General features: G+C 43.9%; 2 protein-coding genes across 5 annotated transcripts; both read right to left on the minus strand.

Moving 5' to 3' along the window:
• Positions 1 to 37390: 37390 nt before the first annotated feature.
• On the minus strand, positions 37391 to 39041 carry LOC127343247 (ras-related protein RABA1f). Its single transcript, XM_051369375.2, has 2 exons — positions 38499 to 39041; positions 37391 to 37987 (listed from the first exon to the last, which is right to left on the minus strand). The coding sequence occupies exons 1-2, from the start codon at positions 38720 to 38722 to the stop codon at positions 37555 to 37557; spliced, it is 657 nt and encodes a 218-aa protein (XP_051225335.1). The 5' UTR covers positions 38723 to 39041; the 3' UTR covers positions 37391 to 37554.
• An 881-nt stretch (positions 39042 to 39922) lies between these two features.
• Positions 39923 to 47435, minus strand: LOC127343246 (probable E3 ubiquitin-protein ligase ZFP1). 4 transcript variants are annotated; one of them, XM_071828313.1, is made up of 7 exons: positions 47148 to 47434; positions 46108 to 46190; positions 42526 to 43436; positions 41896 to 42227; positions 40749 to 40850; positions 40503 to 40667; positions 39923 to 40270 (listed from the first exon to the last, which is right to left on the minus strand). In XM_071828313.1, the coding sequence occupies exons 3-7, from the start codon at positions 43352 to 43354 to the stop codon at positions 40124 to 40126; spliced, it is 1575 nt and encodes a 524-aa protein (XP_071684414.1). In that variant the 5' UTR covers positions 43355 to 43436; positions 46108 to 46190; positions 47148 to 47434; the 3' UTR covers positions 39923 to 40123. The 4 variants fall into 4 exon arrangements, with proteins under 4 accessions (XP_071684414.1, XP_051225334.1, XP_051225333.1 ...); XM_051369374.1 differs by lacking the exon at positions 46108 to 46190 and having other exon boundaries at positions 40749 to 40847; positions 47148 to 47435; XM_051369373.1 differs by lacking the exon at positions 46108 to 46190.
• Positions 47436 to 70666: the final 23231 nt, after the last annotated feature.

A 70666-nucleotide genomic window follows, 5' to 3' on the forward strand; every position in this document is an offset into this window, starting at 1 on the left:
CAGTTCATGTTTTCTGCTGTTTTTGGTTTCAGAATTCCTAGTAAGGAAATATTCTCGGAATTGGACGAAATCAACGCCCAGTATCTTATATTTCAAGGAAGCTTCCAGAGCACCGAAGAGGGGTCAGAGGAGAGGCCCAGGGCCACCACACATGGTGGCGGCGCGGCCCAGGGGGGGCGCGCCCCCCTGTTGTGTGGCTGCCCCATAGCCCCTCCGACTACGACTCTCCGCCTATAAAAGCCGTCCTGACCTAAAAACTTCGGGGGAATAAGCCACGGTACGAGAAACCTTCCAAAGCCGCCGCCATCGCGAAGCCAATATCTGGGGGACAGAAGTCTCTGTTCCGGTACGCCGCCGGGACGGGGAATTGCCCCCGGAAGGCATCTCCATCGACACCACCGCCATCTTCATCACCGCTGCTGTCTCCCATGAGGAGGGAGTAGTTCTCCCTCGAGGCTAAGGGCTGTACCGGTAGCTATGTGGTTAATCTCTCTTCTATGTACTTCAATACAATGATCTCATGAGCTGCCTTACATGATTGATATTCATATGATGAGCTTTGTATCACTATTAATCTATGTGCTACTCTAGTTATGTTATTAAAGTACTCTATTCCTCCTCCATGATGTAATGGTGATAGTGTGTGCATCATGTAGTACTTGGCGTAGTTTATGATTGTGATCTCTTGTAGATTATGAAGTTAACTATTACTATGATAGCATTGATGTGATCTATTCCTCCTTTCATAGACTGATGGTGACAGTGTGCATGCTATGTTAGTACTCGGTATAATTGCGTTGGTCTATCATGCACTCTAAAGTTATTTAAATATGAACATCGAATGTTGTGGAGCTTGTTAACTCCGGCATTGAGGTGCTCTTGTAGCCCTACACAATTAATGGTGTTCATCATCCAACAAGAGAGTGTAGAGTGGTTTTATTATGTGATCAATGTTGAGAGTGTCCACTAGTGAAAGTATGATCCCTAGGCCTTGTTTCCAAATACTGCAATCATCGCTTATTTACTGTTTTACTGCATCTTTACTTCCTGCAATATTACCACCATCAACTGCACGCCAGCAAGCTATTTTCTGGCGCTGTTACTACTGCTCATATTCATTCATACCACTTGTATTTCACTATCTCTTCGCCGAACTAGTGCACCTATACATCTGACAAGTGTATTAGGTGTGTTGGGGACACAAGAGACTTTTTGTATCGTGATTGCATGGTTGCTTGAGAGGGATATCTTTGACCTCTTCCTCCCTGAGTTCGATAAACCTTGGGTGATCCACTTAAGGGAAAACTTGCTGCTGTTCTACAAACCTCTGCTCTTGGAGGCCCAACACTGTCTACATGAAAAGAAGCGTGAGTAGACATCACACGTCCAAAACTAAATTTAGTAAACTAATCTCCACAACATTGGCGAACAATGCTCAATTCAGCAAACTGTAATTTGGTGTCCTGGATATAGACTACCACACTCCTACGAGCTACATCATTCAATCCTCTCACATTCCAAATTAAGAAATTGCAATATGTGGTGGTGTCAACGGCCATGACGATGGCACCGAGGAGGCTAGGCCACATAAGACCAATATGAAGATGATGAGGAGGAAGGGAGGAGGCGCTACTCGAAGTTGAGACTAGAGCCAAAGGAAACAAGTGAAAGGCGAGTAACTCAAGGAAACACCCAAGTTGGAAAACTTTGGAGGATGAGTGTACTTGTGAAGCTTGGAAGGTCATCACCCTTGACCCATCACTGGTGCCAACCAAAATTGCGGTACCTAATGGAAGAGGGTTAAATACCAATTAAATGAAAGGAAGAACTCCAAACCATACACCGGGATGCACATGGAACAAGACATGTCTGCTATGTCACACAGATGGGGAATTATACAAGTGGCGTGCAACAGCTTTCATCGCAATCTTACCACCGTGTTTGCAAAGCATGATAGTGGCGTAACAATGACCGATTAAGTAAGGATCAAACTTGGTAAATTTGGCATGCTAACCTGTACTTCATATTGACGTTTGTTTGTTTATTAGTTGAAGCAAGATCTAAGGATGTTTTGAGGCAAAAAAAAATGAATTATCCATGGTGCTGATAATGATTCAAACTTGTGAAAAATGGAAGGAGGTCTAACTCACGCTAAATGTCATTAAAACCACTCATGACGATTGCTGCCCTCCTCCTCCATGGAGGGAGCTCTATCGGCAACAAGACGGCAAAGGTTCTGAGGAATGCTGATGTTGCTGCGGCTGCATCATCAGCCTTGGTGGATGAGAAGGTTCAGAAGATGATGACCGAGGTTTCTTCCAACATCAAAGAGTGAAGGGTAAGGAAATATGCAAGGTGTGCGCTCATGTTGGACAAGGCCGCCAAGAAGATTGAGTTCAAGACAACAAATGTGGAAGACAAAATGTAAGCCCATGCCACCATGATCAAAGCGATGAATGAAGCGTCACAACTTGCAGTGACCAAAATGGTGGAGGAACCGAAGGTCTGGACAGCTAACACGATGAACATGGGTGTCCATTCCAAGGCTTGGTTTGCGATGAAGCATCGAGGTATCATGCAAGGCATGGAGATGGCTACAGCCGCGACAGCACTCACTCTGTCCCCCTAAGGAGCCTGCGATCACAAAGGAGTTGGTGCCTTCGGTCATGGAAGATCCAACGTCGGTAGTCACGGAGGAGCTGCGCGCCTTCGATCCCCATTTGATCTCTCTATGGATGCAATGTGATCGCTAAACTTGGATGGCACGTGTTGGTGGCCGAACTATGGGCCTTTTTTGGGTGTGTCAAAACTATGCTTGTTTTCTATTCGAATAATTTGATGGGCACACCGTGTGCCTTTGCATGCTTTAATTTATACCATTTTAATCATATCGATGGTTTTAATCAATTTAAAAAACTTGAGGACAAAATGTCATTTGCCCGGGTCGACCTGTTGGGGGTGCTGCTATGGGAAGAAGGCCCCCAAATGGGTGATCGCATGTGCTGACGCCCACAAAACGTCTTGGTCGGCGCTAATGGCAAACATAATTACTACGGTATCGATGGAAATGCTCTCAGTTTGTCCCCGGCGAGGATAGTTTTGGATATATGCCCAAGAGGCAATAATAAAGTGGTTATAATATATCTTAGTGTTTATGATAAATGTTTACACTCCATGCTATAATTGTATTAACCGGAAACATTGATACATGTGTGTTGTGTAAACAACAAGGAGTCCCTAGTAAGCCTCTTGTATAACTAGCTTGTTCATTAATAGATGATCATGGTTTCGTGATCATGAACATTGGATGTTATTAATAACAAGGTTATGACATAGGCATCCCAAATGGGCTTGCCGAAGATAGTACCCGGGGTTTACTGAAGGCCCACTACCCGAAGAATAAGAGGATTCGAGAGCCCAAGATGTATTTAAGGAAAGATAGAGTTGTAATAGGAAGTGTTATTTTGTAATCTGGCGGGATGAGTTAGAAACCGTCCCGGACTCTGTAATTTGTACTACACGAATCCCTCGGCTCCACCTCCTATATAAAGGGGGAGTCGAGGGACGAGGAGATCATCGAATCATTATCTGCAAACCCTAATTTTCATAATCGTCGAATACTTTTCGGCTGAAACCTTCGAGATCTACTTGCCCTCTACTTCTAACTAAACCCTAGCCTACAATCCATAGGCATTGACAAGTTGATACCTTGTCAATTGGCGCCGTCTGTGGGAACTAGAGGCGTAAGGATCTGATCTCGATGGCACGCTCAAGATCTTCGACATCGTCAACCGCAAGCAACACAATGGATCGAGGTAAACAGATCGCTGCTGGTCTTGTCGATTTTGTTCCTCACCCACCCTCCCGTTTGGATGCATATGCGTATCTGGCGGAGCCCATGGAGATGACGTTCGGAAGGTTTCACTTTCGCGTCGAGAAGGAAGGATCGTATCGTGTCGAGATTCCGATTTCGTCGGGATCGTCGGTGGTCGATTCCGATTTTTCAAGCTATGCATCGTCAACCGAGTCAGGAGAAGAAGAAACTTCGGCGACACGCTACGTCAGCACCAGAGCAAGAGAGAAACTCGCCAAGATCTTCAACGACATGTCGTTTGAGTCATCTGCGGACTCATATATAAGCGATGGCTCAAGCGATGTCGACAGTTACGACTTCATCGACAAATCTCTCACAGCGGGCAAGGTCTTCATCAATCTCAACGATGATGTCACCAAACCTAACATAGATCTGAGTACAAAGTATCATCAGATTTATGCCATTGAAGATCAAGAGGAAACATCTGAGGCTTTCGACAGTTTGGGAAATCCATACGTCGATCCCTCCAATCTGCGCCAAGGCCTGGGCAACAAATACGTCGGGCCAGAGCCGCGAGACAGAGTTCAACTTCCGCAAGCAGCGTGGGACAGAGCCGCGAGAGCTATGAACGGTACAGAACCAATGGCTACCACAGCCACACCAGAGGAATTACAAGCATATCAATATAGGCTCGCACGAGCTGCCAGGGAATTGGAAAAACAGACAGCTGAGTTAAACAGAGGAAGGAGGCAGCTTCGCATCCCGAACAGAGAAGGGCAGATCTAAGTCGACAATCGAGAACTACGGGTGATAGCCACAGGGAGGCGCGGAATAGAGCAAGATCAAGGCTGCAACATATACCCGAAGCAGAAAGAGAGCACTTGGTCCAAAACCTCGACATGTCCTTCATGTCGATAGATACAAGAGGAAACATCATCCCTAAGACACCAGAGGCTGGGTATATGGCGACACATGCTTTTATCCTTGCATCTAAACCACCTCCGTGTGATCCAAGGGAAACACTTGTACAATATGGCGGTAGCAGGAGTTGGAGCTATGGGGACAGCGTTTGTATCAACGCCTCCCGAAGGAACGGCAAGGCAAAATAGTCCACGACCCGCAGCAACAACGGCAAAGACCCGAAGGACCAAGTGGAGCAAGAGATACAAAGAAGCACAAGCAAGGGTCGACGAGCGCGGCAAAGCGTAAGGGATCATCGGCAATCTCCAGAACTTAACGACGAGGATATGTGCGGCTTACCATGCTTCACGAGGAGAGTCCGAAAAACTCGAGTCCCCTCAGGATTCAAGTTACCCGATAATTTCAAGAAGTTCGACGGCCTCCAAGATCCAGAGGATTGGCTAGTCGACTATTTGGAGACGGTGAAGCTGACAGGAGGAACCAGGGCAACAGCTATGCAAAGTATCCAGGTACATTTGAGTGGAGCCGCACGATCTTGGATAAAGAAACTCGCTCCAGGATCCATCGACAGCTGGGAAAGTTTCGAGGATGTGTTCGTCAAGAACTTCAGATCCACGTGCAAAAAACCCGCGTCGTTAGAGGAGTTGAGAGCATGTCGACAAAAGCCAGATGAGCCAATGAGAAAGTACATCCAAAGGTGGAATATCATCAAAAACTCGGCAGAAAATATATCTGACGAGAGAGCAATAGATGCGTTTGTCGCAGGAGTCAGGCGCGGAGATTTTGTCGAGGATTTGGGGAGGACCAATCCAAAGACAGTATCCGCGTTAATGGAGATAGCAAATAAATGGGCAGATGGAGAAGATGCTGTCCATAACAAACGGCACAGGTCGCCAGAGGAGGACCGTGGTCGAAACTATCAACCGAGGCGAAGATTTCCTCGGCAGTACCAGAACTATGACGCTCCAGGACAAATTTCGGCAGGTTTTTGGACAAATACAGGAGGAAGCAACAGAGATGATTACCAGAGAAGCAATGAACAGCGAGGTGATAATAGGGATGATTCACGCAACAGGCAAAGTAGCGGGCCTAGGTTTCCAAGACCTTTCGTGTCCCCTGAAGAGATGATGAATGGACCGTGCCAGATGCATTTTTTCCTCGACAAAGAACGGTAAAAGACAGTCAGGGCACTTGCGAAAGACCGTCGAAATTTTCAGCAATGTTGCGGTATGCAGAAAACGCTAACGCGCGGGCAGCACAGAGAAATCCTCGAGAACCCAGAAGCGAGATTCACTTGCCGCCTCCTCCCGCGATTACAGACGACAATCGGCATCAGCTCAGAATAGCGGCAGCACCTGCACCACCACCTTATGTTGATCCTAACTCCAATGGAGCAGTGTCGATGATTCAGAAGGGAAGGCCGTCCAATAGAGCTCAGAAAGTAATCTCACGACAGGTGTTTATGGCAGAGAAAATGCCTCCACCAACAGTTGAGTACCTTAATTGGTCAGGACAAGATATCGGCTTCACAATAGCAGATCATCCGCAGCAAGTCCCTCGACCAGTAAGGCGATCAAGACTTATTCTCGCCACAGCTTATCGCGGGATTTGATGTCTCTCGAGTGTTCATAGACGGCGGCAGCAGCTTGAACCTTATGTATGCAGATACATTGAGGAAGATGAACATATCCTTAGCAAACTTGAAACCAACAGACACAAGGTTCCACGGCATCACACCGGAGAAACCAAGTTATCCATTGGGAAAGATCAATCGCGAGGTGCCTTTTGGGACCCGAGAAAATTATAGAATCGAGAGGCTCGAATTTGAAGTCATGGATTTTCCGTCGCAGTACCACGCTCTGTTGGGACGACCAGCATATGCTAGATTTATGGCGGTGCCACACTATACATACCTGTTGTGGAGGATGCCTGGACCAAAGGGACCAATCACAATAAAAGGAAGCTTTGCCTTAGCCGATAAGTGCGACAAGGATTTCCACCGGTTGTCAGAAACTTTCGGGATGCAAGCTGAGTACTTGGCGTCAAAAAGCATGAATGTTTACGACGTCTTGCAGGACGTTGGAAGGCCAAACAAAAGAATCAACTTTCAAGATCGAGAAAAATTCAAAAGAGGTGCAGATTCACCCGACAGACCCGAAAAAGACGACATCTATCGCAAACGACATGGATATCGCATAGGAAAGCGCGCTCATCGAGTTCCTCCGTGAGCACTAGAAAATCTTCGCATGGTGTCCAGCTGACATGCCAGGAGTACCCAGGGAACTTGCCGAGCACCACCTAAACTTGGATCCACTAGCGAGACCAATCAAACAACCTTTGCGGCGTTTTTCGGAACCAAACCGCAAAGCCATGCTGTCAGAAATCAATCGACTACAAGAAGCTGGTTTTATCAAAGAGATATTCACAGAAGCCACATGGGTAGCAAATCCTGTGCTGGTGCCGAAGAAAAACACTAAGGTCCTTCGCATGTGCGTCGACTTTACGTGTCTCAATAAACATTGTCCAAAGGATCACTTTCCCCTCCCGAGGATCGATCAAATTATCGACTCCACGGCTGGATGTGAACGTCTTTCCTTCCTGGATGCATATTCTGGTTATAACCAGATCAGATTGAAAGAAGAAGATGAAGTAAAGACCGCGTTTATTACACCTTACGGCGTGTTTTGCTACAGAACAATGCCCTTTGGTTTAAAAAATGCGGGAGCAACATATCAGAGGATGATGCAGAAGTGTTTGGCGACACAGATCGGGAAGAACGTGCAAGTATACATTGATGATGTCGTCATAACATCAAAAAAGGGGGCAACGCTGATCGAGGATCTCAAGGAAACCTTCGACAACCTTGATAAGTTCTGCCTCAAACTGAACCCGACGAAGTGTTCTTTCGGCGTCCCAGCAGGAGAACTTCTGGGGTTTCTAGTTTCAGCAAGAGGGATCGAAGCAAATTCCGATAAAATACAAGCTATCGTAACAATGAGGAAGCCAACAAAGTTGAAAGAAATACAACAGCTAACTGGGCGAGTCGCAGCTTTGAGCAGATTCGTCGCTAGGCTGGGTGAAAAAGCGTTACCATTTTACGCTTTGATAAAGCAAGGAGATAAATTCCAATGGAGCAGAAGAAGCCGACGTAGCTTTCGAGGATTTGAAGCGCACAATCTCGACACCACCAATTTTGGTGGCGCCAAAAGAAAGGGAACCTCTCCTGCTGTATATCGCAGCCACGCCCCAAGTGGTGAGCACGGTGCTAGTTGTTGAAAGGGAAGAAGAAGGAAAACTCCACGGCGTGCAGAGGCCGATACTTCGTTAGCGAAGTTTTATCGCCCTCAAATCAAAGGTATCCTCAGTACCAAAAGATAGCATATGGAGTGTTCACGACGACGGTAAATTGCGCCACTATTTTTCGGCACATCCGATCATAGTAGTCAATGAAGCTCCCTTGTCAAATATACTGAACAACCCAGAAGCTACGGGTCGTGTCTCCCTTTGGGGAATAGAACTTTCCCCTCGGGACATCACGTATGAAAAAAGAAAAGCAATAAAGTCGCAAATACTGCCGGACTTCATCGCAGAGTGGATGGAGTTGCAAAATACGGGACCTCAGATTTGTCGAGAACCTGGACCATGAACTTTGACGGGTCCAAAAGACTAGAAGGAGCCGGCGCAGAGTAGTACTCATATCACCTGAAGGCGACAAGTTGAAGTACATCCTTCGGATGACGTTCCCTAACGCATCTAACAATGAAGCAGAATATGAGGCTCTCATACACGGGATGAAGATGGCGAAAGCCTGCGGCGCAACTCGATTAAAATTTTTTGGCGACTCACAGTTGGTGGCTCAGCAAGTTATGAACCAATGTGACGCAGTCAATGATAGCATGATGGCATACAAGGAGGTGTACAACGAGCTCGAGAAGTTGTTCGATGGATGCGAAGTAAATCATATTAGCAGATTGAGCAACGACGAAGCCGACGTTCTTGCAAACATCGGGTCGCAATGCCTTGCAGTCCCGCCAGGTGTATTCTGGGAAGAGATAACAGAGAGGTCCACCAAATCAACAAAATCAAAAAAGAAGGAGAAGAAACCCTCGGGGGCTACTAAGGAAAAGCAAGAAGAAGAAGAAGAAGATCAGGACCTGGTCATGATGATACAGACACCGTGGATGCAGCCGTACATATCATACATCCTCAGGAAAGAAATACCCGACGATCCAGTTGAGGCAAGGCGAGTAATTCGACGCTCCAAAGCTTTCACGGTGGTCAAAGGAGAATTGTATAAGCGAAGTATTTCAGGCGTCTTGCAAAGGTGTGTCACACCCGAAGAAGGAAGAATAATTCTGAAGGATGTACACGAAGGAATATGTGGCCACCACGCAAGTAGTCGAGCTATTGCAGCCAAGGTCTTTCGGGCAGGATTCTACTGGTTGACAGCAATCGAGGACGCCAAGGACATAGTAAGAACTTGCGACGCGTGTCAAAGGTTTGCCGCAAAACCCCACTCTCCAGCAGCAGAACTAGCACCAATACCATTGTCATGGCCCTTTGCCCAATGGGGACTTGATATGGTAGGCAAGTTACACAAATCCTGGCCAGGAGGAAAGGAGTATATGCTAGTAGCTGTCGACAAATTTACAAAGTGGATAGAAGCGAAGCCGATAAATTCACCAGACGGAGCATCTGCAGTAAAATTCGTAAAAGGCCTCGTCTTCAGATTTGGAGTACCCCACAGCATCATCACAGACAATGGCAGTAACTTCACATCCAACGAATTCAAAGATTATTGCAAGGAAGTAGGTATCAAGCTGCACTTTGCATCAGTTGCACATCCTCAAACCAATGGGCAAGTCGAGAAAGCCAATGGCATCATTTGCAACGGCATCAAGAAACGCCTGTTAGGACCACTGGAAAAAGCTCGACATACCTGGCCAGAAGAACTACCAAGCGTGTTGTGGAGCATCCGAACAACACCAAACACAGCAACACAGGAAACTCCGTTTTTCCTGGTTCATGGAGCAGAAGCAGTATTACCAATCGAGATAGAGCACAACTCTCCACGTGTCGTGGAATATGACGAAGAAGTGTCGAGAAAAGCGCTAGAAGATGACGTCGACGCACTTGATGAAGCTCGAGATGAAGTACTATCTCGGGTAACCAAATATCAACAGGACCTGAAGAATTACCACAGTCGACGTTTGCGGCCAAGATCTTTTCAGGTGGGAGACCTAGTTCTTCGGCTCACGCAAAAAAGTCATGAAAAACTCGAGTCACCATGGCTTGGCCCTTACATTGTCACGGAAGTAATCAGAGGAGGAGCATACAGGATAAAGGACAAGAAGACAGGGGTGGAGGAGCCAAACCCCTGGAACGTGGCGCAACTTAGGCGGTTCTACGCCTAGAGTCGAAATATAGTCCTTGTAAAACTTCAAAGTACTGAAACGCCCGCGAGTTTTCAGACGCACTCTTTTCCTTTTTCGGGGCACCGAGTGGGGCCGGAGAAGGTTTTTAATGAGGCGGGCTCGCGGTGCTGCAATATAATAAAGATAGTATCAATATAACCTTTCTTCCTTATCGACATGATCAAAGTCTCTGCTCCGACGAATTTCAATATAGTTCATCGACAAAAGAAAAGCCTTGCCTTGGTATTAAAATACCTCGTGAGTCAATAAAAATACAAAATAGTACTCAATAAAAAAGCTCGGGGGCTCATATTCGCCATAAATATATAAATGCCTTGGTTCAAAACCTCGCAAATATACAAATATAGTAAAGAGTCACCGAGACACTCGGGGGCTAGACAAACATAGAAATATAGTGGTTGCTTCACAATATAATCATAGTCATGGGTTACAAAAAAGAAATATCTACAAGAGGAAAATAACTAGTCTTGATTCAATATGTCATCAAGAGTAACTCTGTTTTCTTCAGGAGCAGCGCCAAGAAAATCGGCATAATGGCCATCGGCAAAAAAGTCGGCGTCCATCCGAAGAAGGTCCTCAATCATTTCTTCGGCTACAGGCGTAACCTTCGTGTTAATCCTATCAACACCAACTCTTCGACGTTTTACCTTTTGATGAACTTTCGCGACAACTTGGGTAAGGTCAAGATTTGAGTGGCAGATCTGGAGCATGATAAGAGCAAATCTGGCGCCAGCTACCAGTTGAGCTTTGACAAAATCATGGATACCGCCAAAGATCCTTGAATCTTTCCATCAATTCAGGGAGAGTTTTTGGTTGGACGTTCCGAGGAAACATGGAGTTGTAAACCATGGACAAGGTCTTGGTACAGAAGTCAAGGAAATCGCGAGTTTGAGAGGTGCGATCTTGGAATCTGACAATTTGTCGGGTCCTCTCTGGGGTAGCCCAAAACAAAGAACCATGGTCCAGGGAAAGGTTAACAAGGAGGTTCGTCCTAGCATTTACCCTCTCTTCCTCGGCAGCAGCATCAGTAAAGGAACCTATCAAAACAACGAAGGGGAAACCTTTAAGAGACATAGCATGAAGATGAAAGATATCGGAGGATGAAACAAGCATACCCGACATATCAGCACTGGCTTCATTCATTAACTCGAGCATGAAATTTTCTCGAGTAGTCGCCTTTTCAGCCTCGGAAGCAGCAATTTCCTTAGCAGCCACGGCCTCGCGAGCTTGCTGAAGTGCAATTTTTTCGGCTTCAGATGATTTATGAGACTTTTCCATCATCACAAGTGTTTGCTTCTTCGCATACTGAAGTTGCTGTCGAAGTTCGTCCAGTTCTTGCGACAAGGTATCTTCGACAGGTGCCCGACCCGCAAAAGCTCCCCTCGAGCGAGAAGAAGAGGGCGAAATATTGGAAGGAGCGGCAGACGGAGTATAGTTATCAAATATCAACTGAAATTTAGACAAGACAACATCAAACAACAAACAAAGATAGAGTTTTCATTGATCTCTCGGAATAATTACAAAGGCATTACAGTGGAGCTAAGGAAGTACGTGTCGCCAAATGACTACTTTGGCGACAAGAGCAAAAGAAACATAGAAAGAAAAATAAAGAGGCATGCAACTAGACCTCCAGCCTTGATGAGCTAGGAGTCGACGCTGGTTTGATCCCGAGATAGGCCAAGATCTTCTTCGTGTTGGGCTTGGCTGCCTTAATCAACGACCTCCATCTTGATTGCTCTATCTGCTCGGTGTCTCCAACTTTCGTCCAATCAACAGCCTGTTGACTGTCAGCAACCAAAGCGACAGTTGCTTTCGACAAAGAATTGTCATATTTTCTTGGCGCATCTTCAGTCCAAGGTCTTCTGATGAATTGAACATCTTGGCGAGATTAAGGAAAGTCGAGGGCTCCTCTTTCTTCGGGAAGAAGTAGGGGAACAACGCCGACAATCCTGCATTAGCATTGGCCACGCCTTCACGAATTTCGGACCCATGCAGCTCCAGATAGGAAAGTGCATCAATGAGTGGGTCGTCGACAGGATTCGACAGATCAAATTCCTGGTTTGTTTGGTCTGCCAAGGAAATAAAATGTGGGTCAAACAACAAAAACAAGTGACTCTCGTAAAATAGAAGGGATCAAAAACTTACCGAAAGTGCGTCGACTTTGGGATTTCAGACGTTTGAGGATTCCTTGTTCACGAGAAGCTTGTGCAGCTTTGTGCTCGTCTAAGGCGCATTCTGCACATCCTCAAGTTTTTTCTGCAATCCCTCGACACTAGCAGCCTTTGCTCTAGCGTCATCAGCCTCGGCTTTGGCTTCACTAGCAACAAGCTCGGCTTTCTTACGAGCCGCCTCACTTTGCTCAAGTTTTTGAGCAAGCGCGTCGGCACGTTTGGTGGCCTCTCGCAAGTTTCTCCGTCGAGATATAAAAAAGAGAGAGAGGAAAGATCAAAAATCGCGACAAGCAACAGGAGCAAAAAGTCAAGGAAAAACGGCAAGTATAAAAGTTGTTACCTTCGGCTCTGCTAGCGTACTCACGGTACCCAATAAATTGGGACCCAATGCGGAGAAGCTCTTTGATCATGGGCTATTAAAGAAGAACGCAGGAAAAGAAGCACCGACATGAAAAAGAGAGTGAAGACGTAAAAAAAGCAACATAGGGGAAACACAGATATCAACAAACTTACATCATCCAAGAGCAGAGTCGATTTAACTGCCCAATTGAGGGGCAGGCTCAACAATCTTTTCAACCCTTGTCCTTTTTGGTGAAGGAGCAAGGGGGCTTCTGGCGGAGTTGTGGTGACGACGTTTTGTTGAGGAGGCGAGGATTCTTCTCCTTCAACTAGCGTGTCTGAGGCAAGTACAGTATGTGACGTGCTTGTTCGAGGAGCCACGTCAACACTTGGTACTTCTTCCTCGTCATCACTGTTGGTTAAAAATCGACAGCTTAAAATCAAGACAAGATAAACATTTCGAGTACAGAAATAAGAAGAAAAGTAAAAAGGACTTACGAGCTGACGAAGGATCCAAGATAAGGATCATAAGCTGCCTTCTGACGTGAAGGATCAATTTCTTCGGCTTTGGAAGTGCCGGAATCTTCGACATCGTTCCTTTTCCTTTTGCCTCTTGGAGAGACAGCGGGGAGGAGATTGTGCCGATAAAGTATCTTCGTAATGACCCGCAGATTTTCGAGAATCCACGGGTTCTGTTCACAAAAGATGGAGCTCGATTATCATCCGTGACAATGGTCCTTTCTTCGACTTCTCCATCCTCAGGAAGAGGAGGAAGGGAAGCCATAGTAGGATGGTTCTGCAAGAAAATAGCGACAAAAGAAAATTAGCGAGATACCAATACAATGAGATGCAAAGAAAAGTTTAGAACAAGACAAAAACTCGAGAAGACAAAATACCTCGGGAAGAGGATTGGAAGCACTGTATGGTTCTACTCGACAAGAGGAGGGAATAGGATCCTTCTTGGCTAGTCGAGAAACTCTTCGAACCAATTTCTCCAAGTCCTTTACAGAAAGATCGTTGGAGATTCTGTTGGCGTCGTTTTCACCAGAATACGTCCAAAGGGGATTTTTGCGAGCCTGAAGAGGCTGCACCCTAATCCTAAGGAAGTAGGCAGTGATTTGAACACCAGACAGCTCTTTGCCTCGAGTGTTTTGCAGCTGATGAATACGAGACATGAGTGCCTCTGTCGCCTTTTTCTCTTCTTCTAAGCTTCGGCATCCTGGGTGAGCGGCGGCGCTGGATTCTGGCACTTCCGTCGAAAGGAATTATGTTGTGTTCAACGGAGTTGGCGCTTTCTTCGTGAATGTAGAGCCACTTTTTTCGCCATCCTTGGACAGAATCAGGAAATTTGACGTCGAAATAATCGACATCAGTACGAACACAGATAACAACGCCACCTATGTTATAAGTGACGTTGTGGGAGCCATTGCGGCGGAGGCAGAAAATGCGTTTCCACAGAGCCCAATTGGGAGGGATTCCGAGGAAGCATTCGCAAAGTGTGATGAAAATAGAAATGTGAAGGATGGAATTGGGGGTCAACTGGTGCAGTTGAATCCCATAAACGAAAAGAAGGCCGCGGAGGAAATCGTGAATTGGGGCCGAAAGGCCGCGGATGAGGTGATCAACAAAACTAACCCGGTACTCCATTGGAGGCTTGGGGTAGCTTTCTTCGCTGGGAAAGCGGATGGCGTCCTCCTTCTTCATGAGGCCAAGCCTCTTCAGCATGTTGGTGTCCTGGTTGGAGATTTTGGATCTCTCCCACTCAAGATCCTCGGCGGCCATCTTGGATTCCGGAGTACTGTGGCGAGTGAGTCGCGTGCGCGGTGGCATCAACGACAATGGGCAGAGCAATGCTCGTGAGTGCGGAAGATCAGAGAGAGTTGGGCGCAAGGGAAGTTTTTGCGAAGAGGAACAGATGAGCGGCGCAAGCGAGGGGATGAACGGAGGTTGAAGAAAGGTTTATATAAGAATCGGGTGAAGCAGTGTGCCGTTGGATGAAGAAATCGTGTGGTGAGAAAAGATTTTCTAGATACAAGGGTAAAGAGGTATTTTTACTGAGATAGGCGTTACCGTACGTGCGCCAGAAAAAGCGGAGGACGTGTGTCCCCCACTTGCATGACGTGTCAACGTGGTGGAAGCAATGGACCCACAGGGCAGAAAAATCACGACTATTCAACAGGGATGAAGTAAATTTGATTAAGGGAAGCATGTCGACAAGGAAAATAAAAGAAGATTGGCGACAGGGAGAATTATTAAATACTTCGGGAGCCTTTGATCAAATACAAGTTTTTGCCCAAATGCTCGGGGGCTACTTCGACAAAAAGTAAAATTTCGAGTATGGCAATATAGAAATTGCGGGAGCCTACAACCAAGCACAAGTCCTTGGCTGTAGCCTCGGGGGCTACTCCCATCGGGAGCGCTGTTCGCGCACCCGAGAGATAAAGAGAAGATCATATTGGGACATAATAACAATATAGTGACAAGGTGGACTAAAATGTTGAGCCTACAACCAAGCACAAGTTCTTGGCTGTAGCCTCGGGGGCTACTCCCATCGGGAACGCTGTTCGCGTACCCGATGAAGTTCAAAAATAAAAGATAGAAAAGCAAGAGAGTATATTTCGAGTTATAATTAACTCTACATATACTCCCATCGGGAGAACAATATAAGTCAAAATTGACTCGATAAGATGTGCCATTCCAACAGCCGGAAAAGCACTCGACAATATATTCTCAGAACGCCAAAGTTGCGATCAATTTCTGAATGCCGCAAATTTGCGAAGGTAAGACCCCGCATCCGTTTCGCTGGGCGTGGCATCGCCAAAGATCGCGCTCGTTGCTTTTATCCGTATCAACAGATACGAAGAAAAATCCTAACGGACGCGTTAGGTACCCGATAAATTTGACCGGGACTCGACGTAATGGTAAGACCTTAAGCGGCACTGTCGACGTTTACATATCCCGAGATCATGTCCAGGGACGTGATCTTGAAGTAGGTTTTTGCGGATTGCCACCAGAGCAGCTTAACTAGTACCCGATCCGTCGATGAACTAGCCCCAACTACCATTATCCCTGTACAATATAGAATTTTATATGAAGAAGTATAAAAAGGTTAAAGCTTTTGAATAAAAATAAACAGTGGAGATTTTCCCTGACTCTACGATTCAAGCAAAATCTCGGGGGCTACTGACATAGGCATCCCAAATGGGCTTGCCGAAGATAGTACCCGGGGTTTACTGAAGGCCCACTACCCGAAGAATAAGAGGATTCGAGAGCCCAAGATGTATTTAAGGAAAGATAGAGTTGTAATAGGAAGTGTTATTTTGTAATCTGGCGGGATGAGTTAGAAACCGTCCCGGACTCTGTAATTTGTACTACACGAATCCCTCGGCTCCACCTCCTATATAAAGGGGGAGTCGAGGGACGAGGAGATCATCGAATCATTATCTGCAAACCCTAATTTTCATAATCGTCGAATACTTTTCGGCTGAAACCTTCGAGATCTACTTGCCCTCTACTTCTAACTAAACCCTAGCCTACAATCCATAGGCATTGACAAGTTGATACCTTGTCAGGTTATGTCATTGGATGAATGATATAATGGACACACACCCAAATAAGCGTAGCATAAGATCACATCATTAAGTTCAATTTGCTATTTGCTTCCGATACATAGTTACCTAGTCCTTCGACCATGAGATCATGTAAATCACTTATACCGGAAGGGTACTTTGATTACATCAAACGCCACTACGTAAATGGGTGGTTATAAAGATGGGATTAAGTATTCGGAAAGTATGAGTTGAGGCATATGGATCAAGAGTGGGATTTGTCCATCCCGATGACGGATAGATATACTCTCGGCCCTCTCGTGAAATGTCGTCTGATTAGCTTGCAAACATGTGAATAGTTCACAAGAGATGATATACCACGGTACGAGTAAAGAGTACTTGTCGGTGACGAGGTTGAACAAGGTATGGAGATACCAATCATCGAACCTCGGACAAGTAAAATATCGCGTGACAAAAGAAATCGGTATCATATGTAAATGGTTCAATCGATCACTAAGTTATCGTTGAATGTGTGGGAGACATTATGGATCTCTAGATCCCGCTATTGGTTATTGGTCGGAGAGGAGTCTCGACCATGTCTACATAGTTCACGAACCGTAGGGTGACACACTTAAGGTTTGATGTCGTTTTAAGTAGATATGGAATATGGAATGCAGTTCGAATTTTGTTCGGACTCTCGGATGGGATCCAGGACATCACGAGGAGGTCCGGAATGGTCCGGAGAATAAGATTCATATATAGGAAGTCCCTTTCCATGTTTGGAAATGATTCGGTACATTTATGGAAGGCGCTAGTATGGTCTAGAACCTTCCGGATGAAATCACCATGGAAGGTGGAGTCCCGGTTGGACTCCACCAACCCTAACTTGCCAACCAAGTGGGACGGTGGAGTCCATGGTGGACTCCACCACCCCTTGGCCTGCCAACAAGGGGGGAAGGGGAGAGTCCCTGTCCTTCTAGGTTTCGTCCATAAGGCAGTTTTTGAATTGGGGTCTTATTCAAAGACTTTGGACAAACCCTTGGGGTTCCACCTATATAATGAGGACGAGAGGGAGGGGGCAGCCTGGTACTTGGCCGCACCACCATAGGGGGCCCCTAGCCGGCGCCCCTACCCCCTCTCTCCCAAACCCTAGCTGACAAGGGATTAACTTATCAATGCCTACAGATTGTAAACTAGGGTTTTAGTTGGAAGTAGAGGGCAAGTAGATCTCGAAGGTTTCAGCCGAAAAGTGCTCGACGATGTGAAAACTAGGGTTGCGTGAAACAATGAATCGATGCTCTCTTTGTCCCTCGACTCCCCCTTATATAGGAGGTGGAGTCGAGGGATTCATAATACACAAGTTACAGAGTCCGGGAGGGTTTCTAACTCATCTCGTAAGATTACAAGTATGTATTTCCTAATACAACTCTAGCTTTCCTTATCCTTAATATTAACTTGGGCTTCCGAATCTTCAAAACCATCGAGTCGTGGGCCTTCAGTAAACCCCGGGTACCATCTTCGGTAGGCCCATTTGGGGATGCCTATGTCAGTAGCCCCCGAGATTTTGCCTGAATCGAAGAATCAGGGAAAATCTCCAACTTTATAGTCATTCAATAACTCTGTCGAATTTATCACATATCTCTGGATACGCAATTATATATTGTACAGGGATAATGGTAGTTGGGGCTAGTTCATCTGACGGATCAGGTACTAGTTAACTGCTCTAGTGGCAATCCGCAAAAACCTACTTCAAGATCACGTCCCTGGACATGATCTCGGGATACTGGTGTTAACTTCGACAGGTGCCGCTTAAGGTCTTACCATCTGTCGAGTCACAGTCATATTTTATCGGGTACCTAACGCGTCTGTTAGGATTTTTCTTCGTATCTATTGATACGGAAAAAAGTAGCAAACCGACGTCAGAGACGGCGCCACGCCGCTCAGAATGGATCTGGGGTCTTACCTTCGCAAAATTTTGCGGAATTCAGAGTTTATTCACAACTTTGGCGTTCTGAGAATATATTGTCGAGTGCTTTTTCGGCTGCTGGAATAGCACATTTTATTGAGTCAACGGATGACTTATCTTGCCTTCCCGATGGGAGTATATGCAGAGTTATTTGTATAACTCGAAATATGCTCACTTATTCTTCTTCTCTTTTTTTTTTATAATTTCATCGGGCACGCGAACAGCGTTCCCGATGGGAGTAGCCCCCGAGGCTACAGCCAAGAACTAGTGCTTGGTTGTAGGCTCAACACTTTAACGCCTTATGTCGCTATATTGTCATTCTTTCTCAAACTTTTCATATCTATCGGGTGCGCGACCAGCGCTCCCGATGGGAGTAGCCCCCAAGGCTATGAACAAATGCTTGTATTTGGTCATAGGCTCTCGCCATTTTCTATTTTGTCATACTCGAATTTTTCTTTTTTCCAAAGTAGCCCCCGAGAGTTTGAGCAAAAACTTGTATTTGATCAAAGGATTCTCAAAATAATCAATAGTATTTGCCTGCCGCCAATTTCAGTAATCTTCATAGCCGAGATTTTTCTTTAAAAAGGTGACATCACTACTGACGATAGCCATGATCCTTGTATTGGAAAGACGCGAGAGCTGTCCGTTCACTGACCTGCGGGCCCAAAACCTGCGACCTGTTGACACATTACGCAAGTGGGGGACACACGTCCTCCGCTTTTTCTGCTCCACGCGCTGTAGCGCCTGTCCAATTCCATCATGGTAAAAGTACCATTGTACCCTTTGATCCATGTGTAAAGCATCAAGTCTATTTGGAGAACATCCAACGGTGCGGCGTTCCGACTAAGCCTGCTATAAATACTCTCCTTCTTCCTCGCGTATTCCCCTTCGCCGCACCTTTGCGCATACCTCCTCTGCTCCAATCTCCATTGCAAACAGCCAAGTTCTAGCGCACGCGTACTGCTCCACTTTCTCCACACCACTGTTGATGCCGCCGCGGCCAAGACTTTCAAGGCACACCACCCCCGAAGCGAAGATGGCGACAACGGATCTGGGGAGCACTGAGTGGGAGAGATCCAAGATCTCCGCCCAAGATATCAACTTGCTGAAGAAACTTGGGATCAGCAAGAAGAAGGATTCGCCGCGTTTCCCCAGCGAGGAGAGCTATCCATCCCCTCATATCGAGTATCGGGTCAGTTTCGTTGACCACCTCATCTGCGGCCTTTCTTCCCCCATTCACGATTTTCTGCGTGGGTTTCTTTTTGTTTACGGATTGCAACTTCACCATCTTACTCTCAACTCCATCCTCCACATCTCGATCTTCATCACTCTTTGCGGATCTTTCCTTGGAGTCCAGCCTAACTGGGCTTTATGGAAGCGCATTTTCCTCCTTCGCCTTAATGGCTCTCCCAACGTTGCCTATAACATAGGCGAGGTTGTTATCTGCGTCCGCCCTGATGTCGAGTACTTCGATGTCAAATTCCCTGACTCAGTTCAAGGGTGGCGCAAAAAATGGTTGTATATCCACGAGAAAAGTCACGACTCGGCGGAACACAACATTCCCCCTTTTGATGGCAACGAAAAAATCTGTCGCCGCTGGTCCTGGGATGCAGAGGCTAGCGACGAAGAAAAAGCGGTGACAGAGGCGCTGATGACATGCATCCACGAGCTTCAAAATACCCGCGGACAAGAATTGTCGGGTATCCAAATCACGGCATATTTCCTTAGGATTAGGGTGCAGCCTTTGCAAGCTCGCAAAACTCCCCTTTGGATGTATGCTGGCGACAAGGATGTGGATCGCCTGTCGATAGATTTACCGGTCAAGGACTTAGAAAAACTTGTCCGAAAAATCTCGTCGCTTAGCAAGAAAGACACCATCCCGTCATCTTGCCGTGTGACGCCATATAGCGCCACCAACGCGCTCCCGCAGGTAATATATTTTTATCGTCTGCTTGTTCGTTCACTCTTTTCTTCTCTCTCTTTTTTTACTGCTATTTCTTCGACTGCTGTTATTGATACAAATTCCTGTCGATACTTCTTCTATCTTGTTCAGAACCAGAAAACTGCGTCGCCTCTTCCTCCCCTTCCTGAAGGTGGAGAGGTCGAAGATCGCGCAATTATTACTGAAGACACCCAGGTTCCTCCTCATCCTGAGAGCGAAGTCGCGGTTTCTCACAAACCCGCGGCTTCCTCTGAAAAGGAAATTGAATCCGAGGCTACCGCATCGACACACTCCCTTCCCTCCGCTGTTTCTCCAAGGAACAAGAGAAAAAGGGACGAAGTTGCCGATTCTGGCACCTCCAAAGCCGGCGCATCTCCTGCCGAAGAAGTTGTTCCTACTAAGGAAAGGACAACTTTCAACCCTTACGAAGATGCCCTTGTCAGCTCGTAAGTTCTTGCTGCTCTTTGTTGTTTTCTCTTGATATTTTGTCTATGTTGTTTCTTATATTGTCGCCTTTTTATTGTAGTGGTGACGAGGATGAAGATCCACCTATTGACGTGACTGCTCGAACGAGTACGTCGCGTACTTTAGTTGTCTCTGAAGCTCAACCTGATGGGGATGAAACCTCGGCTCCTAAGCAAGACATCGAGCATCCAAATCCAATTGCAAGCCCCCGTGCCCCTTCACCAAAGAGGGCTAGGGTTGAGCCGGCCAAGGAGCCTACCTTGCTAATTGGTAGTTCCACGACTCCTTCAATGGATGATGTAAGTTGTTCATTTCTTCTTTTATGTTCCGAATTTTTCAATGCTTTCGACTCTCCTTTGCTTGTTGCTGTCGAACTTTTCGCTTCCTATATTGATGTTTTGATCTCTATTTTTTCTTTGCAGCCATTGATGAAGGAGTTTATCCGTCTCGGTACCCAATTCGTCGGGTACCGTGACCATGCGAAAAAGCTTGAAGGTACTATTTTTGCCGCTTCTTCTGGCAAATGACCTCCCCATGATTCTTTTGTCAGGACATTTATTACTGTCGATTGTTTTACCAGCCAATCTTGCGGAAGCCAACAAGCGTGCTGATGCTCTTGCTCTTAAATTGGAGCAAAGCGAAAAAGCTCGCAAGAAAGCTGAAACAGATGTTGCCGCTGTCGAAGATCTTCGAAAAAGACTTCAACACGCGGAAACTTCTTTGAACGAAAACATTGCTCAGCAGTCTGCTCGAGAAGATGAAATCCTTGCTCGCTTGGAGTCGTAGAGTCGGCGTTTTGTCCGTGAGTACTTCAAACCATTGTTATTTCTTCGGGTGATCATATTTTTCCTGGCGCATTTTTTGACGAGTTTCCTTTTTCTTGTTTCTAGGGAAAATGCATCAGGATTTTGACTTGGAAAGTCCTGAAGGTGATCGCCTTCTTGACGCGCTCTTCCTCCTTGAGATTCATGGAGACGATGCACGCGAAGTCCTTGCTGAGGCTAAAGCAGGTCTGTTGAAGCTTTTCCCCTACTTCTTTGCAAAGAAGAAAGATCCCGAGACTTTTACTGCTCTCGCCAAGTGCTTCAAGTCGAAAGAAGATCTTGGGCTCAATCTGCGACAAGAAGGCCTGAAGATTTGTGTCGAAGACACCATTGCTTTGGTTGCTGACAGCCAACAAGATGTCGACTGGGCTAAAGTTGTCGATATAAAGGAAATGGAGACGAAGAAATGGCAGTCTTTGATTAAGGCTGCCAAGCCAAACTCAAAGCCAATCCTCGCCTTCCTTGGATGCAAGCCAACTCCCGCTCCCAGTTCGTCGAAGCCGGAGGTCAAGTAGACCACCTTGTCTCTCTTTTGTTTTTCTTCTCTTTTGATGTTGTCGCCAAAGAAGTTTTGGCGACAACTATCCCACTAGTCCAGTAGGAACCCTCTTTTGTAATAGCCATGTAACTATCTGACCTTATTAATGAAAAGCTATGTTGCCGAGATATTGATATCGAAGTATTTCTTTCCAGTTAATTTTTGACAACTACACCGTGGTGCCTCCCTCTACTGCTTTGCCTGCTACATCTTACTCGAAAAGGTCCTCCGCTGACGAGTTTATTGGAGGTTCGTCGAGTGCTGCACAGAATGAAGATTTGAATGAGCTTCGTCAACAACTGCAGTCGATGAAAAAACAATCTCTCGTGATAATGGAACAATCTCGGAGATCATCTGAAAATGAAAAACTGGTTGTTCAGCAAGCTCGGGAAGCCATAGCATTGTAGAAAACTGCGGTTGCTGAGGCTGCTGAAGCTACTTCCCGAGAAAATTTTATGCTTCAGTTGATAAACGATGCTAGCTTGGATATGATGGGTACGCTCCGCAAACGTAGTCATGCTGTCTTTTGTTCTTACTGTCTTGATTCCTTACTGATGCTCTCGCTGGAATAGGTTCTTTTTTGGATACTGCTGCCGAAGATCAACGTGTGGAAGCCCGAACCAATGTACTTCTCAGGCTTGCTCGTCAACAAGGTTCCAATTTCTGGGTTACTCCTGAGCGTACTCGCCAAATAATCAGATTTCAAGATCGCGCGAGTCAGGTCCGCGATTTTCTCGACTTCTGCACAAGAACCTTGTCTCTAGTTTATAGTACCATGTTTCCTCGTAACAAAATACCAGAAACTCTCCCTGCTCTGATGGAGAAGTTCCGAGATGCCCCTCGTATTAATAAATTTGTACGAGCTCAGCTATCTAATGGGGCAAGATTCGCCATGATTATAATACAGATCTGCTACCCGAAGTTAGATCTGGCTCAAATTGTCGCCAAGTGTCTTGCCAAGCAAACGAAGCGGAAGAGGAACATTGACAAAATCAACGACACTGTAACCCATGTAGCTGAAGAGATGATGGACGAGCTTCTTCGCATGGACTCATAATTCTTTGTGAAAGGTAACTATGCTGAACATAAAACTGGTGCTGCAAACAATGAAGGTGTAAACATAGATGATATACTACGTAGCAACTGAGTTTTACTATATTGCAGGAGTTCATATATATTTTTTCTTTGTCGAATTTTTCTTGATGATAAAGTTGTCTATATTGTAAGATATAATCTATATTGTAAAGCCCCCGAGCCTTTGGCCGGAGCTCGAGCTATGTTTGCGCCTCGATGAATTTACTATTTTGCGAGAATATATATATATTTTGATGCCACGGGTTATGAGCCCCCGAGCCTGTCGACGAAAAAAGATGTATATCAACAATATCTTTTACTATATTGCAGCACCGCGAGCCCGCCTCATTAAAACCTTTCAGCCCCACTCGGTGCCCTGAAAGGAAAAGAGTGCGTCTAAAAACTCGCGGGGCGTTTCAGTACATTGTATGTTTACAAGGAGGACTATATTTCGACTTCAAGCGTAAAAACGCCTTAGCTGCGCCACGTTCCAGGGATTTTGCTCGGGAACACCTGTCTTCTTGTCCTTTATCCTGTACGCTCCTCCTTCAAGTACTTCTGTGACGATGTAAGGGCCAAGCCACAGCGACTTGAGTTTTTCGTGGCTTTTTTGCGTGAGCCGTAGGACTAAATCGCCGACCTGAAAGGATCTTGGTCGCAAACATCGACTGTGGTAGTTTTTCAGGTCTTGCTGATACTTAGTGACCCGTGATAATACTTCGTCTCGAGCTTCGTCAAGTGCGTCGACATCGTCCTCCAATGCTTTCCTGGAAGCTTCTTCCTCGTATTCCGTGACTCTTGGAGAATCATGCTCTATTTCTATCGGCAGTACTGCCTCAGCTCCATGGACCAGGAAAAACAGAGTCTCCCGTGTCGCTGTATTTGGTTTTGTTCGAATACTCCATAATACACTTGGCAACTCCTCTGGCCAAGTATGTCGCGCTTTTTCCAATGGTGCTAGCAGGCGCTTCTTGATGCCATTGCAGATGATTCCATTGGTTTTCCCGACTTGACCATTGGTCTGCGGGTGCGCATCTGATGCAAAGTGTAGTTTGATGCCTACCTCTGCGCAATATGCCTTGAATTCCTTGGATGTGAAATTACTGCCATTGTCCGTGACGATGCTATGAGGTACTCCAAACCGAAAAACGATACTTTTCACGAACTTGATTGCAGACGCTCCATCTGGTGAATTTATTGGATTTGCTTCTATCCACTTGGTGAATTTATCGACAGCGACGAGCATATACTCGTATCCTCCTGGCGAGGCCTTGTGTAATTTTCCCACCATATCGAGACCCCACTGAGCAAAGGGCCAAGACAATGGTATTGGCATCAATTCTGCTGCCGGAGAATGAGGCTTTGCGGCAAATCTCTGGCACGCGTCGCAAGTTCGAACTATTTCTTTCGTATCCTCGATTGCTGTCAACCAATAAAATCCTGCTCTGAAAACCTTGGCTGCTATAGCTCAACTGCTTGCGTGATGACCACATATTCCTTCATGTACATCCTTCAGAATTAGCCTTCCTTCTTCGGGTGTAACGCACCTTTGTAACACTCCCGAAATACTTCGCTTGTACAACTCCCCCTTGACCACAGTAAAGGCTTTAGATCGTCTAATAACTCGCCTTGCTTCAACTGGGTCGTTGGGTATTTCTTTCCTTAGGATATATGATATGTATGCTTGCATCCATGGAATTTGCACCATCATTACTAGGTCCTGTTCCTCTTCTTCTTCTGGTGCTTCTTTTCTAGCCCCCGAGGGTTTCTCATCCTTCTGCTTCTTCTGTGCTTTCTTCGGCTTTGTAGATCTCTCGGCTAGCTCTTCCCAGAACACGCCTGGTGGAATCGCGAGACACTGCGACCCAATGTTTGCAAGAACATCGGCTTCATCATTGCTCAGTCTGCTGATGTGATTTACCTCGCATCCATCGAACAGCCTCTCTAGCTCGTTATAAACTTCCTTGCATGCTATCATACTATCATTGACTGCATCACATTGATTCATAACTTACTGAGCCACCAATTGTGAGTCGCCAAATATTTTTAGTCGAGTTGCTCCACAAGCCTTTGCCATCTTCATCCCGTGTATAAGAGCTTCGTATTCTGCCTCATTGTTAGACGCGTTTGGAAACGTCATCCGTAAGACATACTTTAATTTGTCGCCTTTAGGTGATATTAGTATCATGCCTGCTCCAGCTCCCTCTAATCTCTTGGACCCGTCGAAGTTCATAGTCCAGGTTCTCGATAAATCCGGGGGTCCCGTATTTTGTAGCTCCATCCACTCTGCGATGAAGTCTGGTAAATTTGCGACTTTATTGCTTTTCTTTTTTCATACGTGATGTCCCGAGGAGAAAGCTCTATTCCCCAAAGGGAGACACGACCCGTAGCCTCTGGATTGTTTAGTATATTGGATAAAGGCGCCTCGTTTACCACTATTATCGGATGCGCCGAAAAATAGTACCGCAATTTCCTTGCGGTCGTAAACACTCCATATGCTAGCTTCTGGTACTGTGGATACCGCTGTTTTGAAGGCGATAAAACTTCACTGATGAAATATACCGGCCACTGTACTCCATGGAGTTTTCCTTCCTCCTCTCTTTCGACTACAAGTGCTGTGCTGACCACCTGAGGCGTGGCTGCAATGTATAACAAGAGGGGTTCCTTCTCCTTAGGCGCCACCAAGATTGGTGGTGTCGAAATTGTGCGTTTGAGATCCTCAAAAGCTCTGCCTGCCTCTTCGTTCCACTGGAACTTCTCTCCTTGCTTAATCAGAGCGTAGAACGGCAATGCCTTTTCTCCTAGTCTGGCGACGAATCTGCTCAAAGCTACGACTCGCCCAGTCAACTGTTGTATTTCTTTCAACTTTGTTGGCTTCCTCATTGTTACGATAGCTTGAATTTTTTCTGGATTGGCTTCGATCCCTCTTGCTGAGACTAGGAACCCGAGAAGTTCTCCCGCAGGGACGCCGAAAGAGCACTTCGTCGGGTTTAGTTTGAGGCAAAACTTGTCAAGATTGTCGAAGGTTTCTTTTAAATCCTCGATTAGTATTGACCCCTTTTTTGATGTTATGACGACATCGTCAATGTATACTTGTGCGTTTTTTCCAATCTGTGTTGCCAAGCACTTCTGCATCATCCGCTGATATGTTGCTCACACGTTTTTCAGACCAAAAGGCATTGTTTTGTAGCAAAACACGCCATAAGGTGTAATGAACGCTGTCTTGACCTCATCCTCTTATTTTAATCTGATCTGGTTATAACCAGAATATGCGTCCAGGAAGGAAAGACGTTCACATCCTGCCGTGGAGTCGATGATTTGGTCAATCCTTGGGAGGGGAAAGTGATCCTTTGCACAATGTTTATTGAGACACGTAAAGTCGACACACATGCGAAGGACTTTCGTGTTTTTCTTCGGCACCAGCACTGGGTTAGCTACCCATGTGGCCTCTGTATGCAGCTCTTTAATAAAACCAGCTTCTCTAAGTCGATCAATCTCTGATAGCATAGATCTGCGGTTTGGTTCCAAAAAACGCCGCAAAGGTTGTTTAACTGGTCTCGCTATTGGATCCAAGTTTAGGTGGTGCTCGGCAAGTTCCCTGGGTACTCCTGGCATGTCAGCTGGACACCATGCAAAGATTTTCCAGTGCTCACAGAGGAACTCGACGAGCGCGCTTTCCTATGCGAGGTCCATGTCTGTTGCGATGGACGTCGTTTTCTTTGGATCTATCGGGTGAATCTGCACCTCCTTGGAATCTTTGGTAGTGTTAAAGGTTGGCTCCCTGAGAGGCCTTCCTACATCTGACAACACATCATAATCAGTTGTGAGTCTTGACGCCATGTATTCTGCTTGCATCCCGAAAGTTTCTGACAGTCGATGAAAATCTTTGTCGCATTTATCGGCTAACGCAAAACTTCCTTTGACTGTAATTGGTCCTTTAGGTCCAGGTAACCTCCACAACAGGTATGTGTAGTGTGGTACCGCCATAAACCTGGCATACGCTGGTCGTCCCAACAAGGCGTGATATTGCGACGGGAAATCCACGACTTCAAACTCCAGCCTCTCTATCCTGTAGTTCTCTCGGGTTCCAAACTGAACGTCGAGATTAATCTTCCCCAGCGGATAACTTGGCTTCTCTGGCGTGATACCATGGAAACGTGTGTTAGTTGGTTTCAGATTTGCTAGGGATATGTTCATCTTCCTTAGTGTATCTGCGTACATAAGGTTTAAACTGCTGCCTCCATCTATGAATACTCGAGATACGTTGAATCCTGCGATTACTGCTGGTAAGATAAGTGCTGACTGCCCTGGTCGAGGAACTTGCTGCGGGTGATCCGCTATTGTGAAGCCAATGTCCTGTCCTGACCAATTTAGGTACTCGATCGTTGGTGGAGGCATCTTCTCTGCCATGAACACTTGACGCGAGATTACTTTCTGAGCCCTGTTAGACGGCCTAGCCTTCTGAATCATCGAGACCGCACCGTTGGAGTTGGGGTCGACATATGGAGGTGGGTGTGGTGCTGCCGCTATTCTGAGCTGATGCTGATTTTCGTCCGTAATTGCGGGAGGAGGTGGCAAGTGGATCTCACTCCTGGGCCCTTGGGGGTTTCTATTTGTTGCTTGAGCATTGGCTTGCCCTGCAAACCTCAACATTGCTTGAAAATTTCGACAGTCCTTCTGCAGATGTCCTGGCCGGCTCTTCCCATTACTGTCGATATAAAAATGCATCTGACACGGCCCGCTCATCATATCCTCGGGAGACACAAATGGTCTCTGAAACCTTGGTCCACTATTTTGCCTGTTATTTCGGGAGTCATCTCTATTGTCGCCTCGCTGCTTGCTACTCCTTTGATATTCATCTCTATTGCCTCCTCCGGTATTTCCTCGGAAACCAGCCGATATTTAGCCAGGAGCATCATAACTCGAGAACTGTCGAGGAAATCGTCGTCTATTTTGAAGATTTCGACTGCGGTCCTCTTCAGGCGAACCTGTGCCGCTTATTGTGAACAACATCTTCTCCATCTGCCCACCTGTTTGCTATCTCCATCAGTGCTGACACTGTCCTTGGGTTGGTTCTCCCCAAGTCTTCGACAAAATCTCCTCGTCGAATTCCTGCCACGAACGCATCTATTGCTCTCTCGTCAGATATGTTCTCTGCCGAGTTTTTAATAATGTTCCACCGTTGGATGTACTTTCTCATTGACTCATCATGCTTTTGTCGACACGATCTCAACTCTTCTAGTGATGCGGGTTTTTTGCAGGTGGATCAGAAATTCTTGACGAACACGTCCTCGAAACTGTCCCAGCTGTCGATGGAGCCTGGAGGGAGCTTCTTTATCCAAGATCGCGCGGCTCCACTCAGATGTACTTGAATGCTCTGCATTGCTGTTGCTCTGGTTCCTCCTATCAGCTTCACCGTCTCGAGATAATCAACTAGCCAATCCTCTGGATCTTGCAGGCCGTCGAATTTTTTGAAATTATCGGGTAATTTAAACCCTGAAGGAACTCGAGTTTTCCGGACCCTCCTTGTAAAGCACGGCAACCCACACATATCCTCATCATCTATCTCTGGGGAATGCCGATGTTCCCTTCTATTTTGTCGTGCTCTGTCCACCCGTGCTTGTGTTGCTGTGTCTCTTGCTCCACTTGTTCTCTCGGGACTATTTTGCCTTGCTGATCCTTCGGGAGGTGAATTTACAAACGCCGTTCCCATGGCTCCGACTCCTGCAGTGGCCATATTGTACAATGCCTCTCTTGGATCTCCGGGAGGTGGCTTGGATGCAAGTATGAAGGCTTGCGTCGCCATATACCTAGCTTCCGGTGTCTTAGGGATAATATTCCCCCTCGTGTCTATCGACATAAAGGACATGTCGAGGTTTTGAACCAGATTTTCTCTGTCAGCCTCATGTAAGTTTTGCAGCCGAGATCTTGCTCTGTTTCGAGCTTCTCTGTGAATATCTCCCGAAGTTCTTGAGTGTCGGCTTAACTCCGCCCTTCGCCTACTTGACGCGGAAGCTGCCTCCCTTCTTCTATTCAGAGCAGCTGTCTGTTTTTCCAATTCTCTTCCAACGCGGGCGAGTCTATATTGGTATGCTTGCAATGGTTCCGACGTAGCAGTTGTAGTCATTGGTTCTGTGACATCCATAGCTCTTGCGGCTCTATCACACGCTGCTTGTGGAAGTTGAACCCTTAAACGCGGTGTAGGCCCGACATATTTAGTGCCTAAACCTCGCCTAAGGTCAGCGGGATTGACGTATGGATTTCCCACATCGTCGAAAGCCTCTGATGTCTCCTCCTGTTCGCGACTTGGTTCTCCGATGGCATAAATCTGATGATATTTTGGATACTGAACCTTGTTGGGTTCGGTGACACCATCATAGAGATTGGTGAAGTCCTCTCCAACAATAGTGGATCTATCGATGAAGTTGAAGTTGTCGATGTTGCTCGAGTCATCGCTTATATCGGAGTCCGCAGATGACTCGAAAGACATGTCGCTAAAGATCTTGGCGAGTTTTTCACTTGCCATAGTGCTGATGAAGCGTGGCGACGAAATCTCCTCGTCGCTTGACTCGATTGACGATGCTGAACTCGAAAAATCGGGATCGACCGCTGATAATCCCGACGAGGTCGGAACTTCGAGACGATACGCTCCTTCTTTCTTGACGCGAAAGTGGAATTTTCCGAACGTCATCGCCATGGGCTCCTCCAGATACGCATATGCATCCAAACGGGAGGGCGGGTGAGGAACAAAATCAACTAGACCAGTTTCGATCTGTTTACCTCTGTCCATCGCGTTGCTTGCAGTTGACGAAGTCGACGATCTTGAACGTGCCATCGAGATCAGATCCTTGACACCTCTAATTCCCACAGACGACGCCAATTGACAAGGGATTAACTTATCAATGCCTACAGATTGTAGACTAGGGTTTTAGTCGGAAGTAGAGGGCAAGTAGATCTCGAAGGTTTCAGCCGAAAAGTGCTCGACAATGTGAAAACTAGGGTTGCGTGAAACAATGAATCGATGCTCTCTTTGTCCCTCGACTCCCCCTTATATAGGAGGTGGAGTTGAGGGATTCATAATACACAAGTTACAGAGTCCGGGAGGGTTTCTAACTCATCCCGTAAGATTACAAGTATGTATTTCCTAATACAACTCTAGCTTTCCTTATCCTTAATATTAACTTGGGCTTCCGAATCTTCATAACCATCGAGTCGTGGGCCTTCAGTAAACCCCGGGTACCATCTTCGGCAGGCCCATTTGGGGATGCCTATGTCACTAGCACACCTCCCTCCTCATACACCTCCCACAACGCTTAGACGAAGCCCTGCTGAAGATCTCCACCACCACCGCCACCACGCCGTCGTGCTGTCGGGATTTCGAGGAGGATCTACTACTTTCGCTGCCCGCTGGAACGGGGAGAAGGACATCGTCATCAACACCGAACGTGTGACCGAGTATGGAGGTGCTGCCCGATTGTGGCACCGTCAAGATCTTCTACGCGCTTTTAAAAGCGGCAAGTGATCGACTACATCAACAACGAGATCTAATCTCGTAGGCTTTGGAAATCTTCGAGGTTTAGTCTCATGATCTTCTCGTTGCTACTATCTACTAGATTAGATCTTGGCTTGTTATTCGTTCTTGCGGTAGGAATTTTTTTGTTTTCTATGCTACGAATCCCAACAGATAGAGCAAAAGTTCAGCGGATTGGCACCAATAAATTTCGACGAAAATGGCTTATAGGGTTCGGCGCCAAACCCATATGATGGTGCCGACCTCACTTCGTCTCGGTCCATTCTTGTGATCGACATGCACTACTTCGGGTTCATTCTCCCTAGCGCCGAACATGAGTTAGATTCCAAAATAATTTGGCCGGATCAAATGAAGCATTAGTTTCGTCAAGGCTGTAAAAAAATGTGTTGGTCCTTCGATAGGCAGATGCAGTACAGGAAATAGTCAAGGTGCCGTCGGACACCATCGACAACTGGCCGTCGGCTCTACAAAGCCTCCGCGCAGCCACTCCAGCCGCCAGCACAGGGCAAAGCCATCGACATAGACACCTGGCCAACTACCAAATCGAGCCATCGACACAACAAGGCTGTCAGCACATGCACAACCACACTAGGTGGCCGACCAGATCGAGCCATAGGCACAACACAATCGTTCGCTCCGGCAGGTTTCTGTGTTGACATCGACACAAGTGCATCATTTTTCAAAAAATATTCAAATATTTCTTGAGGCAATTTTTTAAATTGTTTGATGGTTTAATCTCCAAGCACACTTAATGTTAGATCGAATTACTTATTAATAGTTAAACTTCTCACTTCGGTTACCCATCCTCAAATCACTCCCATCACAACACGATTAACTTCTTCGTTGCTTTCGGATAAGCTTCTGACAAAGGAGTTATTATTCATTGACAATAGTACCCTATCAATCCTATTAACTCTTGGGCCAGGACATCACACTTCTTTATTATTTGAATTCCAAACATTATTTGACTAAAGAACAATAAATAAATTTTGTTTTTTAATAGTAAATCTTTAAACAATAAAAATATATTTTAAAAATCATCAAAATCTAAAACCTAAAAAAATCCTATTTCATTTTTTATTTTGAGGAAGAAAAAAATCGGTAACCGGACGTAGGCCATTGAAATCGGATGTATCTTTTTGTGTAGATATATTTTCATATAAAAAACATTTTCATTGGAGGTTGTATGCAACCATAAAGCACTTTTACCGAAACATGATGCTATTTTGCATAATATATCAAAATTTATGTTAGTTATTTTTTCTAACAACTAGAACACATGATACATGATCATCTCAAAGAATTTATTTTTTCAAATCGCTAACATTTTCTTATATTTTTTTCAAAACAAAAAGATAATTCCGAGAGTGCGTGGAGCAAAAAGAAATGTGCCAAGGCCCTCAGCATAGGGCTGAATAGAAAAAGAAAAGAAAAAACTAGCACGGGCGGCCATTGATCTTTCGTCTTGCTTCCAGCTTCGGCGCGAGCTCATTATCTCGCTTTCCACTGCGGGACAGTGGAGTGGACAAACGGGGCATTTCGTGCATACGGCCTCTCCTCTCTCGTGCTACTTCCCTGTTGGCCTGCTCACATGGCGTGGTCGCGTGCCTCGCTCCGGTCGCATTACCGTGTACGTACCAGTTCAAGTTACTTCAGGACTTGCGGTTGGTACTCGATAGCTCAGTAAGGCATCTCTCCGCTGGTAGATCCATTTCGACCATCATATGTATTCATTTTGGTCTATTTAGGATAGCATGTAGATAGAAAATGAGGTTTTATCCTCTCCTAGTCCGTTCAAAATGGGTGCACCTAGCGGGCTAGTACTTTTTCGTGTTCCCCTCGTCGCTATGGACGATGCAATGAATTTAATGCCGGTGCGTCGCCTCCCCAACCGCCCCGTCACCCTCGGGGCAGGTGGACAGATGTCCTGCCCACAAGTGGCCGCTTGTTTCCCGCTTCGTTTATGGGCTAGAAGAAGGACATCGACATGGGGTGGCCGGACACACCCTAGATAGCAATAATGTCTCGCCGCAAGATCATCACTTCAGCCAAGCTCACCCGCGAAGCCGGCGAGGAGTGCATGCATCGTCCTAGTTTAGTTTTATCTTTTAATCTATGTAAGGAGGAACTATCTATGCTTCAGATGAAATAAAGCGCTGGATGCATGCATGCAGCCCTTAGTCCTCACATGTCATTCACTTTTCCCACCCAACTCACACTTTTTCTCACATACTTTTCTCTATTAAAATGCATGCATTCATATGTTGTTTAAGGGACGCGGCTAGAAATGGTCTATTTTTGTCTAGATTTTTTGGTTCTTTTTGTCCGATGCTCTCTCGAAAAGCGTCTCAAATGTTTACACCATATGCTTTTTGAGGGACCCAACTAAAATTGCTCTGATATATTTAGGTCATACCGCTGGAGATGACCTAACGCATACAATAAGTTACGGAAGCGATGAGGTGAGCACACCTCACTTGTGGGATTTCATCTTCCTGGATATGACGCTAGCGCCCTGAAAAGATGCACTCGTGCGCGCGCATGCATGCGTTCTGGATTCATGTCGCATGGATCCTAACTCGTGCCATGACTGCTTAGCTGCGATGCATTCTTCTCCAGTGAATTTTAAATGGATATGCACACCCAGCTCGTGTGTTTGTCCGTGTCCGTTATAGTCGATCCGTGGCACGGAAACTTTGATTTGGCACGTAGCGATGCTTAAACTTTGAGGCCAGGTTTTCGGTCTTTAATTGGTGGAGGACGAGCTGCCCGATCGACTAGTAAGAGATGAACTAAAATAAGTTGTAGATAGCCCCAGTTTATTGACTTGCTATAGTTTAGAATGCATTTGCAGACATGTCTCCCTCTTCCATGCGTGCTGACGATCGGTATGGATAGGGTTCATTCATGATGTTTCCCTTCAGGGTTTCTGCATCGAATCTACTGTAGAAAACAAAACAAAAAAACTCCGTTTTTCCTTTTTTGGACAGCTTCTAGATCATGTGAATGTTCTCTCTTTACAAGTAAGCATACAGTAACATAGTATACACACTAAATTTAAAGTACGGGATAACACATAAAATGCACAAATTAACATGGGAGTAGAGTACATACACTAACATGGGAAGTACACGTCACGTACAAAATCACTGAACATATGAACATAAGGTGAGAAACACAACAATGAAAATAATTCATAATTGGACCAATGGTCCGGAAGATGTTCTAGTTTAACTTTCAAGGCAAAAATATTGGTGCATGTACCGCCCGGCCAGTCAATTTTTTTTGTGTTGCATGTACCACCCACCGTGCCCCGCACCACTATAGAGTATAGACACAAACTAGGAGCTCAACTATCTCTCATCGGCGCACTGCTCACGCCACGTAGCGAGAAGAGGAAGGTTACTTTGCCCGGACATTTGGAAGAACCTTTTTTAAAGATTGGGATGAAAAGTCGATTTCTATACTCATTTATTGAATTAATAGAGATCTTGATATTTGTTTTGAACGACGTATATATTGTTTACTCTCCACTATATAGAGTCATCAACAACTGAGTTTATGAAGAAAAAGCTTGATATTACCTTATAATATTTAGAACAAAATTTATGAACTGCGCTATCTAGCGCCTTTAGAATATTTTTTGTATCTTTGCCGGCATGTACAATATGACATGTATGGCAGGCCAATAATACCTTGATACCAGATCTGGCATGTGTAGGTTTAGGAGATGGAACTTGTTTTTTTTACTTTGGAATATGTGTTTATATTCCTCAAGAAAAATGTGTTTATCCTTGATTTGTTGTTAAATAATTTATTTTGATGGGTTAAGTGGAAGGGGCATCAACTTCAGGACGTCAAACCCTAATAGTCACCCATTTCGGCAAATAGGGGAGTCAATGCACACCTTTTTTTCTGCAAGTTAGGTGGCTTGGTAACGTCTAACTCGTTTTTCATTGTTTGTTTGTTTTTCTTTCTTTTTTATTTTATTTTCCTATTTTACTTTTATTATTTCCTATTTTATCTATTATTTGTATCCTCAATTTTTATTTATTCATTAATGTTTTCCTACTTCTATGGCAAATAAATGAATATACTTTTTAGAAGCCATGATCGTTTCTAATGTAACACGTGGACATTGGTACTATAAGTCACGAGCACTTTACTTTTCGAAAACATGAGTGTTTAAATAAATATAAATATAAATAGTTCTAAATATTTTCATATTTTTTTATCGCAGGTGAACATTTGTAACCACAAGCATGAATAGTTGAATACAGATGAACAAATATCGGAAAGTGCACCAACAAATCTGAAAATACATACTAAATTTTTTGTCTAACTTAAAAGTTTCTATTAGTAAATTGATTATGTGAAAATTACGTTTAACAATATTTCTTATTTCAAAAAATAAATTATTGTTTAAGGAAACAAGATAAATAGGTGTTATTGGGCCACATTATTGGCTGGCCCATTTTGATTTTCTCTAGGTGGAGCTCCCCTATCGGGAGCTCCTATGCGCCGAGCTGGTCGGTGGGGGGGGCGAACGCACCGCACACCCCACGCACGCTCGACGTGGCTTACTGGGCCTAGCCCAACAGAAACAGGTAGGATTTTCTTTTTTCGTTTCTTTTCTGTTTGTTAATTTTTTACTATTTGAATATTTTTGAAAAATAAAAAATTATCAAAATCTGAATACTTTAAAATTTTAAATTGAGCATCTCTGCTTTGAACAATTTTTTAAAGATTTTCGCTTTTTTAAAAATAACTTTTGAACAATTTTCAAATTGGAACAAATTTTAAATTTGAACAATTTTAAGTTTCAACAATTTTCTAATCTGAACAATTTTAAGTTTAAACTATTTTCTAATTTCAACAATTTTTAATTTCAACAATTTTCTACTTTGAACAATTTTCGATGTGAACAAATTTTAAATTTGAACAAATTTTACATTTGAACATTTTTAAAATTTGAACATTTAAAATTTTAAACAATTTTTGAATTTGAACAAATTTCAAATTTGAACGGTTTTCAGATCTGAACGGTTTTCAAATTTGAACATTTTTAAATTTCAACATTTTCTCAATTTGAACAATTTAAAAGAAATAAAATTTTCGAATATGAAAAAATATAACAAAAAAACCGAAAAAAGAAAAAAGAAAACAGAAAAAGAAACCAGAAAAGAAAAAAAAAACAAAAATGAACTGCACAAGCTAAACAGACCCAAATGGGCCTGGCCCATACCCGATCAGGGGGTGTGCGGTGGCCGGTAGGTGTATAGGTTTTGCCCCCCTATTGCCGTCGAAGAAGCAATACCTTCATTTGGGCTGGACCTTTTCTTTTATGAATGACGGGACAAGTTGTGTTGATCTATCACTTTGCCGGATCGTAACACATTCAGTTATATGCCGAAGCCCATAGGCCATGTCACCAAAGCACAAAGGCATGTAACAGCCTAGTAATATAGGAGTAATTTTTTTTCACACTTAGCACGGCGATATTTCGTTTGTTCGGCATCTTTGCATCCGCCCCTTAGTTCTACATCCCCGTAACGCAGAATCCTGTTCTCAAATTGTGCATATCCTTCCTTCCTTTTTTTTGCGAGTTCATATCCTTCCTTCCTCACCGTATCAGTGAGGGCTTCTAGCCTCCATCGGTGTCTCTGGTGGTGAACGAAAATTGATACCACCTCATCCATTTTTTTTTTTGAGCAACCACGGGTTTGATTAATCGAAAATCAAGTTACATGAAGCAACACATGTGGAAACTAAAAGACAAACCAAAATAAAATAATTACCATGAAATTGCAGATAAAATCCTAAATGATCGAAAAATACAAAACAATCCCTTGGATTTCCTGCAACCACTGTAGCAAGCGGCCACCGTCCAACTCCATCGCCGCCGAGACGAACACAAGAAGAGACGCCGAGCTTCCGCCATTGCAAAATCCAAACAAGCACCATCGCCAACGAGGCTTTGTGAGTCGATGAACAGGATGGTGCAAGCAGCGAGGCACATATCGATGTGTCATGTCGACCTTGGTACGTCCCCGTGCTTTCTTGGACCAAGATACGTCACCTCCCATCAACAAAGTCGGAGAAGAACGACATATCCACCACCTCCGGACCAACATTTTCGCTCCAGAAGAACCACCTTATCTTGGTCGCCTGCGTTGTCGCGGATAGCAACGAACGCATGCGACACACCAAGAAACTGATCTCGCCAGATCTGAAGAACAGCGAGAAGACCAAGCTGCCGATCTGAAGGACCAATCAGCATACGTTGATCAACTCTGAGACGCCTCCCAGAAAATCACCGCCAATGTGGGAGCAGAGTTGAGGCAGATTTATTAGCCCGAACGCCGCTCCCAGTATGGCGCACCACAATAAACAAAACCTAACCCTAACTACTAAGCCAAAACGGAGGCACAATGCCCCCCTTCCTCTTGCTGCCACCGGAGCCGAGAGAGGAGACCAAGGCTAATGCCCTGGCCGGTGGAGGAGATTGGCAGGAAGAGGGAAAAAAACAAGTAGCGGCCTCTCACGCATTCGCCCACCTCATCCAAATTAGTTGTTGTGAATGCAATAAATCTAGACAGATTTAGTGAACATTTTTTCTAAATCTTTGATTATTAATTTTGATCGGACAGAGGGAGTAGTAGTAATGGTCTAACGCTCACGCGCATTTTTAAGCTAAACTGCACCAACCTGACCTGATGCGGCACCAATAGCCGAATGAATACAGACATACGCCGGCCGCGGCTTGCAACTGCTTGCAACAGCACACGCACGACGTCCACCGTCTCCCAATACGCGGTTCAATGTAGCAGTATCAATCAGTCATAGTATCAACCAACCCAACCGTCTGACCCAACAATCATCAGATGGCAAAATGCAAGTGCAACAACGTGCCGCCGTCAACCCTCTGAAGTCTGAATCATGTCTGTCCTAGCACACACGGTGTCACCCAACAACCTCGGCCGCAACTAGGCGGAGCAGCAGCCGCCCGTGTTGACCGGCGAGACGTCGTCCTTGGCGCCGACGTCGATGGTCTTGCCCCTGGGCGGCGCGGCGGGGTCGTCGCCGATGTCGAGCGCCTTCTTGCTGACCACGCGGTAGATCTCGCCGAGCACCTCCGTGAAGGCGCCCTCCACGTTGGTGGCCTCCAGCGCCGACGTCTCCATGCAGAAGGTGCGGTGCCGCTCCGCGAAGGCCCTGGCCTCCTCGGGCGAGACGGCGCGCAGGTGGCGCAGGTCCGCCTTGTTGCCGACCAGCATCACCACGATGTTGGCGTCCGTGTGGTCCCGCAGCTCCGTCAGCCACCGCTCCGCGTTCTCGAACGTGATGTGGCGGGTCACGTCGTAGACCACCAGCGCGCCCACGGCCCCGCGGTAGTAGGCGCTGGTGATGGCCCGGTACCTGGAGGATGGAGATGATGCGGCGCACGATGCGCGCGTTAGGCAGAACGAGTCAGGCTGTTGCGTAAAGTGATTTTTGTATTTTCTCAAGGAAGATAAGCACGTAATAACAACGTGTTAGTGTAGAAATGTGGCAAGAAGCAATCAGAAAGTTGCGCATTGTGGTTTAAACTTGTCATGGGCATCATCAATCCTGACGCTCAATGAATCACTGCTAGATTGAGTCTTGAATGAGAGGGCCTGATGATATATCTATTGAAAGTTTGAAACAGCTCCTAGTTGTGCACAAATCAAGCATGGGAGCAACGTGAAAAGAAAACATGCATCGCGAGTCCTTGAATTCAACCAATACTAAACATACTAGCAAATTAGTCCTGACGAAACAAGCTTAATCAAGCTGAATCATAGAGACGACAAGCAGAGCGAGCTATCCGCGAAAGACCTCGTGGGCAGAGCAATACGTCAAACATGTAGCGGGCGGGCAGAACAAAAGCGGGTGTGGCAGTACGCACCTTTCTTGCCCCGCGGTGTCCCAGATCTGCGCCTTGACGAGCTTGCCGTCGACGCGGACGGTCTTGGTGGCGAACTCGACGCCGATGGTGGACCTGGTGTCGAGGCTGAACTCGTCCCTGGCGAAGCGCGAGAGCAGGTTGGACTTGCCCACGCCGCTGTCCCCGATCAGCACCACCTTGAACAGGTAGTCGTACTCCTCCTCCGCGCGGTACGCCACCGCCATCTCTCTTGTCAAGACCTCAACAACTGCCTGATGCTTGATCGATCGGTCGATCGCTTGATTCGGCTGGCGGCGGTTTTGATCTCGTCCCCCTTCCCGCGCGCCGGTGCGAGGAGCTAAATAATACCGGCCCGCTCGAGGTACAGCGATACAAAGGCAACGCGGTGCGGCGCGGCGCGTTTCTCTTGCTTTCGGTTGCGTTGTTTGCTTTGGGGGAAAGTATCGGGGAGAAGAGAAGAGAAGAGAAGAGGCGAAGAGGTCGCCGCGGTTGCTGGGCCTTTGGTGAGGGGATTGGACTTGGACGACAGATGATGACGACGATCCAGCCGTTGTCCAGGTCTCGGTTCCGTCTCCGTGACCGGGCAGCCGTATACATACATGTGTCAACGACTCTTTTTATCTCGATATAATGATAGAAAATTAAACTGGGAATATTAGCATGTTGTTGTCGGGCTTGACCTGGCCGGCTTCGTGTGTTTTCACATCTCTTTTGCTTCTCCTTTCATTTTCGTGTGCTCATTCGGCACGACTGGTCTTCACGTCTCATTATTTGGCTGGGGATGGGTGCAGAGTTCTACACCCTCCATCTCAGTTTACTAGTTTTTTTTCCGTATCTCTAGATCGCCAATTTAATCTACATAATTTAAATTATATTTATATAATGTAAGCTTGATCAGATTTGCGACCTAGGGATACACGTACATCTAGTAAATTAAAAATGGAAGCTTGGGATAGGTGAGCACATCCTTCAAGCAAGATTCTTGCAGCAAGAAACATTTGGGGAAGCACGGTGCATTATAACTATACAAAAAAATTACAACCACATTAACCATAGTTTTAGTGGAAGTCTTCTATTTGCACGTTGCAGCCACTGAAGTATCACCATGACAGCATGACTCCACGAGTTGAAAAACTGACAGACAACACCATAATCTCTCATGTTCAGCGCAACGTTGTTTAATCAGGATTAGCATATCAGAAACATTGTTGTCCGGGGGCAATCGACGCGATTCAGAGCAACACAAGGCGAATACCCAAAGCACGACTAGCCAGCATTCAACTGCTCCTGAGGGGTTTTGTAATATGTACAGCAGTACAGAAGAACACATGTTTCTGTTTGTTCGAGAGTAACCAATAGATATATGTACAGTTCAGTTTCTGGACAAGCCACTATGAGACTTCCTTTTAGATACACATGTACCGTCACTTTAAACATTTCTACATTTGAATAGAACGATCAATGTTATGGCTGTACAGTTTCAGGAAGCTGAGTTACTCCCCCAATCACAATAAGCGAACGACAAATTACAGGTAGCAGAATGGTCTACCGCTTCTTTATGTACAAAATTGAGTTGAATGTTTTTTTGTCGGAAGCAAATAACTTGGTGAGTTTGTTCCTGCTCGTTATCCGCTTCTTCTACCCGCACACAGAGCTGTTGTCTTGCAGATGGGGCATAGGTTCTTTACCGTAAGCCAGTGTTTTACGCACTCCGCATGGTATCTGTGACCACAATCCAGGGTTCCAATACAGTCCGCAGCCCTGTACTCTTCCTGCAAGATGCAATGGGAACACTTCTTCAGAACTAGAAACTGGAATTGATTCGATGTGTTCTCAACATTGGCACAAGACTACCGTGAGCAGGCCAAGTTCAAGTGATCAAGGTCATTAAGCATGCAATTTGACAATTCAGCATAGATTTGATGGCATGCTGATGATTCATAGTTTAGAACAGCTGAAAATTTACTTGATGAGGTAACAAATTATACGGTGAAAGTCAAGGACCTGGCATATTATGCACGCCTCATTTTCTGCGGAAGACTCAGATGACTGATGAGACATGCAGGATGTTCCTGGCACATATAAGCTAGTCTTCAATTTATCTACGATGTGGCTTTTTGCCAGACCTGTATTGACGTCTCCGATGTGCTCTTCTAATGCTAAAAGCTCCTGCAATGGAAATAAAAGATTAAATCAGATGAAACATATTATGCAATGTTAAGTCAAAGACGTTGAATGGGCTTTACATACCTCATAGGTCATGCTGTCTATATCTAGTCGCATATCGCTATGCTCATCTACAACACTTGACACCTCATACAATCTCGAAAAATCCATCATTGTACCACGCTGCTGCAGCGCCAACCAATAGTTATATGAATGTGCATCATAGACGTCCTTAACAGAAACAAAAATGGAGGATTTACAAAAGGTCTACATCCTAACGCAGGTTGGATAACTGGACTTAAAGTTAAGTCACTATCCCTAGTAAAATGATAAGCCAAGAATCTTACACATCACATCTCATCCTTAACATAAAAAGAGCAGGGGATTCTAAATATTCAGCATTCTAAAGAAGACTGCCCAAATGGATTTCAAATTAAGACTTCATCTGCTGAAACAATCAGCGGATAACCCACCAGTCAACTCCATTAAGGTTTTATGTGATCATGCAGGTATTCAGGACATGTTCAGCTTTTATTACATACAGTCGACGGAAGAGATTGATTACATAAGAAGGGTACATGTAAAACATGGTAACATAATAACAAATAATTTGCGGCAGGATGGTAAAAAAATATGAAGTCAAAATGCATAGATAGCTGTCCTCCCATTGTCCAGAAATAAAAGCAACAAAAGATAGCATGAGGCTATTTCAAATGTGAGAAACTTGTAGGCCTGCAGGATTCGTACAACACAAGAAGCATCAAAGAAAATAACTTATGGATCTAGTAAACAACATATGGCTTAAAGCAGCTCAATAAGAAATCCCCAAGAATATTAAAAATTAACAACAATGCAGTGATAACATTTCCAGAACAAGATAACTGAAAGTCTGGCAGCTTTCAGCTATATCTGAACATCCTTTGAAGGACATCTCCCATTTAGAAGTCGGTAAAATTTTCCAGGTTGTAAGATGCAACATTTCATAACTTGGCACATCAAAGGCATTAAGGTACAAACACACTAAAGCACAAGTCCAGGATATGCAAAACTCGTAGAAGAGTTACCAAGATTATCCACAAAGTTAAAGAACGTACTAGAGATATCACATTACAGAAGACAAAGCAAATGGCAACCCTAACAGTTAAGTTGTTTGATATTTGAATACCAGAAATGGACCAAATGGTAGGCATAAAGTGAATTACAGACTAAACAGAGTTGGCAGAATTCTTACATTCCTATGATTAACTGGATTCACCAGGAATGGATGTTGTGGAGGCCCAAAAGACCGCTCAGAATTAGAGAAGAGAACTGGCGTTCTTGGACCCAAGTGGAGCCGGTTGCCAGAATGATTTATCCCACTATGTAACACGCCATTATTGTGGCATTGTTGGTACGGGATTTGCATTCGTGTATGATCCAGCGGATTATGAGCTTGCATGCTATGCACAGCGTGTTGATGAAAATAAGGTAAAGGCCCTTGGGAAATGGTTGAAGGGCCATTCTGATATTCATGGAAGCCTCCATTCACTATTTCTGTGGCCCCTGAATGTGCAAATCTGCCTGCTGGAAGCAAAATGATACCAGTTATTGTCCCTGAATGGGCAAATCTGACTGCTGAAAGGAAAATGTTACCAATTGTACTTCTGTGTTGTGTATCCACATTTCATTTTGTAGGTGGGACCATTTTCCTAGCCTTCTGAAACTCTTAACATATAAAGCTAAACTACTAGTTTAGCCATCAATGCACAAACTAAATGATGCATTGAACAATGACTTGTATCCCTATAAAGTATAACTTTTTCTGAATCTGTCTTCGTTATCACTAGCAAAGTGAGTTATGTTCCATTAGTTGCTCACATACCTGGAACATTAGTTATTGTATTGACGTATGCCCAGTGTGGTACTCCTTCAGCAATACCATTTGCAGACTGGGAAACCCATGCACTGGTGGCAGGTTGAAAGCACTGACTTGCCTGACTTGATTGATGAAATGTATAATTACCATGCTGTGCTGATTCTGGGTGAGCAGCCATTGAGTTGAACCCACTGGTTCCAGTAATGGAAGATCCCTCCACGGATGGCCAAGTGCTGCGACTTTGGTACTCCGATGGGTTGAATTGTGTGACATTAGGGAAAACATTTGATTCAAAAGAAGGATCCCATGGCCTATGTGTAGGATTCTGAGATGCATGAGAGGATGAACTTGAGCTTGCAAATCCATTAACAAAATGACAACTTCCAGCAGCTGCAACATTTTTCCTTTTGATGAATCCTCTAGCAGTTTCGCTTTCGCCAACAGTTTCATTTCTGGTACTCTCACCCATACTTCCTGAGACAGCTTGGTTTAAAGGCAATCCAAAGCTATGAGCATGAGAAACATATCTGTTCATAGATGTTGACATGCAGGGGTTGTACATACTTGATGGGAGGACAAGACCTGAATCAACACCTAAATTCGGGGGAGAATTATGAACAGGTTGATGTGGATAATTCATGCTCATATTGTAGTAACCCTGCATTTCAGGGAGACCAACGTTCGCAGCATTTCCTACAACTCTGACAGCATGTTGACCACTTTGGTCGGACAAATCATTTCCATTGCGAATTAAATTTTCAGAATGAACGTGAGGATGCCCTCGCTCAGATTCGAGATCAATGACTTGTGGAGCACATACCATTCGATATGCCATAACGTCAATTAATATTTGGCTTAGCTTCAAGAAAGAACCACTGCAAGCTAAGTCAACAACTATGCTTTATCGTCACCTCTTCCTGAAATCAAATTAGAAACCAACTGTTAGAATGACAAAAAATAGTTTTATAGTGCACATTTATTAGGTCACAATGTCAAATATGGGAAGCTTGGAAATTACATAGGAGAAGTTGCAAATGCTCAAACTTGTGTGGTAACATAAAAGAAATGTTACAGATAAACTAAAGAAGATTGTTTTGAATGATTAGCGAAGTTCATTACAGAAGATGTTGCACACAAACATGGAGTGAAGATAAGCAAGCAAGGTAATTAGTCCTGAACATGGCATCCCTAAAGTTTTGGCTTATAGGCCAACAGCACAAGATTAATTCATTTCGACTTCTCTCATGTAGGAAATATGTATTTGAAGTAGGATTGCAATATAATTTATCATAAAATTGCACCAGATCATTATTTATTGCTTACAGAAACCCATCACAATGAAGTAACCTAGCATGACATAATGCATATTCATACATACCCCAATCATTCACAGTTGTTTAATTTTTCATCTGATTTTTGATCTAACCATTCATAGAGTAGTTTTCTAGTCAGTCTACATAATACTGGCTGAAAAAAAAATATCACAAAAGCTAAAAGACTGGATTCTGTGATCAAATCCATTAGAGCTGTGAAATCATTTAACTAAAGAGCATTATTAAATGCCAAATTTGTTATTCGCACATAATGAGAAAGAAATGACCTGTCAATAAACATACATGCACAGTTGTTGTCATGGAGAACAAAATTCTGCTTCAACGAGGGTGAAAGCTAGACATGGACTAATGTACCATAAGTGGCTACTTCCCACTTCGAGCAATTGCAAGGCCATGTCCCGAGAGGCTGATACTTCAACAAAGGGCTTACAAATTCAAGGGCATAAATGCCCATATCGTTGGCAGGCCAGTAGGTCTAGAAAGGATATTTATTTTGCCCTTGGCACTCCCATTTGACATGCTCACTCATATTCCTTCTGAATGAAGCAATATGCCATTACTAACGAGATTTACCAAAGGAAAATCTCCCAAACAAAATATTCATGATCTACATTAAAGAAAGTAACTTTTCTCGCTTAACCATTTACTTCCAAACAAAGGTCGGTGGATGTCGTCTATAGGTAAAACAAGGAAGTGCATGAGACAGATGCCCACTTCGAAAGAATGGGTAAAATTTGTTTTAACCATGTAGTTCCTAACACAAATGATCAAACGGAAGTCTTTTTAATTTCATCTGTAAGTTTGACACTAACTAGAAATACATGACATATTATGTAGTATAAGTATGAACTTTTATCAAAAAGGAAAAAATAAGACAAAGGAAGATCCAATGACTATATAGGCATAGGTGTTCCCATCTATTCACAGCCATAATGGTCGATGATATTTCTAATGAACGAAAACAGCAGATGAGTTATGACCGTATAAAAAAAGTGAACAGCCTGCATATGTCTCTTACATGCGGTGACAATGTATGCATCAGCATTCACATCTCAAGGGGTGGAAAAGCTATTGCTGTTCTTTGTACTTCTCAAGGGGTAATAACAGATCGATCAAGATACTCCCATATCTCAAACTTGATATTTTAAATATAGTAAGACATTATATTTTTACAATTTTATTTTTATGAAAGAATATAAAATTAGAAGAAAAAATTATGACAGAAAATCATACAACCCTCCCGCCCATCACCAGTTCGGCTATGTGGTTTAATTCCTAACCGCAGGTTAACCAACACAATTTACCATTTAATCCCACAAACATCCTATCATTGCTACAATACTCCCTCTGTTCTGATGCTTAAGGCGTATACTTCTTAGCGCGTCGGTTAGAGACTGCGGTTCAATACTTGTGGTCCGTTTTATCCCTAATTAGCAGGTGCATACTGGAAGAGCCTCGCCCCTGCTTCCTACGCCCTTCCTTTTTCTCACATCAATTCCCTCATGAGATGTTGAAACATGCACAACCAATTAAACATGCATGCACGGCTAACCTATTGGAGGCATTAACTGCGGGACCACATCAAGAAGAGAAATATTCACGCGTAACTGTCTATCGAGGGAAAAAGCGGCGCTATGTGGAAGAGAAAGGAAAAGAGCAGGATTTGGTTCAACTGTGACACGAATAAAGGAGGGCAATTTTGGAAGAACAGCTCCAAAACAGCACCTGACGTTGTTCGCGCCTTGTTCTTTGACGAAAAACTGAATTTCGTTTTACGCCTTAAGCATGGGAACGGAGGGAGTACAAGACAATTTTCATGCCCTGCAAACTGTTTCATGCAAGAGAGCAGATTCCACTGAACTATTATTTTTTATTGATTACTATATATTTATTTGACTTAGAAAAACTATGCACAACACTCAATTACTCCCAACATAAATATGATATCACCAAAAATGTATCTAAAAATGGTTGCTTCAGAAGTTTAAATGAAACAACAATTACTAAAGGTATTAATTTCTGAATTCAAAATTTTAAAACTATCGGAGCGATGAAGCTGAAATAATGAAGAAAACACAGTACCAGGATGCACCAACAGTTCAAACTGGCGTTAGTAATGTAAAAGGGAGCAATTCTCATACAATGCATAATTCTTGAAGCTGAATATACAGAAGACAACGTAATGGACCAAAAAGGAAGATAATATCATTCATCTATTTGAATATACTGAAAATCCATCAGTCAGATTAATTACTATTTTGTGCCCAAGGAAACCCCAGAATGCCATATGCTGGAGAACTAACTCATGCCTGGCCGCCTGGGTCGCACCACCAAAAACTGAATGTATCATGGTAATGGAAAATAATGTAATCAGCATTAAGAAAACACCTGCGAGCAACTAACATCACATCATAAAACAACAACCAGAATACTAATTACCACAAATTAACAAGAAAACTCATTTTTCTAAAAGTATTCTTCAACTGTCCAACACCTGCTATCGTACCTGGGGCTATATTACCAGCGCAACCAGACTACCAGAGCAGAACACAAATTCCTATATTATCCTATATGTTTGCAAAATAAATTCCTTAAAATCCATAGAGGGTCATTGCAACTAACACAACTTCCACACTAGCCAAAAAGTAACCAGAATTCCAAACGCCCAACCAAACAACTACCAACCTCGCAAAAAGTATGCAGGTGCAACATCCCAAACTCCATTAATGACCCAACCAGACAAAAAGTGCCCCGGTAAGATATTCGTGCCTATCAACGAAATCAAGATTCCCACATTTCTGAGCAGAATTCTCTGCATTAACCGCATGCACATGCTGTTCCATTTTAAAATATGGAGATGATATTGCACATTAAGAATATAAGAGAAGCATCATAGTGCCACCTAAACACACAACATAAGCGCATCTCAACGCCCACCAACCACCCCCTTCCCCCAAAACCAAATGCGCGAGCAGATAAAGCTGAGCAGATTAGGCAAATCCAATAGTTTCTAAATTGTAGTTACTACTAACCGTAGACGAGAAAATCATCAACAATACGGAGCAAAACTAACTGAATGAATGGGCATGCACTCTTGTGCTCTTGCCGTCGCTCTACCACCAAATTACAAACAAAACTTGCGAGCTGTGCCATTCATAAATCATTATTGCTGCCTACTCCGCCGTTCCTAAACGAATCGCAGTCGCCCAAGGAATCCAATTCCTTTCTCCTAGCTTCCACCCAACTCAATCCAGCGCGAATAAAACCCGGAGATGGAATTTGGCAGATGGTCACCTCATGGAGCACGCGATCCGATCGGCGAAGCGGGGAGGTGAGCCGGCCGGCGGGCGGAATCTGGTGTGGTTCGCCTCGCCTCAGGAATCGCGCGCGCGGAGGAGAGGAGCGATCGCCCACCGCGGTGGGACGAGCGGGGGCGATCGTCGGGTGGGGAGAGGAAGGGGATCGGGCGGAGGAACTGGCGGAGGGACGGAGGGTAGCGTATTTATAAGCACAAAGAAGCTTTTTTTAGAGAAAGGAAGAGGAAGAGGATGAGAGAGATGGGGAAGAGGAGGAGGAGGAGGCTCTGCCTGCTAACATTTTTGGTTGGGCACAAAAGGGAATAACGAGTGAAGGATATATCTTATGTGTCTTTTGTTATTCTTTCTTGCTTCTCTTATTTGGTGACCTATGTGGAGTGTTTGTGTGAAAAATTGAGCATGCCCGGCCTGTAAAATATGCTCTCTTTTTCTAAAATAAAAATGGTTAGCTTTAGTGTTAGAAGGGGGGTTCTTGCTCTCAAGTAGTACTCTCTCTGTACAAAACAAAGTTGGCAACATTTAAATAGTTTTTTTTGTGAGAAGGCAAGATTTAAATAGTTGCGCACATGATTTAGCAGGTGTGGTTCTCGAGGACTGTTTTGCGACATGAGGCAAAGCTAGGTTAATTTCGTTATGGAATGGAACCTCGATCAAGGACGGCAGATATAGCGGATGATGTAGCATCTGGAGATAGATAAGTGATGTGGTTGTTGAATCGTCATTGATCACATAAAATAAAACCGTAGTAGCAGTGAGGTGGGAGTTTCGTGACCCACCAAGAAATATATGGGAGGGGTGGGAGACTTGCCTTGGCTTAGGATGGCAGTTGATGAGACAAAGTCGTGTCGTTGTGTACGCTTGTTAGGGTTAGCAAGTGTGTGCACACTCTTTTTGGTAAATCTTATTGCATCTCATGGGATTAATAAAAACATGTCCATATATTTACGGGCAACATACTTTTTGTGTCGCATTTTCACCAGCTTGGTACATGCACACAAACAAAGTACTTCCTCCGTCCCAAAATGTAAGGCGTCTAAGGACTGGTCAAAAGTTAAACTTTACTAACTTTGACAAAATATTTAGAAAAATATATTTACATCTATAATATCGAATGAAAATATTAAGAAAATATATTTTATGGTGAATCTATTCATGTTGATTCAGTACTGTAAATGTTTATATTTTTGTATATAAACTTGGTCAAACTTAAAAATTGTTGATTTTTGACTAATCCTTAGACGCCTTACATTTTGGGACGGAGGGAGTAGTAAATTTCGAGAAATGGACACACGTACATTTATTAAATGACTTTGTGTGACCTATTAGGACCTCTTTGATTCAAAGGATTTTCAAAGAAATATAGGGGGATTTCAATCGTTAGAAATTATTCCCACATTGTATGTTTGATTCATATGATCGTAAACATAGGATTTTTTTCCCCTTGAGATTCATGTGTACTAGATTTCATAATAAAAATTACATCCACTCTGACCTCTTTCAAAGAATCCTACTTATTTTATGCACATTCAAATGGCCTTTCAATCATGTATCAAAATGGCATGCTACTCTAATCATGTGCTTTTTAATTTCCCACATCTTATTAATCCTGCTAATTAAAAAGGCCATTGACCTCATCCAAAACAATTAGATAGATGTTTGTGAACGATTATACCAGTATTCGTATGAATATGGAGTACCCCATAAAACATGAAGACATATGTCTACGTGCGGGGAGGAGGGAATCTTCTGGATTGTTCGGCCCTTGTCTTACAAGGGAATGACTCGTGCATGGATATGAAGAAATGTTGAATACGGGATGAAGGCCAACTAAAGATAATATTTCCTTGCTTTTGGTATGATCAAGAAAATGCCCTAGATTGGATTTTCACTTGAAGGAGAAGATAAGGATTATATGTAAGGACCCGAAAGCCTGGAAGAGACACTAGCAACTTCCATCTATGCAAGCACCGCCAAAACTCACCATAAACTTTAGGCGATCTAGGGTTCAATTTTAGCCACGTATCTCTTATTGTGATCATATCTGATCTTATAAGAAAATCCATCTGCATGTAGCAGGTAGGTTGTTGCCTATATTGAAAATCTTGTTGTTTTAAAATAAAAAATCACATTTACAAGTTTCAAAAAAAACTGAAAAAATAAATATGGATGTAGCCAATTATGTATCCAACAAACACGTAAAATATTAACTTAACATACTTTGTATTCTTATCTACACAAAAATAAGAAACATGTAGGTCTGAATATATATGTTTTCAAAGTTCCAAATTTATTGGATTTTTTATTTTTTTAGTATCCCACAATACAAAGAATTTGCAGTGGAATTTCTCATGCTTGTAAGTTATTTTTTTGAAACATATGAGTGTTGTTTTTGATTTATTTTCAAAAACGAAGGGATCAGTGGAGTTTGGGAGCCAAAGGCACTTTCCGGTAACATACACCAAATTTAAGATATTTTATTCACCCTCCGCTAGTCGATACACCAGATCTTTCATCTATTTACTTTTACGACCAACCGTACGATTGATATTGATTACGAAGAAGATCGTTGTTGTAACATACGCTTTCAGAACAATAGCAAGGCTTTTCTAATAAAAAATTAAGTTTATGTTGCAAAGTATGTTTCTAATTACATGTCTACTTTGCTGCAAAGTGTTACTATTTAAAAAAAAACTTTATTGCTGATTGAATCGTATGCCGTTAGGTAAATAGCAGCATACCTGCTAAACATGTTAGGAATTCAGGTGCATTTAGCTTTTTTTCGAAAAGTACACCAATCTATTGATAATTATTAACACGATATAAGAAATTTAGATGGCATTTACCTTTGAATCGACTTACTAGTAAACCTTCGTTTCTGCCTGAAAGAAACCCAGTCTATACATTTAGCCATTTGCATAGGATCATTTTACTATCACCCTTGTTTTGCAAGATGGTCTAACATTGAGAACGACAAGACATATATGTACCCAAAAGGTTCATCATCAATAATAGAGTTGGTATTTGTTGGTTGTAATCTGTCACACACATGTGACAAGTGATTATCTATCATTATGGACGTATAGTATGTTATCACTTGCTTTTCTCTCTCCTCTGATTTTTATATTTGAATGGAAGGAACAAAGTGTTTTATGCTATCTTAGCATTTATTAGAACAGGGTGAAGTCCAACACAAGCAACTAATTTATCACCTTCCATGAATGCACAAAAAAAGGAACCTTGGGTCATGGGTAACTTCTTTTTTTGAAACAGGTCATGGGTAACTTGATCCTTTTTGCCTCCACATAGGTATAATAAGTACAATGTTTTTAATCAATTTCATGTCGCTCTGGTCTTTGGAGGAGGTGGCCCCTCCTTTCACTATTTTCACTATGCTTAGAGCAACTCTAGCAAATCCCGTACAACTGGCAAAAGTGTTAAAAAAAGGTTCATTTTACGGTTTGGTGGGGAGGGGGATAAGTCTAGACTAGATATCGTGAAAAGGCTAAAATTGTAAAAAGAATAAGGTAAACCCCAGAAAAGTGACTCCCCATGCTGCATATTTGCATATTTTGCAGTACTCTAGTGCATTTAAGTATAGCAAAACCCAAAAAAAAAACCAAGAGGAAAGTTTCGGGTCACTTCCTCCATTCGTCTCTCTCATTTATGCTCTGCCCCATTCACCGCCTGCATTGGCACCTTCTCTTCCCGCTCTGGCGGATGCTCAACTGTTCTGCCACCATCCATGTGGCCCACAACCCGAGACACGGTTCTCCCACATTTTCCTGCCACCACCGGTCCTCCTTGGCTCCTTGCCGCCTGATGCGCGTGAGACACACGTCCGTTGGGAACCCCAAGAGGAAGGTGTGATGTGCACAGCAGTAAGTTTTCCCTCAGAAAGAAACCAAGGTTTATCGAACCAGTAGGAGCCAAGAAGCACGTTGAAGGTTGTTGGTGGCGAAGTGTAGTGCGGCGCAACACCAGGGATTCCGGCGCCAACGTGGAACCTGCACAACACAATCACAGTACTTTGCCCCAACGTAACAGTGAGGTTGTCAATCTCACCGGCTTGCTGTAAACAAAGGATTAGATGTATAGTGTGGATGATGATGTTTGTTTGCGAAGAACAGTAAAGAACAATTGCAGTAGATTGTATTTCAGATGTAAAGAATAGGACCGGGGTCCACAGTTCACTAGTGGTGTCTCTCCCATAAGATAAACAGATGTTGGGTGAACAAATTACAGTTGGGCAATTGACAAATAAAGAAGGAATAACAATGCACATACAAATATCATGATGAGTACTATGAGATTTAATCAGGGCATTACGACAAAGTACATAGACCGCTATCCAGCATGCATCTATGCCTAAAAAGTCCACTTTCAGGTTATCATCCGAACCCCTTCTGGTATTAAGTTGCAAGCAACAGATAATTGCATTAAGTATGGTGCGTAATGTAATCAACACAAATATCCTTAGACAAAGCATCGATGTTTTATCCCTAGTGGCAACAGCACATCCACAACCTTAGAACTTTCTGTCACTGTCCCAGATTTAATGGAGGCATGAACCCACTATCGAGCATAAATACTCCCTCTTGGAGTCACAAGTATCAACTTGGCCAGAGCCTCTACTAGCAACGGAGAGCATGCAAGAACATAAACAACATATATGATAGACTGATAATCAACTTGACATAGTATTCAATATTCATCGGATCCCAACAAACACAACATGTAGCATTACAAATAGAAGATCTTGATCATGATAGGCAGCTCACAAGATCTAACATGATAGCACAATGAGGAGAAGACAACCATCTAGCTACTGCTATGGACCCATAGTCCAGGGGTGAACTACTCACACATCGATCCGGAGGCGATCATGGCGATGAAGAGACCTCCGGGAGATGATTCCCCTCTCCGGCAGGGTGCTGGAGGCGATCTCCTGAATCCCCCGAGATGGGATTGGCGGCGGCGTCTCTGGAAGGTTTTCCGTATCGTGGCTCCCGGTACTGGGGGTTTCGCGACGAAGACTATATGTAGGCGGAAGGGCAGGTCAGGGGGCGTCACGAGGGGCCCACACAGTAGGCCGGCGCGGCCAGGGCTTGGGCCGCGCCGCCCTATTGTGTGGTCACCTCGTGGCCCCACTTCGTTTCCTCTTCGGACTTCTGGAAGCTTCGTGGAAAAATAGGCCCCTGGGCGTTGATTTCGTCCAATTCCGAGAATATTTCCTTACTAGGATTTCTGAAACCAAAAACAGCAGAAAACAGCAACTGGCTCTTCGGCATCTCGTCAATTGGTTAGTGCCGGAAACGGAAAAACGTTTGTACACGCAGGCACGGGTACACGAGCTATCTCGCCTCCCATTACTCGGTGATTCGGACAAGTAGCTCACGTGGGTTGAAGTTTTTTTGCATCTGACCCTAGCAGATAGGACGTGTCCTGCAATAGTGCAATACTATCTCTGTGTAGCTACATGTCCTCTCTCCCCAAGCACTTCCGCGGTGGCCATGGCAAGCTCCGACCTAGGAGCGGCAGATTCATTGCTTCGGCCATGACGTCGTGCAGCCCGTAGGACGTGCCTCCCCGTCCCGGCCGTGCCCGTTGCCTCCCCGCACCGGCCACGCCCCTGACTCCTCGCCCGGCCCCCCATCGGCCATCGCCTCCCTGGCCACGCCCGTGCCTCCTTGCGCCGGGTGCGCTAGTCGCCGCTCCGGCCTGGCCGCTCCCATCGCCGCCCCGTCCTGAGTTCGCGGGAGCTGCAGCGCAAGCCTGACGGCGTGCTGAGTTCGCGGGAGCTGGAGGCCGAGCGAGCAGCGAGCGACGCGAGTTCTTCCATGCGGTTCACTGGCGGGCAGAGGAGGCCGTGGCGAGGATGGCGGCTAACGCGGTGGGACAGGAGGGCGCTGAGTGGCTGGAGCGGTCTGAATTCTTTGACGGAGGCGGGCACACACGCCTAAGCTGTGGAGCTCGAGCTCGCCTTATGGAAGGGCAGGGACGAGCGCATCCCCAAGTTCGAGCAGGTGGGAAATAGCGGGAGTTCGCGTGTCCAGCTCGGTCCCTCCTGCCGTCGTGGCCCTGGTCAACGAGATTGGCTCCGCAACCGCCATCCCCGACTCCCGGAACCTAAGGTCTCCGTCGACATGTCCGTCACCTTCCCCGACCTCTAGCAGGCACGCTCAGGGGATAACCTAAGTATCCTGGCGAGCGCATTGGGCCACAAGGACGCCTACTCCGGCACGCGCGTCCTGCTCACCGCCGCTGACACCGGCAATGTCGTCTCCAAGGGCAGCCACTCCGTTTGTAGCATCACGAAGAAACCACCGCCCAAGCCGTCCCCAGCTCACAAGATCAAAATGTGATTTGCTACTAGTCCTACTGCTAGGTGCTGCCACTTACTCGGAGGGAGTATCTCTACTAGCATTGGCAGAAATAAAAGCAAACAAGTAGCGATGTGTGTACTGAATCCATCCCATGGATATTGTGTTCGTACGATGTATGTATTGCCAGTTCAGTTAACTGAGCATCTCTGCTCTGCTGCCCGATAGAAGAGTGCAATCGCTGTTGGGTCCTAGCTAGCTACCAGAGGCGAGGAAGGGGCATCAGCTAGCTGTCGAAGGGTTCCGGCGGTGGGGCGGAGCGACTGCGAGGCGTCGGAGGTTGGCCGAGGGAGCAGCCGGAGATGAGCGGAGGGCACCCTCTCATGCCTTTTTTCTCCAGGGCATTGTCGCGACCAGAGGAGAGCCGGGGGAGCCGGCGTGCATCACCTCCAGGGCTCTGTCTCCGCCTGAGCCCTGAGGTGGGCGCAGCATCGGCGGCTAGACCAGACAGGCAAAGCTCGGCCCGAGAATAGCTTGTTCAGCCGGACAGCCATGCTGTTCATATGTGTCACGCAGATATGCGAGAAGGACGAGACCACTGAAAATTTGAAGAAGAGGACAGCTAAGGATGAAGATGATATACAGAGAGGCCTGGCCTACGGACGGGGCGCGTTGATTAAAAAAAGGCCTATGACAGGAAAGAACACGATGGATTTGAGTATAACGATGGGACATAACGTGAATGAGGGGCCAACCTGTAAGATTGTTGCACGAATCTCGAACAGGTACATGTGGATAGGATAGCTTCCTTACACATACGTGGGTGTACAAAATCCATTCTCGTGCCGGAAAATTCATAATAATGACATATAATGTGTATAAAATATGTGAGTATCATCATAAAAGTAGCATGGAACATAAGAAATTATAGATACGTTTGGGACGTATCAAGCATCCCCAAGCTTAGTTCTTACTCGCCCTCGAGTAGGTAAACGATAACAAAGATAATTTCTGAAGTGACATGCTATCATAATCTTGATCATACTATTGTAAGCATATGAGATGAATGCAACGATTCGAAGCAATGATGAAGATAATGAGTAAACAAATGAATCATATAGCAAAGACTTTTCATAAATAGTACTTTCAAGACAAGCATCAATAAGACTTGCATAAGAGTTACTCATAAAACAATAAATTCAAAGTAAAGGCATTGAAGCAACACAAAGGAAGATATAAGTTTCAGCGGTTGCTATCAACTTCAACATATTTATCTCATGGATAATTGTCAACACAAAGTAATATAACAAGTGCAATAGGTAAACATGTAAGAATCAATGCACACAGTTGATACAAGTGTTTGCTTCTAGGATAGAAAGAAGTAGGTAAACTGACTCAACAATAAAGTAGAAGATAGGCCCTTCGCAGAGGGAAGCATGGATTACTATATTTGTGCTAGAGCTTTTCATTTTGAAAACAAGAAACAATTTTGTCAACGGTAGTAATAAAGCATATGTGTTATGTATAAGATATCCTATAAGTTGCAAGCCTCATGCATAGTATACTAATAGTGCTCGCACCTTGTCCTAATTAGCTTGGATTAACACGGATTATCATTGCATAGCATATGTTTCAACCAAGTGTCACAAAGGGGTACCTCTATGCCGCATGTACAAAGGTCTAAGGAGAAAGTTCGCATTGGATTTCTCGCTTTTGATTATTCTCAACTTAGACATCCATACCGGGACAACATAGACAACAGATAATGGACTCCTCTTTAATGCATAAGCATTCAACAACAGTTAATATTCTCATAAGAGATTGAGGATTTGTGTCCAAACTGAAACTTCCACCATGAATCATGGCTTTAGTTAGCGGCCCAATGTTCTTCTCTAACAGTATGCATACTCAAACCATTTGATCATGAAAATCGCCCTTACTTCAGACAAGACGAACATGCATAGCAACTCACATGATATTCAACAAAGGTAAAAGTTGATGGCGTCCCCAGAAACATGGTTACCGCTCAACAAGCAACTTATTAAGAAATAAGATACATAAGTACATATTCTTCACCACAATAGTTTTTAAGGTTATTTGTCCCATGAGCTATATATTGTAAAGGCAAAGAATAGAAGTTTAAAGGTAGCACTCAAGTAATATACTTTGGAATGGCGGAGAAATACCACGTGGTAGGTAGGTATGGTGGACACAAAGGGCATAGTATTTGGCTCAAGGATTTGGATGCACGAGAAGAATTCCTCTCAATACAAGGCTAGGCTAGCAAGGTTGTTTGAAGCAAACTCAAGTATAAAAGGTGCAGCAAAGCTCACATATGAACATATTGTAACTATTATAAGACTTTACATTGTCTCCTTGTTGTTCAAACAGCTTAACCAGAAAATATCTAGACTCTAGAGATCAATCATGCAAACCAAATTTTAACAAGCTCTATGTAGTTATTCATTAATAGGTACAAGGTACATGATGCAAGAGCTTAAACATGATCTATATGAGCACAACAATTGCCAAGTATCATATTATTCAAGACATTATACCATTTACCACATGCGGCATTTTCCGTTTCCAACCATATAGCAATGAATGAAATAGTCCAACTGACATGGGCATACCCTTCGGGTACCCATTATTAGTATACCTGGCTCGACCCAATATGGAGAAGACCCAATATGGAGAAGGCCCAACAAGGCAACCCGAAGGAGTAGTCGACTAGGACTCTTGTAAAACCCTAGGCTGGTTGCATATATAAAGCTAGCCAGGGCACCCGAAATAAAGAGGCCAATAGATAGACAGAATAACATAGCTCCACTACGGCGACACCCTGTAAACACATCTATGATCATATACTGGATTGCTAGCAGCACGTAGGGATCCTCCACCGAGGGGACCCGAAGCTGGGTACGTCGTGTGCCTAATCTCGATCCCGGAATCTCCATCGTCGCTCTCCCGAAACCCTAGTCTACAATACGTAGGCATTGCCGAGGTACTCCCTCGTCAATTGGCGCCGTCTGTGGGAATTTGCGACAGTTGGATTTCGTTATCTGGGCGGGATCATCAACGATGCTCAGATCGCATCCGAAAAGAAAATCTTCGACTTTGTTATCAGCTACTTCATCGGCCGGCCGGCAGATCTGGACGGAAGTCTGGCGGGTCGTTTCGCTAGTCTACTCACGTGGTACGCGGCAGCCAAGTTTTTTCGTTCATGGCCGATCTGTGCGCACAGGGCCATCAAGTACGAGGTAAAGAAACAAACACCCATGCTAAGTTTGATCACTTCGTGGAAGATCTCGCAAGGATACGCCACACGTTCACGCGTGATTTTCTCTTTCCTTTCTTTGATCATCTCATTGATTAAATATTACTTTAATGAGGCTGGATCTAATCTATTACGTGTCTTTTTACACCTATGCATTACTTGGAAAATCTGATGCATGACAAAACGAGCCGAGAATTATGGTTTCTCGTGACACTGTAACTTCGTATATATTCGGCCAAATATTTTTTGGGTCGTGCTATTATTCGCATGCAGGATTTTTTGCAATACGATATAACTGCAGATCGCAACAAAATTTCGACTTTCGCTGCTGCGTCGACTCCGTTTGCCATGGCGCTTACTACGCTCGGAGGCTCATCCATCGAGGGTCCGCCATATCTACTATGTCGACCGTGTCCGCCACAACACCTGCTTTCACGTTGGCTTTGCCGCACCCGATAATAAAGCTAAGTGTTTCCTCTTTCAAAAAGTTAACTATTATTTACTTTCGCCACACCCAAATACTCTGGAGCTGCGTTATTACATCTTTACAATAAAATACACCCGACAGTCAAGGAGGCGCCATTACACCGTCACCACAAATATGTTATATTACTCGGTGGATTTATCTTCTTCGACTCTGGATATATCTTCTCCGGCTTAGTAGATTTATTTTCTTCGGATCAGTGGATTTATCTTCTTCGGCTTGCTGGATTGTTTTTCTTCGGGTTATTATTGGTTCACTCTTATACAATATTACCCGGTGCGTTTCCGGGACAATGGATTCATCTTCTATGGTTATTACTGGAACTATTCTCTTCGGGTCAATGGATTCATCCTCTATGATATCAATGGATTCATCCTCTATGATATCAGCGGATTCATCTTCTATGGTTTTTATTGGATTCTTCGGGTCAATGGATTCATTCTTTATAATATCGACGGATTCATCTTCAATATATGCTCTATATTTAATGGCGTCATCTTCAATATGGATTCATCTCAAATAATTCATCTCAAATACCTCATCCTGGCTTCATCTTCATGGATTTACATTATGTTATTGTCAATGGCTTCATCTAAAATGGCTTCAACTTATATGACGCCGCGACTCCGTTAATTTCTTTCGACATCATGGCTAACACTCGGGGGCTCGACCATGACCTCGCCTCGGGTCGCAACTGCGGCATACCATCTAAATAACAATCATAACGTCACCCCAGCAGCGCTCGGGGGCTCGGCTATTTCTTCATAAATAATTTGGCGGCATCTATTATCGCTATTTGGTGGTTTCTATTTCGGCTCGACTTCTTCTCCATACTCGAAGACTTCATCGTGCCGACTCCGTCGTGCCCAATAAGCTAAGTGTTCCTTTGATTTGCATAAAGTTGATTATCGTTTACTTTCGTCGCACCCGACATTCGGGGGCTGCGCGGCATATATTCGCTTTACATATCTAAGCATTTGACACCACATGCGAAAAAAAAAGAGTCAAGGAAAAGATAGAAAAAGTTTGTTCATTTGTGCAGGAGAAAGCAAATTTCAAAGTATATAAAAGAGAACCCGACGAAATTGTCTACAGGGAGAACTCGACGAAATTGTCTTCAAGAAAGGACAGGACTCGACGAATTCAAAAAAGCACCCGAAAAATTGTCTTCAGGGAGGAACCCGATGAATTCAAAAAAGCACCCGACGAAATTGTCTTCAAGAGGGAACCCGACGAATTCAAAAGAGTACCCGACGAATTCAAAAAAGCACCCGACAAAATTGTCTTCAAGAGGGAACCCGACGAATTCAAAAGAGTACCCGACGAATTCAAAAGAGTACCAGATGAAATCTTGACAGAACTCAACGAAATTTTATTCAAGGAGAACCCGAAGAATTGTCCTCAAAGAGGTCCCGAAGAATTGTCCTCGGGAAGGTCCCGAAAAATTGTCCTCAGGAAGGACACGAAGAATTAGAGAGGACCCGAAGAATTAGAGAGGACCCGAAGAATTAGGGAGGACCCGAAGAATTAGGGAGGTCCCGAAGAATTAGGGAGGACCCGAAGAAATTTTCCTGAAGGAGGAATTCGACGAAATTATCATCAAGGAGGATCCAAAAAAAAAAAAAAAAAGAGGACAGGCAAATCTTCGGGTCTATTGACTCGTCATATTCTTCCGAGCAAGAGCATCGGCGATGAACCCGACAATATAGAAGAATCCAATATATTCGGCTGTCTCATCACGCCCGAGAAAAATATAGAAGAACCCGAAAAATGGGTCATTGCATCAGACAAACAAAGCACTTGACAAAATATTCTCAGAACGCCAAAGTTGCGAACAATTTCTGAATGCCGCAAAACTCTGCGAAGGTAAGACCCCAGATCCGTTCTGTGTGGCGTGGCATCGCCAAAGACTGCGCTCTGCTACTTTTATCCGTATCAACAGATACGAAGGAAAATCCTAACGGACGCGTTAGGTACCCGATAAAATATGACTGGGACTCGACAGAATGGTAAGACCTTAAGCGGCACCTGTCGAGTTAGCATCAGTATCCCGAGATCATGTCCAGGGACGTGATCTTGAAGTAGGTTTTTGCGGATTGCCACTAGAGCAGTTAACTAGTACCTGATCCGTCAGATGAACTAGCCCCAATTACCATTATCCCTGTACAATATAGATATGGATGTCAAATAAAAATAGCAACGGCCTGGAGTCGATAAAAAGGGGCTGCGCAAAGATGTTTATCGAGTAGTACAACTCGAGCCTATGCCTAGGTGCAAGCACCTGCTCATAGGCTCGGGGGCTACTCTTATCGAGAGTATTGTTCACTCTCCCGATAAGAAAGAGGAAAAATTGTGGAGTAAAATTAAAAGCAAGTTGAGCCTACACCCAAGTGCAAACACTTGGCTGTAGCCTCGGGGGCTACTCCCATCGGGAGCGCTGGTCGCGCGCCCGATAGAAAAATAACTTTGACAGCATCTATGATAATCAAGGTTTGTAGACTCAACTCGATTCTACGACTCGAGTGGAGCCTACTCCCATCGGGAGCACATGGATTTCATCAAGTCCTCCAGAAATATAGTTAAGTTCTTCATCGAGTAGTACAACTTGAGTCTATGCCTAAGTGCAAGCACTTACCCATAGACTCGGGGGCTACTCCCATCGGGAGCGCTGCCGCGCACCCGATAATTTCAAGAATCGTCGACATCATCTACGCTACACATGATCTACGACATGGACCTCGCCTTGTATTTTATTCGACTCCGGAGATGGTTATGCTTGGAGTTTCTACGCAAGTCTTCGACTTCCCTATAAACTCGGGGGCTACTGACATGGGCATACCCTTCGGGTACCCATTATTAGTATACCTGGCTCGACCCAATATGGAGAAGACCCAATATGGAGAAGGCCCAACAAGGCAACCCGAAGGAGTAGTCGACTAGGACTCTTGTAAAACCCTAGGCTGGTTGCATATATAAAGCTAGCCAGGGCACCCGAAATAAAGAGGCCAATAGATAGACAGAATATAGACAACATAGCTCCACTACGGCGACACCCTGTAAACACATCTATGATCATATACTGGATTGCTAGCAGCACGTAGGGATCCTCCACCGAGGGGACCCGAAGCTGGGTACGTCGTGTGCCTAATCTCGATCCCGGAATCTCCATCGTCGCTCTCCCGAAACCCTAGTCTACAATACGTAGGCATTGCCGAGGTACTCCCTCGTCACCAACTTTCGCAATGAACATTAAAGATAAAGCTAAGAACATATGTGTTCATACGAAACAGCGGAGCGTGTCTTTCTCCCAAACAAAGAATGCTAGGACCCGATCTTATTCAAACAAAATAAAAATAAAAACAAACAGACGCTCCAAGATATGACGGAATAAAAATATAGTTTCACTAGAGGTGACCTGATAAGTTGTCGATGAAGAAGTATGCAGGGATGAACCACGGGGGCATCCCCAAGCTTAAACTCTTCACTCTTCTTGATCATATTGTATCATCCTCCTCTCTTGACCCTTGAAAACTTCCTCCACACCAAACTTAAAACAAACTCATTAGAGGGTCAGTGCATAATTCATATATTCAGAGGTGACATAATCATTCTTAACACTTCTGGACATTGCACAAAGCTACTGAAAGTTAATGGAACAAAGAAATCCATCAAACATAGCAAAACAGGCAATGCGAAATAAAAGGCAGAATCTATCAAAAAAGAACAGTCCGTAAAGACGAATTTTTTTGAGGCACCAGACTTGCTCAGATGAAAATGCCCAAATTTAATGAAAGTTGCGTACATATCTGAGGATCACGCACGTAAATTGGCAGATTTTTCTGAGTTACCTACAGAGAACCATACCCAAATTCGTGACAGCAAGAAATCTGTTTCTGCGCAGTAATCCAAATCTAGTATTGACTTTACTATCAAAGACTTTACTTGGCACAACAATGCAATAAAATAAAGATAAGGAGATGTTGCTACAGTAGTAACAACTTCCAAGACTCAAATATAAAACAAAGTGCAGAAGTAAAATAATGGGTTGTCTCCCATAAGCGCTTTTCTTTAACGCCTTTTAGCTAGGCGCAGAAAGTGTGAATCAAGTATTATCAAGAGATGAAGCATCGACATCATAATTTGTTCTAATGATAGAATCATAAGGTAACTTCATTTTCTTTCTAGGAAAGTGTTCCATACCTTTCTTGAGAGGAAATTGATATTTAATATTACCTTCCTTCATATCAATGGTAGCACGGTAGCACCAACAGTTCGAAGAAAAGGTCTTCCCAATATAATGGGACAAGATGCATTGCATTCAATATCCAAGACAACAAAATCAACGGGGACAAGGTTATTGTTAACCATAATACGAACATTATCAATCCTCCCCAAAGGTTTCTTTATAGCATTATCAGCGAGATTAACATCCAAATAACAATTTTCAATGGTGGCAAGTCAAGCATATCATAGATTTTCTTGGGCATAACAGAAATACTTGCACCAAGATCACATAAAGCATTACAATCAAAATCATTGACCCTCATCTTAATAATGGGCTCCCAACCATCTTCTAACTTCCTAGGAATAGAAGTTTAAAGTTTTAGTTTATCTTCTCTAGCTTTTATGAGAGCATCAACAAAATTATTAAGATGGGCAGCAGCATCATCAGAACTAACACCAGAAAATTGCTCTCTCATAACAAGATTTAGTATACCAGGTTTAATTTCAAAGAATTCTGCTGAAGTAGCAGGTGGAGCAATAGGTGTGCATAGGAAATCATTATTATTAGTGTTTGTGAAGTCACACAACTTAGTGTTTTCAGGAGTATTCATTTTAGCAATAGTAAATAAAGCAAAGTAGATAAAGTAAATGCAAGTAACTAATTTTTTGTGTTTTTGATATAGAGAACAAGACAGTAAATAAAGTAAAACTAGCAACTAATTTTTTTGTGTTTTGTTTTAGTGCAGCAAATAAAGTAGTAAATAAAATAAAGCAAGACAAAAACAAAGTAAAGAGATTGGAAGTGGAAGACTCCCCTTGCAGCGTGTCTTGATCTCCCCGGCAACGGCGCCAGAAAACAGTTGCTGGCGTGTAGTTGACGTGGGAGATAGAAATCTTTGTGGTGTAACTTTTCTTCAGATCCCCGGCAACGGCGCCAGAAAACAGTCTTGATGCGCGTGAGACACACGTCCGTTGGGAACCCCAAGAGGAAGGTGTGATGTGCACAACAGTAAGTTTTCCCTCAGAAAGAAACCAAGGTTTATCGAACCAGTAGGAGCCAAGAAGCACGTTGAAGGTTGTTGGTGGCGGAGTGTAGTGCGGCGCAACACCAGGGATTCCGGCGCCAACGTGGAACCCGCACAACACAATCACGGTACTTTGCCCCAACGTAATGCTGAGGTTGTCAATCTCACCGGCTTGCTGTAAACAAAGGATTAGATGTATAGTGTGGATGATGATGTTTGTTTGCGAAGAACAGTAAAGAACAATTGCAGTAGATTGTATTTCAGATGTAAAGAATAGGACCGGGGTCCACAGTTCACTAGTGGTGTCTCTCCCATAAGATAAACAGATGTTGGTTGAACAAATTACAGTTGGGCAATTGACAAATAAAGAAGGCATAATAATGCACATACAAATATCATGATGAGTACTATGAGATTTAATCAGGGCATTACGACAAAGTACATAGACCGCTATCCAGCATGCATCTATGCCTAAAAAGTTCACTTTCAGGTTATCATCCGAACCCCTTCCGGTATTAAGTTGCAAGCAACAGACAATTGCATTAAGTATGGTGCGTAATGTAATCAACACAAATATCCTTAGACAAAGCATCGATGTTTTATCCCTAGTGGCAACAGCACATCCACAACCTAAGAATTTTCTGTCACTGTCCCAGATTTAATGGAGGCATGAACCCACTATCGAGCATAAATACTCCCTCTTGGAGTCACAAGTATCAACTTGGCCAGAGCCTCTACTAGCAACGGAGAGCATGCAAGAACATAAACAACATATATGATAGATTGATAATCAACTTGACATAGTATTCAATATTCATCGGATCCCAACAAACACAACATGTAGCATTACAAATAGACGATCTTGATCATGATAGGCAGCTCACAAGATCTAACATGATAGAACAATGAGGAGAAGACAACCATCTAGCTACTGCTATGGACCCATAGTCCAGGGGTGAACTACTCACACATCGATCCGGAGGCGATCATGGTGATACGTCTCAAACGTATCTATATTTTCTTATGTTCCATGCTAGTTTTATGACAATACCTACATGTTTTGTTCACACTTTATATCGTTTTGATGCGTTTTCCGGAACTAACCTATTGACAAGATGCCGAAGTGCCAGTTCCTGTTTTCTGCTGTTTTTGGTTTCGGAAATCCTAGTAAGGAAATATTCTCGGAATCGGACGAAATCAACGCCCAGCATCTTAGAATTCCACGAAGCTTCCAGAACACCCGAGAGCCGCCAGAGGGGAGCCCTGGGGGCCCACACATGTGGCCGGCGCGGCCCAGGCCCTGGCCGCGCCACCCTATTGTGTGGTGGCTCCGTACCCCCTCCGACTCCGCCTCTTCGCCTATAAGAAGGTCCCTGACCTAAATCTTCGATACGGGGAAAAGCCACGGTACGAGAAACCTTCCAGAGCCGCCGCCATCGCGAAGCCAAGATCTGGGGGACAGGAGTCTCTGTTCCGGCACGCCGCCGGGACGGGGAAGTGCCCCCGGAAGGCTTCTCCATCAACACCACCGCCATCTTCATCAACGCTGCTGTCTCCCATGAGGAGGGAGTAGTTCTCCCTCGAGGCTAAGGGTTGTACCGGTAGCTATGTGGTTAATCTCTCTCCTATGTACTTCAATACAATGATCTCATGAGCTGCCTTACATGATTGAGATTCATATGAGCTTTGTATCACTATTAGTCTATGTGCTACTCTTGTGATGTTATTAAAGTAGTCTATTCCTCCTTCACGGTGTAATGGTGATAGTGTGTGCATCGTGTAGTTCTTGGCGTAGGTTATGATCATAATCTCTTGTAGGTTATGGAGTTAATTATTACTATGATAGTATTCATGTGATTTATTCCCCCTTCATAGTGTAAAGGTGACAGTGTGTATGCTATGTTAGTACTCGGTTTAAGTTACAAAGATCTATTATGCTCTAAAGGTTACTTAAACATGAATATCGAATGTTGTGGAGCTTGTTAACTCCGGCATTGAGGTGCTCTTGTAGCCCTACACAACGAATGGTGTTCATTATCAAACAAGAGTATATGTAGCACAAAGGAAGAGAACTTATTTATTATGTGATCAATGTTGAGAGTGTCCACTAGTGAAAGTATGATCCCTAGGCCTTGTTTCCAAATACTGCAATCATCGCTTGTTTACTGTTTTACTGCATCTTTACTTCCTGCAATATTACTACCATCAACTGCACGCCAGCAAGCACTTTTCTGGCGCCGTTACTACTGCTCATATTCATTCATACCACTTGTATTTCACTATCTCTTCGCCGAACTAGTGCACCTATACATCTGACAAGTGTATTAGGTGTGTTGGGGACACAAGAGACTTCTTGTATCGTGATTGCAGGGTTGCTTGAGAGGGATATCTTTGACCTCTTCCTCCCTGAGTTCGATAAACCTTGGGTAATCCACTTAAGGGAAACTTGCTGCTGTTCTACAAACCTCTGCTCTTGGAGGCCCAACACTGTCTACAAGAATAGAAGCACCCGTAGACATCAAGCACTTTTCTGGCACCGTTGCCGGGGATCTGAAGAAAAGTTACACCACAGAGAATTGCCTCCCACGGCAACAAGCACTTTTCTGGCGCCGTTGCCGGGGAGGAAAGGTAAAAGGCACTCATACTCCGGTCCCAGGTAACTGAGTACTTTTCTGTTGCCGATGTGTGTGTGCTCGAAGCTATTTCCTTTAGATCCTGTGATACGTCTCCGACGTATCGATAATTTCTTATGTTCCATGCCACATTATTGATGATATCTACATGTTTTATGCACACTTTATGTCATATTCGTGCATTTTCTGGAACTAACCTATTAACAAGATGCCGAAGTGCCGATTCTTTGTTTCTGCTGTTTTTGGTTTCAGAAATCCTAGTAACGAAATATTCTCGGAATTGGACGAAATCAACGCCCAGGTTCCTATTTTGCCCGGAAGCATCCAGAACACACGAGAACCGCCAGAGAAGGGGCACAGGCCCACCAAACCCTAGGCCGGCGTGGCCAAGGGGGGGCCCGCGCCCTCCTATAGTGTCGGCGCCCCTTCGACCTTCTGACGCCGCCTCTTCGCCTATATAAAGCCCCTGGACCTAAAACCTCGATATGGAAAAGTGACGGTACGAGAAACCTTCCAGAGCCGCCGCCATCGCGAAGCCAAGATCTGGGGGACAGGAGTCTCTGTTCCGGCACGCCGCCGGGACGGGGAAGTGCCCCCGGAAGGCTCCTCCATCGACACCACCGCCATCTCCATCACCGCTGCTGTCTCCCATGAGGAGGGAGTAGTTCTCCATCGAGGCTCGGGGCTGTACCGGTAGCTATGTGGTTCATCTCTCTCCTATGTACTTCAATACAATAATCTCATGAGCTGCCTTACATGATTGAGATTCATATGATGATGCTTGTAATCTATATGTCATTATGCTAGTCAAGTGAATTTTACTTATGTGATCTCCGGAGACTCCTTGTCCCACGTGTGTAAAGGTGACAGTGTGTGCACCGTGTGGGTCTCTTAGGCTATATTTCACAGAATACTTATTCACTGTTATGAATGGCATAGTGAAGTGCTTATTTATATCTCCTTATGATTGCAATGTGTTTTGTATCACAATTTATCTGTGTGCTACTCTAGTGATGTTATTAAAGTAGTTTTATTCCTCCTGCACGGTGTAATGGTGACAGTGTGTGCATCCGTGTTAGTACTTGGCGTAGGCTATGATTATGATCTCTTGTAGATTATGAAGTTAACTATTGGCTATGATGGTATTGATGTGATCTATTCCTCCTTTCTTAGCATGAAGGTGACAGTGTGCATGCTATGTTAGTACTTGGTTTAGTCGTATTGGTCTTTCATGCACTCTAAGGTTATTTAAATATGAACATTGAATTGTGGAGCTTGTTAACTCCGGCATTGAGGGTTCGTGTAATCCTACGCAATGGTGTTCATCATCCAACAAGAGTGTAGAGTATGCATTTATCTATTCTGTTATGTGATCAATGTTGAGAGTGTCCACTAGTGAAAGTCTGATCCCTAGGCCTTGTTCCTAAATACTGCTATCGCTGCTTGTTTACTGTTTTACTGCGTTACTACTGCTTGTTTACTGTCCTGGGCAAAGCACTTTTCTGGTGCCGTTGCCACTGCTCATATATATTCATACCACCTGTATTTCACTATCTCTTCGCCGAACTAGTGCACCTATTAGGTGTGTTGGGGACACAAGAGACTTCTTGCATTGTGGTTGCAGGGTTGCATGAGAGGGATATCTTTGACCTCTTCCTCCCTGAGTTCGATAAACCTTGGGTGATTCACTTAAGGGAAACTTGCTGCTGTTCTACAAACCTCTGCTCTTGGAGGCCCAACACTGTCTACAGGAAAAGGAGGGGACGTAGACATCAAGCTATTTTCTGGCGCCGTTGCCGGGGAGGAAAGGTAAAAAGGCACTCATACTTCGGTTCCAGGTAGTACTTTTCTGGTGCCATTGTGTTTGTGCTCGAAGCTATTTCCTTTAGATCCTGCAATTGCAACTTTTTGTTTCTTGTTTACACTAGTTAGGCATAATGGAAAACAACAAAAATATGAGAGATCTTTATGAACTTTATCTTGAATTAGGACATGATGTGTTTGAAGAGAGAATTAAAAAACCCATGGAACTTTATATGCATACTAATGGGAATGTTATTAATAATGCTTTGAACACTATTGTTGCTAATGCTATGGAAAATTCTAAGCTTGGGGAAGCTAGTTTTGATGAGCTTGATCTTTTTAGTCCCCCAAGAATTGAGGAGAAAATTTACTTTGATGATACTTTGCCTCCTATTTATGATGATTATAATGATATTGGTCTTTTAGTGCTGCCTACTATGGAGAGTAATTTTTATGATGATAATACTATGCCTCTTACACATGATGAGAATAAAAATGATAGCTACTTTGTTGAATTTGCTCCCACTACAACTAATAAAATTGATTATGCTTATGTGGAGAGTAATGACACTTTTATGCATGTGAATAAGAATGCTTTATGTGATAGTTACATCGTTGAATTTGTTCATGATGCCTCTGAAAATTATTATGAGAGAGGAAAATATGGTTGTAGAAATTTTCATGTTACTAAAACACCTCTCTATATGCTGAAATTTTTGAAGCTACACTGGTTTTATCTTCCTATGCTTGTTACTTTGCTCTTCATGAACTTGTTTATTTACAAGATTCCTATGCATAGGAAGCATGTTAGACTTAAATGTGTTTTGAATTTGCTTTTTGATGCTCTCTTTTGCTTCAACTCTTATTTCTTGCGAGTGCATCATTGTAATTGCTGAGCCCATCTTAATGGCTATAAAGAAAGCACTTCTTGGAAGATAACCCATGTGTTTATTTTGCTACAGTACCTTTGTTTTATATGTGTGTCTTGGAAGTTGTTACTACTGTAGCAACCTCTCCTTATCTTAGTTTTGTTGCATTGTTGTGCCAAGTAAAGTCTTTGATAGTAAGGTTCATACTAGATTTGGATTACTGCGCAGAAACAGATTTCTTGCTGTCACGAATCTGGGCCTAATTCTCTGTAGGTAACTCAGAAAATTATGCCAATTTACGTGAGTGATCCTCAGATATGTACGCAACTTTCATTCAATTTGAGCATTTTCATTTGAGCAAGTCTGGTGCCCTTTTAAAATTCGTCTTTATGGACTGTTCTGTTTTGACAGATTCTGCCTTTTATTTCGCATTGCCTCTTTTGCTATGTGGGATGGATTTCTTTGTTCCATTAACTTCCAGTAGCTTTGGGCAATGTCCAGAAGTGTTAAGAATGATTGTGTCACCTCTGAACATGTGAGTTTTTGATTATGCACTAACCCTCTAATGAGTTTGTTCTAAGTTTGGTGTGGAGGAAGTTTTCAAGGGTCAAGAGAGGAGGATGATATACTACGATCAAGAAGAGTGAAAAGTCTAAGCTTGAGGATGCCCCGGTGGTTCACCCCTGCATATATCAAGAAGACTCAAGCGTCTAAGCTTGGGGATGCCCAAGGCATCCCCTTCTTCATCGACAACATTATCAGGTTCCTCCCCTGAAACTATATTTTTATTCGGTCACATCTTATGTACTTTACTTGGAGCGTCGGTTTGTTTTTGTTTTTGTTTTGTTTAAATAAAATGGATCCTAGCATTCTTTGTGTGGGAGAGAAACACGCTCCGCTGGTTCATATGAACACATGTGTTCTTAGCTTTTAATGTTCATGGCGAAGGTTGAAACTGCTTCGTTAATTATTATATGGTTGGAATTGGAAAATGATACATGTAGTAATTGCTAAAATGTCTTGGGTAATGTGATACTTGGCAATTGTTGTGCTCATGTTTAAGCTCTTGCATCATATACTTTGCACCTATTAATGAAGAAATACATAGAGCATGCTAAAATTTGGTTTGCATATTTGGTCTCTCTAAGGTCTAGATAATTTCTAGTATTGAGTTTGAACAACAAGGAAGACGGTGTAGAGTCTTATAATGTTTTCAATATGTCTTTTATGTGAGCTTTGCTGCACCGGTTCATCCTTGTGTTTGTTTCAAATAACCTTGCTAGCCTAAAACTTGTATCGAGAGGGAATACTTCTCATGCATCCAAATACTTGAGCCAACCACTATGCCATTTGTGTCCACCATACCTACCTACTACATGGTATTTCTCCGCCATTCCAAAGTAAATTGCTTGAGTGCTACCTTTAAATTTCCATTCTTCACCTTTACAATATATAGCTCATGGGACAAATAGCTTAAAAACTATTGTGGTATTGAATATGTACTTATGCACTTTATCTCTTATTAAGTTGCTCGTTGTGCGATAACCATGTTCACTGGGGACGCCATCAACTACCTTTTGTTGAATTTCATGTGAGTTGCTATGCATGTTCGTCTTGTCCGAAGTAAGAGCGATCTACCACCTTATGGTTGGAGCATGCATATTGTTAGAGAAGAACATTGGGCCGCTAACTAAAGCCATGATCCATGGTGGAAGTTTCAGTTTTGGACATATATCCTCAATCTCATATGAGAAAAATAATTGTTGCCACATGCTTATGCATAAAAGAGGAGTCCATTATCTGTTGTCTATGTTGTCCCGGTATGGATGTCTAAGTTGAGAATAATCAATAGCGAGAAATCCAATGCGAGCTTTCTCCTTAGACCTTTGTACAGGCGGCATAGAGGTACCCCATTGTGACACTTGGTTAAAACATGTGCATTGCGATGATCCGGTAGTCCAAGCTAATTAGGACAAGGTGCGGGCACTATTAGTATACTATGCATGAGGCTTGCAACTTGTAAGATATAATTTACATGATACATATGCTTTATTACTACCGTTGACAAAATTGTTTCTTGTTTTCAAAATCAAAGCTCTAGCACAAATATAGCAATCGATGCTTTCCTCTTTGAAGGACCATTCTTTTACTTATATTGTTGAGTCAGTTCACCTATTTCTCTCCACCTCAAGAAGCAAACACTTGTGTGAACTGTGCATTGATTCCTACATACTTGCATATTGCACTTATTATATTACTCTATGTTGACAATATCCATGAGATATACATGTTACAAGTTGAAAGCAACCGCTGAAACTTCATCTTCCTTTGTGTTGCTTCAATGCCTTTACTTTGAACTATTGCTTTATGAGTTAACTCTTATGCAAGACTTATTGATGCTTGTCTTGAAGTGCTATTCATGAAAAGTCTTTGCTATATGATTCACTTGTTTACTCATGTCATATACATTGTTTTGATCGCTGCATTCACTACATATGCTTTACAACTAGTATGATCAAGGTTATGATGGCATGTCACTTCAGAAATTATCTTTGTTATCGTTTTACCTGCTCGGGACGAGCAGAACTAAGCTTGGGGATGCTGATACGTCTCCGACGTATCGATAATTTCTTATGTTCCATGCCACATTATTGATGATATCTACATGTTTTATGCACACTTTATGTCATATTCGTGCATTTTCTGGAACTAACCTATTAACAAGATGCCGAAGTGCCGATTCTTTGTTTCTGCTGTTTTTGGTTTCAGAAATCCTAGTAACGAAATATTCTCGGAATTGGACGAAATCAACGCCCAGGTTCCTATTTTTCCCGGAAGCATCCAGAACACACGAGAACCGC

This window comes from Lolium perenne, chromosome 3 (genome assembly GCF_019359855.2).
Source record: "Lolium perenne isolate Kyuss_39 chromosome 3, Kyuss_2.0, whole genome shotgun sequence".
Lineage (NCBI taxonomy): Eukaryota > Viridiplantae > Streptophyta > Magnoliopsida > Poales > Poaceae > Lolium > Lolium perenne.

Excerpts from the sequence above, each read along its gene's own strand:
- LOC127343247 (XM_051369375.2), bottom strand. The coding sequence starts at position 38,722 with ATGGCGGTGGCGTACCGCGCGGAGGAGGAGTACGACTACCTGTTCAAG. Across the intron at positions 37,988-38,498 it reads GACACCGCGGGGCAAGAAAG|GTACCGGGCCATCACCAGCG; the intron begins GTGCGTACTGCC and ends TCCATCCTCCAG.
- LOC127343246 (XM_051369373.1), bottom strand. The coding sequence starts at position 43,354 with ATGGCATATCGAATGGTATGTGCTCCACAAGTCATTGATCTCGAATCT. Across the intron at positions 40,851-41,895 it reads ATCCAGTTAATCATAGGAAT|CAGCGTGGTACAATGATGGA; the intron begins GTAAGAATTCTG and ends TTGGCGCTGCAG. Across the intron at positions 40,668-40,748 it reads TAGACAGCATGACCTATGAG|GAGCTTTTAGCATTAGAAGA; the intron begins GTATGTAAAGCC and ends TTTCCATTGCAG.